This window comes from Anas acuta, chromosome 2 (genome assembly GCF_963932015.1).
Source record: "Anas acuta chromosome 2, bAnaAcu1.1, whole genome shotgun sequence".
NCBI classification, from domain to species: Eukaryota; Metazoa; Chordata; class Aves; order Anseriformes; family Anatidae; genus Anas; species Anas acuta.
The window spans coordinates 126723750-126795838 of NC_088980.1; positions in this window are offsets into that span (position 1 = coordinate 126723750).

Here is a 72089-nt window from a genome sequence, read left to right on the forward strand (position 1 = left end):
TTGAAGTGCTGCATATGTTTTATATTATAAAACTGCCACTGTGTTTAGGCATAGAATTGGAGACAGTTAAGCAAACTACTTCCAGTGCTCTGAAATTGGCTATCTTGCACACGTGGATAAAACTTTTGATATAGCCGGATATACCTGCTGGAAAAATCAAGCTTTCCTGCAGTGTTTTAGCAGCAAAGGGATTGACTAAGTGTATCAGATCACTTTGTATATTCTTAGATTTCTATATGCTTATAGCATTGATGTAGGCAGAGTAGCACTTAATACAATAGATATTTAATAAATATAGTTCAGTGCTGAAGGGATAATGCTACCAAGAATGTCATTGATAAAATCTGTGGGTTGTTTTTTTTTTTTTGTATTTTCAAATACAAAAAAACTTCATAAAATTCATAAACTATCTCTTGCAATGCCCCGCTTTATATATGTACATGAAGGTTAAGTTCTATGTATAATTTAGGAAATTTTAAAGCAAAATTAATATTTTTATCCTTTTCTTCTTATGTTATTGAAATGGTTTATAATTTAATAATATTAGGACTACTTTATAATTTAATTGCATTTGGACATTTAGCATAAAATCTAACTTTGTTTATTCAAATAAATAAAGGTGATCAAATTGTTTTTAAGACTAATTGTTTCTAACTGTTTTCTAGTTTATCTTAGTCTTTGTTCTCTTCTTTATGACATTACATTAAAATATGTTGTGGTTTTGTTTCTTTTTTTGTGTTGTTTCTTTTTGTTTTTGTTTCCTTTTCTATAAAGTTTTCTGGTTTTCTATTAAATTAATTGTACTAGTGGCTTTGATTTGAAACTTTGAAACTAATTGTTAGACAACCTTTATATAAATCTACATGATTTATCTATTTAAATTTTTAAACTTCATATGATGCCCCTGTCCTTTTTTCCTCGCTCCTGAATTTGTTTTAGCTTCCACAAAATTGTTTTAAAAGGGGAGCAAGCCAGGATGATTTTTTTCCCTTTCCTATCTGGATATAATTTTTGATATTATCTACAAAAAAATACAGGGAAAAAAAAGTTTGGAGTACATAAAGAAAATAAAATACTGATTTCATAAGTGTTTTGTATCATATAAATTAAAAAGTGATACAAATGCATGAACTCATAAATCTTTGAATTTTATGACCTTTGAATCATTCTAAATACAATTTGTTTGTCTTGGGGTACATTGAGCTACTGTTAAGTACTGGTTGCTTACAGGAAGAGATAGGAAACAGAAATGTGTTAGAATGTAATTTTAATGTAATTTAAAATGTAACCTTCCAATTGCAATATACATGTTTGTTGTTTTTGCTTTTAACTTGTACTAAACAGAATTTGGATTATTACACAGGTAAAATATCCAGAGTTATGGCTACTGCAAACATTGATTAAAGTCTCCAGTGTTCATGAGGTCTGACAGGGATTCAAAGGAGGAAATGTAAAACTTGAAGGTACAGCAGTATAGTGACATTTCACTCTATAAAGCTGCCAATATTTTAATCCTGCACGTAAATCATTTTCATCAGTTCAATTCCATATCTTAATTTGTATAGCAAACAAAGTACTGGATTGCATTATATTTAATAATTAAGAATGAGATATCAATTTCCATATAATTTAAGTTCCTGAAAAAGAAATAGTTACCGTTTTTACCTTCCATTTATTTTTTTTTTTCTTTACAAAATAAGAATGCTTAAGGATTGGGTCTAATATTCATGCTGTGAGCAACCAAAGTTTCATTATTTACTTTTATAGAACCTTTAGTTTCTCTTCTTAAGTGATGTCTTCGTCAATGATCATGTTGTATTCATTTAGAGTGATGATTGATATGGTAATAGATGCAGTGTGATTGAAAGCAACCTTTGTCAATAGGAAGGCCAAATACTCAAACAGTGTATTGGTTGGAGTTTGCTCATTATTGGAGACCTTTCATAGTCATATTGACTTGCTGTCCAAATGTTGTTACTTACCTGATGCTTTCATTGTTTAAGTGGTATAGACATTGGTATTGAACATTACTTTTCCCAATATTTGTCCTAAAATACACACATGGCTCAATTATCCGCTGAAAATACTTAGGCTTTATTTTCAGGGCATTGAAACAGTATTTGGGGAATAAACAAAAATCTGGCAACAAAATTTGGCAACAGAGAAAAACAGGGCCGTATATTGATGATGTTAATGTTCTGTACCGTGCCTCTCAGCACTTCTTGATTTTAGAATTTATTTATTATAAATGAAGTCTCAACTCAATCTGAATTTAGTAATATTTATAAAAGAAATATTTATAAAAGGTATAAAAGGCAAGTAAACAGTGCTGGGTGTGCAGGGAGTCTACGCTCCACCAACATGCACACACGAATATCAAACTTTCTAAATATACAGAACATTGAACATTGCTTTTCCATACTAAACCCGAGTATGCCTATACATATGTAAAATCAGAAAAGGTAACAAACAATCCTTTAAGTTCCATGACTTAACAGTCTCCATTTTCCATTCCTTTTCTTGATGACAAACAAGTCTCCATTTTCCATTCCTTTTGAACAATATGTCTGCTTTAAGTTGTCAAGCAACTCGGCCTTCGGGCCTTATATATCGCTTTCTTCCCAGATCTAAGAAAATCCATCTCCTTTTCAAGGCCATTAGGGCCTGGGTCAAAAGGCATGTCCAGGTCACCAGGGGGCGTAACAGCAAAAGCCTTCGATGGCTGTAGCAGCAGAGGGGCCCACGGCGTAGCAGTCGGATCAGTAAAGGAGCCCGCAGCTCCCTCACTATCTGGCAAGCTAGACGTTTCTGACTGTGGTCCCACATGGCTCTTTAAGGCCTCAGAGACTGCTTGCCAGGTGCTGAGCAATCCCACGGCAACCTTGTCGTTTTTAGTTGCAGAGTCCCACACTTTGACCTCAATTTGTCCTCATAGTTCAGGATCATAATCTGTCTGATTGTTAATAAGGAGAATAAGCTGTAAGGTTACCAGGACAGTCTTTGTTCCTAAGGACGTATGATTCCCCATAATGCGCAACTGCTTACCAGCGAGGGGCAGTTGTGTGCGCAGGTCCGCTTCTCTCAGCTTGAGCATTTTTCCAGTTCCGGTGAGCCTATTTCCAGCGATTTTCAGTACAAGCTTCTCTGAGCGGTTTGCTGAGTTTGGCCGAACCTAACTTCATGAGGCAATCAATGTGCCTGTTCCCGTCCTGGTCTCTGTTCTGTTAGCCGGTCCCTATTCATTCCTTTTCCTGCTTCTTTATTGATGACATAAGTTCATCGTGTTGCCTTTTTTTTTTCATTTCGAGGACAGGCTCCCCTCTTATACCCTTCTGCCCACAGCAGTTCTTTTCAAAACAACTTTTCATTGGTCAAACAACTTTGCATGTATCAGCAACAGCAAACACCCAAAAACTTCCATGCCTTAAAGGCTGGAGAACAAGCAACCTGAGACTGCATGGAGTCTCCTGAATCACCCTTCTTTGTTCCCTCTAAACTCTTTTACATTCCTGATGGCCTCATCGTTAAGAGTCTAATGTTATCATTAACCACGGGGCTTGCCGACCCCCATGGCCACACTCTCAAATCTCCCTCTTCTTTATTATATAATATTCCAGGGTCACAGAAAATACCTGTTTACTTAAATTAGTTATTTAGTGTTTCTTTTTGTTTGTTTGTTTGTTTGTTTGTTTTTGTTTTTGTTTCGTTTCATTTAGTTTGTTACTTTAGTTATTCATGGTCTTTTCTATTCTCTTTAGAGATACTCTTCTGGACCAGTTTTGGTTCTAATCATATATTAGACATACCCAGAAAGTGTGGCCTTCATTTAGATATTAAGGCATTTCAGAAATGTTAGGATATGCACTTCGCTTCCCTCTTCCAATTCATGATACTTTGAAATTTGCTGATACATCAGGCACCATTAACCTCTTCAACACCTACATAGAGAAACAAACAAACAAAAAAAAAAAAGCAAATGGCAGAAAGGTCTTAAGGGACTTAGGGGCTTGGAGCTGGATTATGCCTTATGGCTTGGTTCTCTTAGCAGACAGCTAAGATCTCACTAGGAGGACAGAGAACAGAGTTACATTATGAGTTAAGCATGAGGTATTTAATATATGATGGACAGCTCTCCCCCTTACTAGACAGTGTAATTACTACATTGAAATAATATTATGAGCATATCCTTGCTTTATTGTCTGTATCTTTCAGAAGATATCTTCCATACCTTCTGGAAAATCAAAACTTTTTTTTTTTTTTTGATAAATCCCCTACATGCATGAAAAAAATCTTCAATTATTTCATTTATTATTACTATTCCCTCTCTAATCTTAAAAGTGGCTAGTTCTATTGCAGATCTTTCCAGGTCACTGGTGACTTTTGAAAATACACTCTGAAATGAGACTAAAGATGCAAAAGAATTAACCTTTCATATAAGTGTGGTGGTTTTACTCGGGTGAGTAACCGAGCTCCACCACAACTGCTCTCTCACTCTTTCTCCTCAAAAAGGAAGGGAGAGAAAATACAACACAAAGAGCTCAAGGTTTGAGGTGAGAATGGTTTAATTAAAGGGAAAGGGAATGGGGAGAAAATGAAACAAAAGAAACAAGGCCACGAAGAAGCAGAGAGAAGGAAGAAAATTATTCTTTACTTCCCATCAACGAGCAATGTTCAGCCATGTTCTGGGAAGCAGGGCCTCAAAATGCATCGCAGTTATTTAGGAGGACAGCCCCCCCTCCGAGAGCCCCCATTTTATTGCTGAGTGTCACATCAGGTGTTATGGAATATCACTTTGGTTGGTTGTCCCCTCCCCATCACTTACCCACCCCCAGCCTGCTGGCTCTGGGGTGCTTGGAAGGAGTCCTGATGCTGTGCCAGCACTATGCAGCAATAGACACAACACTGGAGTGATACCAGCGCTGTTCCAGCTATGAGTGCAGAGCACAGCACTGTGTGGGCTGCTGCAGGGAAAGGTGACTCCATCCCAGACACACCCAATACAATATGAATGAGGAAAATGGAAAGGGGAAATGGAGGGAACTTTTTTCATGTCACCACATGATAACACTTTCTCTAAGTGAAATACTTTCCCACTTAACTAGAAATATCATTCACAATTTCAAATTTATAAAATGCCACAAGTGATTGTGAGTAGCACTGAATCAAGCTTTGATTACATAGTTTTCAATTAAACAATAAACACTTGCCATTTTCCAATCTCCTCTGATAGTTCCTTCAGAAAATGTGATGAAAGACTAGTTTTTAAGATTTCCAAGATAAGGATATTGACACAGCAGATGCACTTAATTACTTTTAAAGAAAATTGGATATTTTTAATTCTAAGGCACGAGAAAGTATCTAGTCTTGCCATGAAAGCATTTGTATTTGTTTATTGTGGTTTGATCAGCACTGTTTTCCTTCTAAATCCCCCATTACTCAAAGTATCATGAAGCTGTGACTTTTTTAATTTTGCCAGTACCAACTGTCATCCTTCCTCAGTTTGTTTGCTTTTGTATCTCTGCCTGTACATAGTTCCTGAACTTGTAACATTAACCATCATCATAGCACAGTTACATTTGAAGACTGTCAACAATATGCAACTAACCTTGGAGCAATTATACCTCTCTACATTAGGACATAAGAATGTTTGTTGTAGAATATTTTGAAAAAGGATCTTTCTCTTGTGTAAAGGCCGTAATGCTTTCCTACATCCCTAGAAAAATGTGCAGGTCATTCATTTCTGAACTGAGCAATCTCTTCAAATTGAATATAAACTCCATATAGAAATATGTGTGGCCTGGTTAGGTTGGATACAAAGGTAAATAATTTATTTCAGAGTTTAGAGAAACAATGAGCAATGTCACTTTTTTCTTTTTTTTTTTTTTTTTTTTTTTTTTTAGCTACATATGTGAAAAGCTTTGTTCCCTTCTTTGTATTTTTACTTCATTTTTTGTAATGTTACCTTAATTAAAAATAAATAAGAAAATTCAGACCTGCGGATATTTATTAAAAATCTCAGGAGAGAAGCCCTCCAGCTTCTTACAGCATTTAATTTATAGGAATGGAACACTGTGCTGTACTCAGCATATTTATTAAAGAAATACCTACTCCCTTCCAGAAAAGAGCAGTAAGTATAACTTTAGGTGTTTAAAGTGGTTTTGCTCTACCTTCCTTATAATTCTAATGAGGAAACATTTCCATTCAAACAGGAAACCAAATTAGTCAAACCTCAGATTCAGAGTACTCCTGTCTATTAATACGGCATTATATGGTGTGCCTTTGTTTTGTCTATTCTAGTATCAGTTATGTAAACTAAATTTTTTCCATTCATAAAATCAAAAGTTGTCTGAGACTTTAAAAATCCACTACCAGTAACAAAGTGGCGTAACTAGTTCTCTGACTCTTGGGCTTCATATGTGGGAGCCAAATTTCCTACTTAGCATCCCCATAATGCTGGAAAAAAATGCAATATTTGCTACTAATCTATTTTATTTATGCAAATTATGCAAATTTGTGCAAAGCTATCATCATATAGCACCTGAATTCCAATGCATGTCCTGTTTTAAACAAATAGGATAAGTATGGCAGCATGTGCTCTGGTCTGTGAGAGGAAACTAGAAAGAGGGGGAACTTTCAGATATTGAAGTGTAAAGGAGGAAGAGAATACGAACAGCAAATGTTATGAAAGACAATTCAGAAATGTAGAAGGGAACCTGAGCTATGCAATTAGAAACAAAAGAGAGTACAATGTCCCTGATGATGGGCACTCAATAGACTGAAATTGCTCACTTTTCTTTATGAGGTATATTGGGGCAGATATGATTCCATGCTTCTTGTCTTCTAACCTGTGAAGCACAAAACTTTCTAAACTGGAAACTATCCTAATTAGTGGATTTTTTTTTTTCTAAAATTAGGAAAAGGAATAGGAAAACAGGAAAATTCAGATCATACCATCTTTATTTTCTGGTAATATAACCCAGCAAATGCTGTTTTTTAATCATTATTAAGTGCTTTCTATATTGCAGGCCAGCCTGGATTCCAGAAGCCTTTAAGTACTTAGCATTTTTGAGTAACCTCTTCTGGTATAGAGAAAGGAACAAAAAAAAAAAAAAAAGTGTTCCCTTGGCATGGATTATACTGTGAGGGAAGTTAACGGGAAACGGCTAGGCTTAAACAAACCAAATCTGCACATCTGCAAATCTGCACATAAGAGCAAAGTTATTTAATGTTAAATAAGTTATTTAATGAGCGTGGATAAAGTACTCATGCTGGTAAAATGTGAGTAGCCATGAATCAAGAGCAAGAAGAGACTCTAGCTGTAATAGTTTACAATGGGCACTGAGGACACTATGAGCAGTGAGGTTTGAGAAAGCTGTTCAAAATGGAAATGAATTATTTTTTTTTGCAAGGAATAGAAAAGAGTGTATCAGATCTGTTTATAGATGTCCCACAAAAATATGATTATCAATGGAGATAATGCACTACCTTGTGGAACACCCATCATGAGAAGAAACTGATTGCTTTATGTACATGAACACTAAGCAAAGGATCTTGGTTTTGTTTGAGGTTTGATTTTTTTTTTTTTTCGAAATTCCCATGCACTAGTGTTTTGTTGATTTTTTTTTTTCTGTTTTTATCTTATACCCTGTCATATGACATGTAAAACATATAAAATGAAGCCAAAATTGCTACTTGCTGCAAATTAAACTGAAAAAAAGAGCTGCACCTGGCCATCCTAAAGCTATGAATTGAGTCTTCATGGGTGGATGATTTTATTTCAAGTCACTCCTTTTCATTATAATTGCCCCAACTACACACTTCTTTTCAGAGGGCTTAAGACCTGAGTACAGGCAGTGTTGACATAAGTTATATGAATAAGTGTCATGGTGTGGGAGTTACCTCAGATGTGAGATCAGTATTTGTGCAAATGGTATCTCCACCACACAGATAAATACCTGAGTGACATGACTGTCCTAAAAGGATTACAAAAGAATAGGAAATAAAATGTACAGAAACGCACAAAGACAAAAACAGTTCTTCAGAAACACTAAGCTCCAACGTGAAACACAACTTCTGAAGTGTGATATTGCACTTTGATGCGTATGTCTTTAATGCTTTAATGCATGCAACTTGGAGATGATACACTGTTACTGGAGACTTATCATGACTGATGTGCAATGCAGAGGCCTTTGCTTTGATGAATTGGAATTTGCTGTTATGAATCCAATGGCAGCAATGAGATGCATCACTACCACTAGCATTCAAAGGCTTATAGATAAAATTACCCTATATTAATACATATATATATACAGGACAGAAGCAAATTGTTATCTATTTTTGTCCTCTATCACAAAATTCTTATTTGATTCAATGTTTTGTACTGCCTATGTGTTTCCAAATTAATCTTGCAAACTAGCACTTAATCTTTATAGCTACACTAAATGTTCATATCACTATGCATTTATATTATTCTAGACTTATTACTATGAGATTTATGCATATTGCATGAAGAAGCTAAGGAAGAGAAGAAGAAATGTGAAGAGAGTTTTTTCCTTTGCTTAAAAAGGATTTTAGACATTTAAAATAACTGAGAACATTATAAAGAGGGGAAAAAAATGAAGTAAATTGTTGGAGTTGAATTTTTAATTATAAGATGAATATTTATTGGAAAGAGAGCTGGAAACTTTTAAAAATTGCAGATACAGCTGCTCTGGATATCCTGTTTGCCATTTAGTTTTAAAACAGAGAGTCTGTCTCTGTTTTATACAATTTTAGGACTACCAAACACTTAAAAATAATGTAAACTTGTGAAGAAACTGTGGACATGGAAACCACAAGGATCTGTATAGATTTCTAAAGTTTTTTAAAACTGTATTTAAAATTTTAATGAAAGGGGAAAAATTGTTTGTTCGTGATTCTAGAAGTTAAAAATTAAATATTACTGTATAATTCTTTTTTTTTTTTTTTTTTTTTTTTTTTACACAGATGTACGTAAAACCTCCAGCAAATTTCTGGGCTCTGGGCAAATTACCACTGCATGATTGCCTTACATTTATTTTTTATTTTTTCCTTAGGTTTGCATAAAATTCAAAAACAGGACAAGATCTAACCCAGTTTAGCCATTCACAAAGATCTTATTCACACTTGGGCAAAGTACATATGTAATGCACAGGTATATGATGTATTCTAAGAACAGACTGGAGAACTTTGAGACTGGGCTTGTTTGTTATACAGCTTGCAAGCTTGCACATACTGTCTTTGGTAGAGCATTGTGGATGTTTACAATGTGTGCAGGCATATCCAGATAGGCAGCACACAAGGTGAGACATTCATGCATATTGGGAAAAATAAAAGATATTACAACAACATTGTCATGTGTTGTAGAGAACAAACATACTAATAGAGATAGAAACATTCAGTAATCTTTTTTTTTTTATTTCCTAATTTGAAAGATGTAATTTACTATGTTATAAAGTATTATGTTAAAAGGGATAAAAAGTAGATAAAAGTCCCCGATTTTAATGTGTTGGTCTTCTTTATCAAAAGTTACAAATTTGGAACAAATGTACAATTCAAAATATTATGATTTTTTAAAATATTTTTGGTTGTTTTTTTTTAGTTTCCTTCCTTCCTTCCTTCCTTCCTTCCTTCCTTCCTTCCTTCCTTCCTTCCTTCCTTCCTTCCTTCCTTCCTTCGTTCCTTCCGCATATTCACTGATGTTTCAGTAGTCACCGTTAAATTTGTTCTTGTTTTTTATATCTACACCTTCATACTCATTGTTTCAGATACTGTTCACAAAAGATGGTTCTGATAACAGTAAGAGGACAGTTCTGTACCATCTCGTGTCTAAAGGTCTGAAAATAATTTACCTGCATTAATGAGTTGGACTGGTATTGACTTTCCAAATTGAAGAAGGAACTGAGGAAAATATCAGTTATGCAAATTGCCCAGAATTTTGCCTAAAAGTAGAGGGAATACTTTGCAGTTTAATTAAAATCAGACATTTAACTACATTCCTCCATGAACAAACACACATCTATGCAGCTTTTTATCATGTCAGTAAAGTATATCACACCATTCCAGAGACAGTCTTTGTGTAGGCTGCCTCCCTACTGATCTATATGTACAAAACACTTCTGAAAACTATTACATTTATCAATTCATTAAGTATTTTTAAGTATCTTTTTTTTTTTCTAGTAGTTTGATTTTTAAAAGTTATCTTCCTGTTTCAAGACAGGTAGAAAAAGCCTAACTTTGGCTCTATATGTAATTTTTTTGTTTTGGTCTGTCTTTTTTTTTTTTTTTTTTTTTTTTTTTAATGTTCTACTTAATATTAAATGTATGTTACACTACCTGTGTATCTTGTTTGTGACACGCTATACCTGCTTCACTTTTTAATTTGTCTGAGCTTGTCTTATCATCAGAGATGTAGTCTGTTATTGATTAAATAATTCATTTAGCTGTCCCCAAGATGACAGATCTGCTTATTGTCACAAGAAAGTTGATATACTATACTTTGTTTACAAAGGTTGTACAACAGTCAGAAAGTAATGTATAACTACAACATTTTTATAGATTTTACATATTATGTGCATTTCATTAACCATTACACCCATCGAGGAATGTATATTTATTAGATAAAAATTGAAATTGACACTAAAATAACTCATATTTATTGGTTATTCTCATAGAAAAGAGAAACAGGAAGAACTCAAGAGGTGGATTAACTTAAGTACCTTTTTAAAAATCTCATCAGGTTTGCTAAACTCTCATATTTAACTCTTTCAACTCTGCTTGAATACACAGGAATTTCCTCCAGCTTTCTGAAGTTTCATTGTGAGGGTATGATTAAATATAACCATAGACACATAGATTCTGCTTCCCTGAATGAGCTTCCCACACATATTCAGTGGGTTAAGAAGAGTTTATCTTGATAATCCTGTGCTTTAAAACATAATCCTGCCTCTACTTTGACACTACATTAAAGTAGGCATATTTTAAAGTGACATTACCAAGAAATACTATTCTTTCTTCATGCTCCCCCTTATCCACTTAGAGTCCTGCCCAGAACCTGCCTTAACATATTGACTAAAAAGTGATCATCCTCAACATTCTCTTTTTCAATTGCAGATCTCCAAACATTCATAACTTTTAGTCCAAGTTTGTGGAATCCATGTACTGTTCAGGGGCTCTCAGAAACAGGGTTTACAGGAGACTTGAAGATTTGGATACAGGGGGCAAGAAGAAGGGAGTACTTCAGATCTGAAGGTGTGCTCAGCACCTCACTTACATCCTACTGAAAATGCTGGATGCAGCAGAAACTTTTTCAAATAATTATCAATAATATTAACAATAATAATGAAAATAATGGTAAGAATGATGAACTTTCCACATTTGAAAATTGTTCTTTCCTGCATATGGGCCTGATGCACATCATTTTGTCAGCTAAATCAAAGTACAATAGCCTTCATTCCATTTAAATACACAGAAACAAACAAAAAAAAAAAAAAAAAGAATTTTATAGGGATTGATCAAAAACTCAAACATATTTAATCCATAATTCTCAAGACATTTCATTCTTTATGTAAAAATTATAAAGAAGTTATTTTCTTTTTAACAACAACAAATACTGTAGAAATTAGCAAGCATGTTAACTAACAAAACTTTTTGAGCTAATCTCCAAGTGCAATGTGATATGTAGATAAAAGAGTTTATAGACATACTAAATGATCAGCAAAAAATAGTTTATCCTGCATCAGTAAAAAATGAATACTTAAAATTAAGAAACTTGGCAATACTTTAGTTCACTTTCTAGGCAAAATTTTCATTGTATGTTATTTATATATTAATTTTACATCATTTGCATTCAACAAATTTGGCCCTGTAATAGCAGTGTGCTATTACAATTCCAAAAATCATGATAATAATGCATTTGCTCAGTTTAATCAGGAGAACTTTTATTTTTACTCAAACAAACAAAAACACAGTGAATTTATAAGTATGTACATGTTCATGGATGTCTGTGCCTTTTATATAATGTGTATATAGTGTACCTAATATGCATATTAACAAAGCATGTAAATAAACATTTTTGTGAATAACAGACACAATTAATGTGTTAATATTTTATCACAAGTTTTTAGGGTTATTTTTAACACAAAACGCAAATGTTATTGATTAATATCTTTCTGTAGAACCCTCCAGTAGAATCAAATTATACACGATTCGCAATTAACATATTTGTCATTTTTATAAGATTTCATATACTTTATTTGAATAGAAACAATGATTCACATATAAAGAAAAAAATACATTTTCACAAAAAAGGTACAAATTATTGATAAACACACCTATGTGTGCAGATTGGTTATTTCTCAAAGGTTATTTGGGGTCATAATTGTAAATCTCATTACCTTGCTTGAAGGAGAAGGTCTCTTTCATTATTATGGTGCTGAGGTCCATATCCCTGAAGCTAATTGCAAGGTATTGCTTCAGAGTTCTAATTGTTTGCTATCAAAATAGCTGTGTAAGCTTGATTAACAGTGTTCAGCAACATTCATAATAGTCCAAGCCTGGTCCTGCATAAAATAGAAACTGGGAAAAAATCAATAAGATTTAATAAGATCAGGAACAATCACTTACAATAGTACATCAATCACACAAAGTAATAGGTGCAGGATTTGATAGGGTCCTGAACTGCCTGAGAGATTCATAACCAGTACTCGTTAATGATTTGTTCATTTGCATTTTATCAATCCAACTACATCTGACAAGCAGAAGAAGCAGTAAGGAAATATGTTGACTTAAACTCATCAGGGTGTGCAATTAAAAAAATAACAGATAACAGCAAGATCAGATTAAACTATAGATGTAGAGTGAGTATGTATTCAGTTTCGCTGTGAGATTATAATAATTTACCACACTGTAGTGGCTATTTTTATTCCCATAATCCCTCAGAACATCTGACTATGTCTGAGCAAAAGCACAACAAAATATAAATTTTTAAATTCTCCTTGATGCTTCACAATGTTTCTCTCTTATTGCATTTCACATAGTGTAATGGCATCGCAATATTTAATATGAAACATGCATATTGCCTTGTTTTTATACCCTTTTAAATAAATAAAGCCCTGGGCTTTGCCTTGGGCCAAACCCATATCAAACGCAAAACCAATAATAATGAGATGTCTTGCTGGTGATTATTATTTAGCATTATATACTGTATCTGCAGATTTTATATCTTTCTAAAGTAATTAAGTTTTGTTTGCTATATGATTTTTTTTTTTAATTGTCATAATGGTTAATGAATAAACATCAGATCTCATTTATCCAGTCTTGCTTGTTTTTAATACATCATTCTTTTCTTTAAAATAAGAAGCCCAGAGCCAAGCAAAACTAAAAAAATAAATAAATAATAATAATAATAATAAAAAGGAGCTGCTTTGTGTGTGTATGAGTTATTTGTTATTTAGAGTGATCTTATGAGAATATCTGCAGAGCATGTTTGTTTGCCTCTTTTTCTTGGATTCTTTTTGATTAGGGCCTTGTTATAAACTAGATTATAAGCATCCCTTATCTGTGGAGCAGCTTGATCTGTTAGAATTAGCTATTCTAATTTATAACCACATTAATGTTCTCTAGTGTCTTCCCGTGTCCTTTCACTACAATTCCTTTTTTCCAAATGAAATCTTAAAATACTATTTCTGGGTTTTGTAAAAGTATATTTTGACTTAAAACACACAATACACTTATTGTACATTTTAGTCAGCTGCCACATTACAAAACTGGAGTGGGGAATTCTAAAGCAGTATATATAACTGTCGCATCCTCCTGATACTAGTACATATATTAGTGCAAAGACAAGGTTGTTTTATTGTATGGTTTAAAGTAGAGATCGCAATCCAATGGTTTGATATGGCAAGAACTGGGTTTGGGTTTTCTGTCTTAAAGCAGATCCTTCGACATCAGAGGCTGTAATGGAGGAGCTTCACAGGTTAGGTGGCACTACAGTTTTTGAGAGAAAAGAGTGACTTAGCTTAGAGTCTTATCTATGCTGTGATTTTAAGGATATACAACTACTGTCTCAGTCATACGTGTTTCATGGAGAAACACTCATACGTGTTTCATGGAGAAAGAAACAAAAGGTTGGTGGCTTTGTCAGAAAATTGGCTCAATATCTAACTGGATTTCAGAAATTAGATTCTCTATACTGATATTTTGGGATGTGTGGAAACTATCAATTAGTGTGTCAATCATGGATTAATAATACAAACTTTTACTATTATAGTAATTTCAATTTTTTATAACTTTACAAATATATCCTGGGTAATTATATCCACAAGCTATATTATAATCAGAAAAGCAATAAAATAAGGGAAACAAATTGAAATAATAATTCTTGTGAAGAGGATATTCGTTTTTTGCTCTTGTGCTGGCCACGAATAATTTGTGATTTTTACAATATGTTTGTTTCAGAAAACAGATGTTTCATGCATAAAAATTAGAGACTCTGAATTTCTTAGATATTTTTGTTTTAAAATATTAATTTGGCTACTAGGTGAGTGAGAATCAACAGACGTTATTAATTCCTCTAGGAATTAATAGTAGGCTTGATAAAATAGGATCCCTGGATCCCTTGTCATTTGCTGCTACAGTCTCCCTTATAAGTTACTGCTTCTGACTCACAGATACCCTACAACATCTTCTAAACTGCTGGAGTCACTAGCTAGAAGTAAGCCTGGGCTGATTTCCATTCAGGTTGAGTCCCAGTTGCAGACTGTAACCAGAGCTAATATGTGTCCTATTCAACCATGACTATGATGAGGACAGTCACCTCAGAAGGAGGAAGCACAGAGAGATGGAGCCTTTTCAATTTACTGACAGATGTGAGTTAAAATCTTCAGTACCAGACTATGTTCTCTGTTCCTTGATTAAACACGTTACACTTTCAGGGACAAACGTTCAATCTTAAATGCTGTGACTGCAATGCAGTCTGTAAACCTCTTTAAAGAAACATAAATTTAAAAGGAAATTTCTCAATACCCTGCCTCAGATTCCCCAAATACATGAGAACAAGGCCAGTTACTTTTACAATGTAATTATTTGTTTTCAGATGTATAAGACCTTTTTGAGGGACAAAAACATGACTTTTTTCATGTGGCTGTGGCTGGGCTGCATCTTTTAATAGGATTTCTTTAGTGGGGAAGCCTGAACCATAGAGTCCATTGCAGCATACTACCAGTCTAATTCCTGGTAACATTGCTCTGGTGTTGCAGCTCAGACCAGATGGATCTTAGATCATCCCAATAGGCAAGGCTGTGCATGAAAGATCAGAGCAAGGAAGAAACCTCTGTAGTGGCCTACTACTACGTCTGTAGTGTAGTGGAGAGAAGAGTTACAAGAAACCAAGACATACGTCACATGTAGGGAACTGGAGGAAGCTGCATAACACTGACACACACTTGCAGTTATGTCCAGTTATTGATAAAATCAAATGTTGTCATTTCTATTTCTATGAATACATCCCTGCTTGGATACTCAAGAAGCAATAATTAATGTTCTGCTCTCTAAGGGCCAACTCAGGAGACAAATTCTCTAGAGAAATTTCTCTATCAAAACACTGTACAGAAAGATGGAAAATATAATGAATAAAAAATACTCAGAATTTCAAGGAAATTTGGAGGACAAACAGAAACTTCACATAATTTATTATGGAGTAGACCTATCAGATAAATTTAAAAATTGTATTAAAAACATGAAAACAAGTAACTAATTTTCTGATAAGTCTAATAAAAAGTGGTAGCTTCCACTATCTCTGTATTTTAGTTATTATTTATTTTTCTTTTGTTGTTGTTTTTGTTTTGTTTTGTTTTCATTCAACAAGGGCTGTTATTTTCCTCAATCTTGTAAAGAATCATAGATCTAAAAATATTATATAACAAAGCTTATGCTTTTGCTCAAAAAATACACCAGAGTGCAGCTCTTAGAAGCAACTTTTCCAGTCTCTTTTCAAAGTGTTGTTAAGAAGTGCTTTAACGCTACTGCTGCTGAACTTTTATATGTGACATATTCTAGAGTTTGTGGGTGTTTAAATGTCTAACAGCAATATACTCCTGTTTCTTTGTAGAAATAAGTGATTATGGAAAGCTGTTATATATTCAGGGATAACAAGAAGGAAAATACTCCAATAAGTTGATCTTCCACAGGAGGTACAACATAAAGGCAAGATTTAATTCTAGGCAAAAACTGCTGGTCTGTAAAGACATTAAACAATTTCCACACACAAAGGAGAGAGAGAAAAGAAATGATTTCAGCAATATGGCACTGATTTGTGTACAGTAAAGGAACACAAAAAAGTGTTATGACCTAATGCAGACAACTGATCTGTACATTGATTGTGATTCCCACAGACACGGAAAATGACAATCAGGGTTACTGCCAGTGACAAAGTAGAATTGCAGACAAAGGTAATAAATAAATAAATAAATAGATAGATAAAACCATAATTGTGAAATTCCAAATGTTTAGCATGAGTTGGCATGTGTTTCCAAGTCTGGTTTTAAAAACAACAAAATAAAAATAATGCAAACACTTAAGAGGGTTTTTTAGATAATACTGATACCATGCAGAACTTGAAGCCAGGTTTGAGCAAACTCCAGTTTAGAAGGCTGTAAGGCTGTATGTTTGACTTCTATTATTTCAGGCTTTTACTCTAGAATACTTCAAATATATGCTTATGCTTTTTGCTTTTTTTTTTTTTTTTTCTTTTTAAGACTTGTCACCATGTTGTCATTTTTTGTCATGTGTATTACTCCAGAAGGATTTGATGTCTGGGGTGATTGCATAAATCAACTCAACTATGTCACTACTTATAAGTTAGCAATGTGTTAACTCTCTTCATAATTTACATAATGTTTAAATAATATACCTTCTTTTTCCCTTACCCTTACATTAATGTGATTAGAATCAGTAGAAGCGCTGTAATTTTCTTGTAAGGTGTGCTTTTCACCTACGCTTGCTTATTAGAAGTATCATTTCTAAAACTAGCAACTTTTGATCAGTTGAGCTGTCAAAAATATTTTTTTCAAGAACAAAAATATATTATAAAATATATTGTTGTTTCTACTTAGTATTCCCATTACAGTAAACAAACATCAGAAAATTGTTGCTTTTTTCTTTTCTATTTCCATGCTTATATCTAACTGTAAGGAACAGTGGAATACATCTTCTGATATACTATGCAATTAAATTGATGGATGGTTAATTGAGTCAGTATGGCATACCATATGTGTATTCCTGACCTGAGTGTCACTGGTCAGATTAAGGCTTCACACATTTGGCCAAAGAACATATGCTGTTATTGAGAATGTGGCTGTAGAGAGGATAAGGATTTTAGGCCAAGGAAAAAATCATCATAACTGGCTTTGCTCTTTTGTTGTCAGGGCACTGGCTGCTTAGGAGTCTAGCTGTAAAGAACTTTAAAAATAATGAAAGTTATTAATTAAAAGCTTACTGATAATCGCAGCCATTAACTTTAGCAGGCTCTTTATTTGATAACTCTTATTGTATGACATATTTTCATCACAGTGTTTATGCCTTTGCACATCAAAAATCATATGTTGCTGGACTTTATTTTGTCTTTAGTAATGTTTTTAGTTTTGTTTTAGTTTTTTCAAATGCTCATATTTTTTAAACAACTATTTTTTCTTATTGGTAGGCATGATACATAAGCAATAAAGTAGCAGAAGGAGGGGAGCTCATATTTAAGACACATGTCTATGTGTCTATTGACACATAGACATCAAAACACATACACACACACAGAAACATGCATGTATATATAATTACATCACGATTGAAAATAATGGGTATTTTTAGAAGTGCCTTGCTAAAACATTATTTTCACAATGATTAGTCCTAGTTTTTGGCAGATTTAATATTTCTGTTTTATCTTATTTATCTAAATAGTATTTCATGACATTCTATTTTTTTGTCAGCTATTTTGCATATTTTTCTTCTAAACCAGTTATCATGGAAGCTATTTTAGCTGCACAAATGTTTTAAAGTAAATTATGTTATTTTACAAAATTATTACAGTAGAACATACATCTGAGCAATAATGTTTTATCTTCAACATTGCTTTGATGACTCATCCATTTTGACAGGTAACTCTCTGCTTTAAAGCTATTTAGTTTGCATCAACACTGAGATAAAATGAGACTTGAACAATGTGTACTATAGAAGCAAAAATATACTGTCATTATATGGTTAGAAAAACAAAGATTTGTAATGGGAAAAACAGCTAATAGAGAAATATCTTTCTTTTTTCAGTCACTGTTTATTGTAGCAAACTTGTGTATCCTTTGTCCACTGACTTAACCTAGAAAAAGAGTAGTACTGCCTCTGCTGAATAATTTGTTACTGCCACATTGAGAAAGATTATGATAATGTACATATATTAAAAAAAAATAAATAAAATAACAACAATGGAAGAGTCCTGTAATAGTGAACTAAATTCAAGGAGGCTGCTCTGAGCATGAGGACTAAGAGTGTCTTCATTATGATTAGCTTACCTTTTCAAGTGTTCTGCTCGGAACCTCTATCACATAAATTGAGGCAGGAACTTTTATTATCATCACTATAGCAACTGCAGGGAATTTTATTTCAAAACAGTTGGCTACCTGAAAATTTTCTCATGATGGAAAGAACAGCAGATGATATATATACATTTTAATTCATTTTCTTTTATTCTTATTTTGAAGTGTTCCATAAATGAGTGTAGGGATTTTTATTTATTTATTTATTTTGAAGACAAGATGTCTGATCCCATCTTAAATTAGTTTTCTAATTCAGCTTTTTCTATTAGCAGAAAAAAAGTACTGGTGGATCTTTGGATTGTAACATTACATGTAAAAATTTAATTAAAGATATGGAACATTTCAAATTGGTCCATTTAATACACCGTTGTCTTCATTCTTTAATTTTTGAGCTTAGCTTTGACCTGGATTTTCTTTTGACTTTAAAAAGACTTTAGAGGACCTTAAATCATAGATCTTCTCAGCAAGAATAGTGTTGTGTATTTTTTTATTATTATATATATATACTTTTATTTTTTTTTCCCATGGTGTTCCATATTCTGTGCCTAAAGGAAATAAAAAACTACACAGATGAGTTTGCAGAGGATGTGAGTGAACTGCAGATGCACATAGAAATTGAATGCAAAACCAAAAAAGTCTCTCTCTTTTGTCCATAAAAGGACTGATCACATGTTCACATCTAGAATTTTTAAGCAGAATCCTTTTCTCCTAAAATTTCACAAGCCCCCTATTGTTGCATTTCTGCAACTACAAAACTAGCGTCATACTGTAGACAACATTAATACTTCAGAAATTGGCACAAGATATTTATTGCAACCATGTAAATGAATTTCTATTTTACTCCAATTTCCACAGTGCTATTCTGATTTTCTTTAAAATCAAGAGAGCTAAAAGACAGTGGTTTGAAATATGTGATTGTTTAAATGAGCAGGGAGACCTGTAGAAATATTTCTGCTGCCTTGAAACCTTTTTTTCCTCCATAATACATAATACATAATACATATTGCAAAAATTCATATTATTTATACATTGGGGCTGGTGTTCATTATTAAAATGTTGTGTATCTCAAAGGTACCCTATATACCACATTTTAGTCACTGCTTTAACAAGTGCCCATTTTTTATTGAAAAATACAGCGTAAAGTCTCCTGCAGTCTGCATTAATAAGGAGATCACATGACAGGGACTTCCTCAGCTCTGTCATTTGCATCTTCCTTGTAGCCAAATTTCTCTAAACTCTTACCAATAAATAAGAATATTTTGTGCATCAGATTTCAGTGTTCTCTCATGTCTACTGTGAAATGGAAATATGATCATTTGCTTTCATAGACAGGAAGGCACTTAAAGGGTTGCTGAAGATGAGAATGTAGGACTGAATGCAAAATAGTCAATATAGTTGAATGTTTCAGATATTTTGTACAAGGTCCAGTTTTGTCTGATATAGTTTTAAGACTCTCACCAGGATACCTAACTTGAGAGTCAAGTTGTCCCAAGTTCCTTACATAATTTATGTGGAAATGTTGCCCCTCTAGAAAATAATCAGAATTGCCCTTTGGAAGTGCCTTTCTTCTTCCAGAGCCTAAGGTCATTGTACTCTTCTTTTATTATCCTTACTTCAGTAAAAATCCATCAAGTAGAAATATTTTCTCTCACAAACTTCTCACAGTGGAAATGCAGGCTTTTCAATTGCAAATTTTTTGGTTTTGATTGTTTTCTAGCTTTGCAAGCTACAAAAGCTTGATGGACATGCTAATCCATGAGGGCAGATCTTGAATGCATTGTAGTTAATGGAAGTTTTGCCAGTAAATTCTCCAGGAACAGTATTTCACCCCTATGCACAAATTAAGAATCAATTAATGATTTTCCATGTCTTGGAAATGCCAGTGGGATAAGTTGGGTAGATGTGTGAAAGATCAGAGATGAAATTCTTTTTCAGTTCTACTTCAATAATTGACAGCAGAACCTTAGATATTAGAGTCCATACGAATATAAGTGACTGTGGAAGAAAGTGCTAGTGCTTTGAAACTACATGTATATCTCTAGTCATTGAATTAGCTGTTGCATTTTATTTATTTATTCATTTAACTTTTAATTGAGATATTGATTTAATAAGACATTGGATTTGTAAACTAATATAGGCCACCTCCAGTATTTAACTGAAGTCCCATCAGTGTCAGCTTTTCTCTGTGTGGATTCAATGTTCTGCTAGTTCTTATGCACTTGCAGTGTTAGGATGTTAGCAATATACAGAAATCTATGTATTTGTCAGAGCCGTGGGTACACTCACAGGTTGTTCCACTTCATAGGTTTTGACTGCCTTTGTTAAATCAGCTCTGACATGGCACAGCTGTGGGGTCTTGGTCACAGCTGAAGAACCTTGTCAGGAGGTCTCACTTGGTATCTAACTATTTTCAGGCCCTTGCCTTGCATTCTTACTGCATCTAGCTCTTGCACCTTGTTGATCTTGATCCTGACCCACTGGCATCCTGACTGAGGGCTTCACCCTGGGCCTGGTGATCTTTGAGCTGAGGTTGTTCTCCTCATCAGCCTTGCCCAGCTCTCTTCATTGGGCACAGCTGGATGGTGTTCCATCAATATGAGTCTGCCATGTATGCCTGGACATCACAAACATCCACTGGTTTGACTCTCTTTGTGGAGCAGCCCCCTCACTCTGCTCTCTGGTAATGCAACTGTCAAGGGTCAGCCAGTAAGAGGTAGAAAATCAATACTCCAGCAAGAGTTGTTCAAGAATTTATTTGTTGATTTATGTATTTATTTTTCCCCATTCTTAGTATCGGCTTTGAAAAACTTGCAGCTGGACAATATTTGCATATCTGGAATGTTGGGTTTTTGGTCAAGATATAAGAAAGAGTATGCGCAATATACCCCAACTTATCCCAGCTTGGACAACATGTTGACTGTCAAGAACATAGAAGTGCTGATTGAAATCTGTGTTTTGTTGGATCCAGGCCAGCAACTTGAACCTGAGTTGCTGTGCAGCTCCTTTGTGTCCTCAGTGCTCATATACTCCTTTATAAGAAAATGGTCCACTTGGCAAGGCAAACATTGTGCCAGAAAATGGATGATTAACTCCACAAGTAAAAGATTAAGGTGCTTGTTTGTGATTTTGATTAAGGAATTCCAGCTTTAAATTGTGCTGTAATGTTTGTCTAAAAGAGAACAGTTACAACAGAAGGACACATGGTAAACACAGACAAACCCAAGGACTGCAGCATCAGCCTGCGATGCTGGGACCTGGAAAGTAACTGTTTGAATCTCATTTCTCAAACACAGATAGATGAAGGAGTCAGCACACAACTGGAAATAGAATTATTACTTTTTTTTTTTTTCCTGGAAATCCCAGCTCGTTCCTGTTTGTATAAAGAACTGCCTTTTCCTTTTTCATATCCTGATGCACTAATAGTAGCATCTAAAAATAAAATTTAAAAAGGACAAAAAAAAAAATCTCATTTTGATCTTTCATGCTTTTCTTGAGCATCAGAAATAAGCTTTGTAATAAGGAGGTGCTTTTTGTCTTTTCCAGTTCTTCCCAATTTTTCAACCAATTTTCAAGCTGGAAATGATAACTTTAATAAAAAAAAATCTATATTTTTATTAGTATTATTTTAATTCATTTGGAATCATATTAATCTCATTTTTCTCATTGAGTATACTTTTATTCCTTGCAAAACAATCATTAAAATGTTTGAAATACTAGAACTAGAACAAGAAAGCATATGAAATATGTACATTTAATAATATATTGCATTGTTAAGTCAAAAAGAATTAAGCAATTGTAGACAGTAAATATTTTAATGCATGTACTCCTCATGGCTTGTTAATTTAGTTACTTACATTATAATAGTTACATAAGAAACATAACATTTTTTTGCTAAATTGCTTACTAAAGAAAGCAGCTTTAAAAACAAGTTTAAGCAATTAGAATCCAAACAATAAACAATATTATGCTTACATCTAATTCAAAAAATGTGTTTCTAGGGAGCTAAGAATGAAGTTCACATTATTTGTGTCCAGAATGGGGGGAGTGGGGTAAAGAGGGGTGGGGGACAGGATGGGAATGGGGGACAGACGGATGGACAGATATCTATCTCACTTTGTTACAAGAAACAAGGGCTAGGATTCCTCTAAGATCTATTTAGGTTATGAGGTTTGGGCAGAGAAATCAGGATCTTGACCAGGGTTGAAGACTATTCTCTGAAAACAGGCAGGAAGAAAGAAGGGGCAATTTATAGATGGGTCTTTTTCAGTCAAGATCCTTTCCAATGGTAAAACACAGATAAGAAAGATTTCTATTTGAAGAATAGATATACAGATATTCTTAAAAATATAGGGTATTTTTTTCCCCAAACCCTCTTAATTTCCTATGAACCTAAGTCCCATTAACTTTTTTTGAAAACCTGAGTTACACTCCAAAGTAATAAGTGCTTTTAAAAATAGTTATCAGTACTCTGTCCTCAGTATCTAAATAACCTGTAATTGGTAAAGACCTATGGCTAATATGAACACTGTCCACAGAAAATAGCATCACTTTTAATTGAAAGTAGAGATCTGAAAGGACAGATTCAGTTGTCCTTTTAAATGTGTATACAACTCTTTACACTTTGAATGATTCGCCCTGTTTTCTTCATGAAATCCTATTTAGAGTGATTCTGTTATACATCTTGAGAAATTTCCTGAAGAAATAAAGGCTTTAGGATGTTGCTTGAAGGCCACTTCATAATTAAATTGGAGCTCTCAGTGCTACATCGCCTGACCTATGTCAAAAACAAACAAGCAAACAAACAAAAACCCTCTTACTTCCCAGTGACTACTTGAATGTAGGAGGAATTAGAGAGAACTGAGAGATCATTACCAATTTAGTGCCTTGCTAGAGTCCTTTTCTCCCTCCCCTCAGCTGAAGGCAAATGATGCCACCTAGGGTGGAGTGTCATCTCCTCTTCCATAGAAAAGCAAAGAGTACCCTGTACTCTCACTGCACCTTCTGAATTTTTTATGTATGTGATTGTTTGGCCAGCTAGGAGGGGAAAGAGGACAGCTATGTATCGCCTTCAAGACCTATGTCTCTCTCATTCACAGTAAAATGGAGAAACACTTAGAAGAGACCTCTTTTTCCCTTATGTCTAGTAACAGAGTATATAGATAAACGGCAAATAATACAGAGACTAACACATTTACAGGATTCAACCTCAGGAACAGTCTTCTGCTCTTTACTGTACTTTAGTTTGGCTGATTTTTATGCATTAGTACAGAAGAGACTTTTCAATATTCAAATGGATGCCAAGCCCAGTAGTATAGTGCATTAACCTTTCCCTTTGAGATATTTTAGTTCAATTGGTGGCAGAGAAGACCACAAACTGTGGCATGACTGTCAGTCTCTTAAATAATTTGTGACTGTGTAAATGCAGATGCCACAGCTGTCATGTAATCTGCACATAGGCTATACTGGGAATGTAACTCAGACCCTTCTGCTCCAGGAACATGGGCCTTTTCCATTTGTACTGTTCCATTAGCTGTTGAAATGGCTTAAAACTAGAACAATTTATCCTTTCCTTTTTGAACTTTAGCAAAATAGGACAGAGCTCTGAAACAGCTTTCATTTACAAACCAAAATTCTCCCAATGTGATTTTCTAAAGCAAACATTTAAATCCAGTGATATCTAAATAGCTGTCAACAGTATTATAGGGAGCTGTACAAAACTTTAAAAGTAAAGCTCAGAAACAGATACATTTTCCTGGTTTCAAATGTCATTGTAAACCACAGATTCATAAACCTGGATTGAGTATAACATCTAATTTATGGGTTTGGGTGGAAACCACCTAAAAGCTGCAAATGCCTTAGAGCTTTCATTGTAAAAGACCCAAAATTGTACTGCTGGCTAAGTTTTGCTTTTTAAGGGAGTTCACTCACACCAAAAAATCACAAAGCAACACCAGGAAGAAAATAAACCATTCAAACCAAAGTCAGAAAGTTATGTACCAATATTTTGGTACTAAAACCACCCATAGATTTCTCATTCACTTATTTTGCATGCCAAAACTTAGATAACAGTCACAAAAGCTACCATGTATATATCTCTGTCCTGTAGAAGGTGGTGGGTTACTTACTCTTGTTTCTGCTTTAAGACATTGAAGGAATTTTAGAGGCCACAGGAAGAAAAAAAAAAAAAAAAAAAAAAAAGCATTAAAAAGTATGAAAGAAATTTGAAAATCTGTTATTATTTCCTGATAAAAGGCAGCAAATTCTGTCTCCCTTTACTTCTGAGCAACAGATTATTTATTCTCATGTAGAAGAAAATAAACATTTTTTTCTGAAACTTTATATGGTACTATTCTAAAGTTATTACAGGAAACAGTATTTTATTGGCTATTGCATTTAAACATAGCAGAAATGCTGAATATAATTTTTGATTTTCTGTATTTTTTTTTTATATTTGGGCCTGTTTACATTCCTCCTCCCCCCCAAAAAAAAAAAAAAAAAATAAATCATTGAACCTATCTATAGGTGTTCAGACGATTGTATAGCAAAGGCTAGAACAGAGATGTAGTGTTTAGTTGTTACTTCCAAAATTTAAACTGCCAGTAACTTAATGAACCCTCTGGAGATATGTTCCCATGGTTGTCTGCTTAAGGTTTAAATGAGTTGTCTTCGAATGACCTGTGGTAAAGGCATTGCTACCAACTATCTCGTCACTATCTCATCACTGGATCATCAGGGCAAATAAACAAAAACAAACAAACAAACAAAAATAGTTTTTGCTGTAGTAAATGTCATTTCTTGACGTTTTAAACTCTTGCTAGGAATACACAGCACTGTATGTATTTGTAAAGTCAGCAGTTTCAGGTCATTATGATTGAAAATGAATGTGTTTCTTCACAAAAGCAGTTTTGCTGTCAAAAAGGACTTGTTATATTGTTGTTTTATGAAGTGCTAGCATGATAGTGTGGGGGTGAGAAGGAAGAGAGCAGGAGGTATGAGGTATTTCAACTATTCATTTTTATGAATACTTTTGAAAAATATTTGGTCCTCAATTAAGAAGTAACCACATACTGCTCCTAGATTACTATTTGCAACAAATGTCAGTGTAGACCAGAAATGTAGCTCATATCTTTCTGGAAGTTTAACATTTCTCCTTTGAAACTTCTATCTGTACAGAAAATATTTTTTCCCTGTTGAATGTGCTTGAGAACTTAGATTATGTCCTTTATGAATGTCTTTGTATTCATTGTATTGGAAAGAGACATCATTTTGACAAATTTAATCATGTGTTTCATGGGAAAAGCTCTACCCCCTTATATTCTAAAATGGTATCAGTAGAAATACAGAAAGCTTGGCTCCAGAAATGATCTAATATAGAGTAAGTAATTAACTCACATGTTAATTGCCATGGAAACATGTCACAGTATGCACCAATCCAGTAACATGCCTGACAGATTCATCTACTGAAGTGAAGAAGAATCACATAATCAAAGAATTGTAGGGGTTGGAAGGGACCTCAAGAAATCATTGGGTCAAACCCCCCTGCCAAAGCAGCCTCCCTAGTGCAGGTTGCCTGGTAGGCATCCAGGTGGGTCCAAACAACCCAGAATACTTCAGTTACACTAACTAGGGAGAATACTATAGATATTAGAACCTAGAAAGTATTAATGAGATACTTTTTCTTGATACAGACACTTAAGCTGCTACAGCAGGATCCAAATATAAGAGTACTTTTTCTCTTTCTTGTAAATGAATAAAAAAAAAAAAAAAAGCAACAATAAAATAAAAATCCAGATTTTTGCTGTCTTTTTTTTTTTTTCTTTCATTCTACATATTTTATTTATTTATTTTTTTAAATATATTTTCCACTGAAGTTCCCAGGGGCTGTCAGTTCCATAAGTGACTTGATATTATGTGCTCCTGGAAGTCCTAAACTTCCAAAAACAATAGATAGCAGTAGTGCTGCATTTCATTTCATAGAATCATAGAATCATAGAATCAAAGAATCATAGAATATCCTGAGTTGGAAGGGACCCTTACGGATCATCAAGTCCAACTCTTGATACCGCACAGATCTACCCAAAAGTTCAGACCATTTGTTTGTTTGTTCTTTTAATAAAAATATTGTTAATAAAAATTAACACATACATTAAAAAATAAATAAAAAAAAAAGGAACAAAGGGAGGAAAACTAAGTTATTTTGCAAGATTTCTAATCACCTCAGTCAGAAAAGATCCCTAGTAGTGAATTCCTCTAAAGAAAGAACAAAAGAGAATTTAGGGAGATACAGGTATAGTGGTTCTTCTTCCACTGCCTGAATTGAAGGGTTTCGCTACTGTTTTGTGTGTGAATCAAAAACATTTTGGTGCATTACTGGGCTCTCCTTCCCAGAACAGACTTTTGCTCGAAGCTCTAAAGAATTTCTTTTGAGTATGATTCCACTTCCCTCATAAGGCTAAAGGAACTCAAGAGATCAGGCTTATAGTGTAAAAAATGCTCTTTCCCACTAGGATCAGAGGTGGACGCTAAGGTCTTCAGAGTGGGGAGACAGTGCAAAAGCAGAGGATACAACAAACTGAAAGGTTTGACAAACACCTAGTTCAAGGATAACAAAATTTAGGTCTTTGTATCTTTGGAGCAGTGGTGGAAAAGATTACTCCAAACTTTTGTAGTATTGTTTGATCTCTGTCCAAGAGTAGGAAACACCATTTAATTTTCCTTGTTCTGTTTAAGAAGGGAGGCTGAAAAACGCTCTGCAACTATGAGACTGAGACCTGAGACAACTGGTGCATTGAGGTAAGGCATTTACACTTATTCTGATGACTCTTTTCCACTGACACTTTTTCCTTCTGAAGAAAGATCTCAAGCCAGCTATCTATGTATATGTTTATTCATTTATATATATAAAGCACCTATCACCATATGGATAAACATTCTTTGGAACCACTCTGATGGCAGGGTTAAGAACAGGAATTGGCCTGTTAGTACCTCAACACTTCTGTTTCCAACCAATTAAAAAATAAATATAAAAAATGTCACAAGACTGCTGCCAGCCTAGCTGGCTGGCTGACTGCTGTTAAATACTGCTACTTCATCAGCACCTGAATATAAAAGATATAGGATAGATACAGAACAGTACGGAAATGTGTACTATGCAGAGAGTAACACCCCTTTTGAAGTAGAGAATTAATCCTGAATACATTCAAGACACAAAACCTGAAGGGCAGACTTAGTGGACAGGTTAGAAATAGCTACGGGATCTGCTCGGTTTATGTCATTTTTTATTTTTTTTTCCCATACCTACTTTTTAACAGTGTTTTACAATTTTATAGTGTCTTTCATTCTAACGATTTCTGAAATGTTGTACAAATTTAACCAGCTGATACATAAATTAGGTACAAGGATTATTCATCCACCACTGCCATACAATTAGCACACCAGCTCTTTAACACTGGTAGCTGTTCTTGCTTTTATATAAGTGGTGACATCCTCACATCTGTTTCCCAAAATGTTCCTTTGTAAAGTACTGTAGAAGGAATAATATATCCATGGTAAATTGTGAATTTGTGAAAAATAACAGCAATAACAACAACAACAACAAGATTAATATGTAATTAAAAGATAAGGGTTAAAAAATTGACAGCTACAGCTATGAAGTGCAGAAGTATACAGATTGATAATCTTGGACCAAATTTTGACCATGTTTAAATTTATAGAGTTTTCTTAGAATCCCAGAGGGGAACTCTCATGAGAAAAGCAGCAATTCATTGAATGAGTGACTTCATTCTACTTTTTCATGGTGTTGCAGATGATAAAAGTATTTCTTACCAGTCTGCCCAAGAGGTAGTCTCATAAATACCAAGAAAAGTGAATGGGCTTGTCTTGTCTGCCTATTGAATGGAAATACATGGACTTGTTAGCCATAGAAATCAAGTGATCACCAGGAAAAATAAATAAATAAATAAATAAATAAATAAATAAATAAATAAATAAATAAATAAATAAATAAATAAATTAAGACTTTCATGGGCAACTGGGAGTGGGGAAGCATTCATTCTCTCATCTATCTGTGAAGCTCTAATCCTCTGCAACCCAGATAGCTCTCAATGTTTCATTTAAGGTCACTTCATGGGTGTTTCTGTACAGGAAGGTACAAAAATCTCTCTGATCTGCACATGAAGGAGGGGAGGCAAAAATAACAGAAGGCAAGCAAGTCAGTATACAAACCTTCTATGTTCCTTTGAATGGACAATGTTGAAACTGGAATTGATGTATCTTATCTCAAGATTACTGTATCAGCATAATTTTCCTGCCACAATTTAACATGCTTACATTTGAAAATTTTGGCCCAGAGGAATTATTTAGCTGAATTAATCTACCTTTGGTCACATCATCTCCTGTTTGGGAAACTGATTACAAATGTAGAAGACCTGGAAGTGGTACCACTTGGAGACTGGATGAAACCTGGCAAATCACCAGCCAATCATTGAGGCTGCTGGTAGTCTGTCTAACATGTCTATAATTCAAAATTTTGAAGCTCCTACAGTATTGATATGAAAGGAGATTGCAGTGCTATGAATTTTATGCTTTGCTGTGGATGAGTGGATGATGACACCAAATATTTGGTCTGGAACCAAATATGCTGCATATTTATGTACTTAAAAATCTGAGCCAGACTCAAATGCTCAAATCATTTATGAATTTTTAGTAGCCTTCCTACTGTAAATGTTTAAAGCTGTAGCTTAGTAATAAGATATTTGATAGCAGTGCTCAAAAAGACACCACTTGAGAGTTATTAAAAATATCTAGAGAGTTTCAATGTTTTTAAGGAAAATAAAGTGATGTGGCCATCTTTCTTCCCCTCTTTGAATAAACACAACAGAAGCATCTAAATAGAAATGTAAATTGAATAGTTGGAAAAGTCAGCTTGCAAATTCCACAAACCTAAATGGGATAAAATATATTCCAATATGTTTTAGTAACAAATTAAAAATATTTTACATTAAGATGTTTTATACATCTATATATTTACATATATTTATAAGCATGCATGTAATAAAAAAGCAACAAGAAAGGCTTGTCAGAGCTTTATATTATGTCAGCTGTTTTAACCTTTGTCATAATCTGCAGTATCCTAACAGACTCTGTTAAAAATAAATAAATAAATAAATAAATAAATAAAGCTACTAAGAGAACTAATTTATTATTTGTATAAAGTCTTTATAATAATTGATTGTGTGCCATGGATTTGTGTAAACTTGTAATATGAAGGAAACCATCAAGAACACAATATTTATTTTCCTTGTCTAATGTGCCATAGTGTTTCCAAGATTGCAATGCTGCAAATAAGAGTAATGTCTGATGGGGCACATTGAACAGTTCCCCAGAGAGTCTGAAAGGACAGCATATGATAACTTTCAGGGCTCCATTTATAGCAGCAAGGTTTTCTTTAATGTTTGCCATGTTCCTAATATGAACTGTATAAAAATGATAAGGAAACTGTGTGGAGAGAAGTACTTTGTCCTGGTGAATTAATTTTATTTGACTTTTGTTTTTCTTCACTACTACAGTCTTTGTTTTCCTCCAGAAAGATGCATAAATGCTTAACGTAGCATAATTACGCATATATATTCTTATTCCATAAGTAATTTGTATTTTAATTATATTTATTATTTGTTCCATTGTACTACTCAGAGTAATTTAAAAGTGTTTCATTTTCACGGGTTTTTACTATTTTTCTATAGATAAATTAGGAAAGCTTGGAAATTTACATATTGAAAATTGAAATGAGGACTATGCAATCCATTTTGAGACTTGCCTTTTGGTGTCTACCTTAAAGCATGTTTCTCAATGTGTGCTTGATTTACATTTAGCAATATCTAAGTACAAATAATAATCATACACCAAAGTAAACTGGACTATATGCAATTTCTTCCTCTGTTTCTTCAATTGCAGTTGCAATCCCATAGATTCCAATCTTGACAGGTAGCATAATTAGAAAATTCTCTTTGTCTTATTAAATGTGACTCTTCTCAATAGAATTCACTTCATTGCAGGCAAAGAACAGAAAATATACTTCAAATCTAAAATAGGAAATCAAGGGGGACTGTTTTATTTTTATCTGTCTTTGTGCAAGCAACATTATTATCAAAGGATATTGTAATGCTGAAAATGTACTTTGGGGATTTAAATCACGTATTAGCCTGGAAAGCAAAAAGTGCTGTAGGGCCCATGCAATATATTTTCTCATTAATCTGATTGAAAGATTATCCTTCCTATAGCTATGAAAAGTCTAATACCCATATATCCATCTTTCCTGCTAGTAAAATTCAGCTTTGTGTGTAGTCATTGTCTCTTGTGTCTGAGGTCCTACACTCTTCTTCATTTCTCTGTATAAGCCTATCTGTATTAAAATAAATTCAGAGCAGGCCGCCATTTCATGCACACATTTTGATTATTTCATAAGCTGCTGAGGAAAATGGAAGTATCAGCAAGTCATGCAGTTTTCTGGTAATGTAATGCTGTCATTACCTCAGTGGTCATGTGAAAAAGTTTACCTATAATATCTTTGACAAATGTTCAGTGAGTCAAAACAGTGCATTTAAATGAAATGCAGATATGAATGAGCCATTATTAGAATCACAACTCCGGCTTAGAAATTATTAAATATAAATATATACACTTTAACAGTAACCTGACATTTGTAATACATAACTAACTGTGCATTTCTTACCCCCTTTCTCCTGTTTATTTGTTTTGTTTTGTTTTGTTTTGTTTTGTTTTCATCCCCCAGATTGAGAATAGAGGAAGTCATTTTGATCAAAGACTGCACACAGTAATTGAAGACACTCTCGATGATTTCATGCAATCAGAGTGGCACATTATTTGTGATGAAAATTAAGTAAAGAAGGAAAGCAGATTTATAGGTTGTCTTGCTTATGGTCAACTGCCTTTAAATTAGCAATTCTGTTCTAACCACCCCAACTGCATATATACTTTTCCACATCACAAATTTAGTGAAATTTTCATATAACTTCAGTCATAACTTGAAGTACCTCATGATTTTAAGCTTTTAATGAAACTACAGAAGATGTCTTAAACAGAATGATTTCTATTCTGAGCTCTTTGAGTGCTGATAGCATGAACAGTATAGATGTTCTAGCCATAACTGTCACACAGATAATATTCTTTTATGCCTCAAGACACTAAGATGGTGCTGTAGATAACCAAAAGGAATAAACTGCCACCATCACTAATCTGCAGCTTTGAAACACTATAACTTTTGCATGGTTAAGAGAAGGTAAAATCATCTAGATTTTACCTATTTTACTTTGTATAGGAGACATTTTTAAGTGAACATCATAGAACACAGAAATAAAGGTTTTCATATTTTGTAATCTATATGAATTGTAATCCAAATATTCAAATATTTTGAAATCATTCTGGATTAAAACATCTATCTCTTTTTTTTGGCATTTTTATGTATAACCACTGAAAATACAAAACAAGTTGAAGCCTTTGAATCCTCCTAGGATACTTTACACTAATCTAGTGAAATTGAAATATGGGGAATAGTTAGATTTATTGTTTCTTTCAGAGTATAACTTTCAAGATGTTTCATACTGTCTTTTGGTTGGTTTTATAATACATATAACAGATTTTGTCCACAATAATATCCAAGTAATGTCAGAAAAATGTAATTTCTGTTGATTATTTTTCAGTATGTAAAGCAAATGCTACTGAAACTTCAGTAAGGGACTGAAACTTTACTTACATGTGTCATAGTCAAACACAGCCAAATAAAAATAAAACTGTGTAAGAATACTAAGTAATGCAAAAAAAAAAAAAAAAAAAAAAAAAAAAACCTTCTATAAAGTCTCTTTCACTTTAAGGTGGAATTACCTATAGAGAACCTTGTTTATTCCTATTCCTTGAAAATATTTCTAAAAAATGTTTTTAGCATTCATGTTACACATAATTATCATTATTTGTCCCCTATAACACCTCATGCACGCTACTATTAAAACTGATTTATAATAAATAAATAACAAGGAACCACTATCATTTTTTCCACCTTGATTTTTTCCACCCACAGTTTAGAAATCCCTAGTCAGATATCCTATTGTTGTAAGAATACAGCCTGATATGAAAGTGTCAGGAAAGCAGTGAAAGAAAATAAATAAATAAACATCAGCAGAGTTGGACCCATTATAAAAATAAAAATTCTGGGTGTGTCTTTTAGACACTGCAGTATACTTTCCAGAGAAAACAAAGTTTCACTGGAAAGTCTTTAGCAATATGTATATTTTTTTTCATTGAACATATGAATGTTCAATAATAATCTGCTAATTTCTGCTCCAGAATACAATAATTGTTGGGACAAAAATACAAGGCTAGCAGGAAGCTATTAAATGCACAGCAATATTTGAAATCGAACCATAGTGACTTGTTGTTATGGCATGCTGACATTATCGGTTCTTATATATAGTTACATAATGATCTCTGAAGCCAGATTCTAAAAGTGGTCTATAAAGCAGTTAAAAGACACCAAAATCTAGCTTCACTGTCAGCTTTCTAAGCTTCATGTTAAACACTAATTAGGCTTCTTCTTTGTAAACTGTATGAATTTGAAACTAAAACAGAATATTATTACATTTCTCCTAACAGCACGAGATATGTTTGAATAACAAAATAATCATCATCATCATCATCATCATCATCAAGCTCTACTTCGAATTAAAGGTGGGATTTTTATATGTCATCTGGCCACATATTCAATTAATGTAGATGTCTCCCACACTTAATTCCACTTGTATTCATAGGCATACATGCTCATCATTGCTCACCTCTTGAGGGAAGACCTGTTTCTACCATAAAAGCAGCAATTGAAACCATGTATATTTTGGTTGAGAAAAATCCCAAGTACTGGGGAGAAATATTGATTCAGAAACAGGAACTCATCTTCGTTCTGTAACTCCACCTATTCTGTTAGAAATAGTCTGTTTTAGGACTAATACCAAAATAAATTATCCCAGCTGACAAAGCAGCTGCCCAGCAACAAGGCAAATTATTCATGTGCATAGCACTGGCGTGTACATATAAGAATTGTCTTTTCTGGCCTCAATAGTGGGTGAAGGAAAAGGATTTTTGCTTACTGTTGTACTGCTGTTGCTCACATAGCCCATTTGGGTCTCACTGCCACAAATGGTCTAAAAGAAACAACTGTGTGTGCATTTATCTCCATCTAGATATATCTATTTATAGATCATAGAAGAGGCATTATTTAAAACCGTTTGTCTGTAAAATTAATTAAGTTCACTTCACAAATTAATTATCTTTTATTTTTGCTCATATGAACATTTTGTTTATATGTTTATTTTGTTCGTATGAAATACAGAACAACTGATTTTGGTTAATGTGCATATTTGTCTCTTAAATAAAGGTTAATGAACATGACATGAGTATCTAGATGATGTTTACTATATGCCAGCACTAAAATCACCACAACACAGAAAGTGATCATTGTTTCTGTCATTACTACAGGTCTATAAAGAGCTTTGTACTGTGCATTCAATCCCTTTTCCAGGAAAAAGGGAACTTATTCTTTCTGTGAGTATGAACACTCTACAATGTCTGTGCTTGCAAGCTTTCCATGCTGAGATTGCTGAATAAGAAGCAAAATATTTCTCTATGTTAAGTTTTTGTCCTGAAGCATGAAAAATATACATCCACTCCATTTTCCAAAAGGCTAGAGCCAAACCATCCACCATTTCTCCTGCCTATTGTTTATTTGCACTTGTGTCTGCACTGCAATCAGATGTCATGTCTCTGGATATGCAATACTTTGTGTTTAGAGAGCAAGAAAAGATTGCATTTAGAAATAGAAGTGTCAAAGCAAACTGTATTAGTGCACTTCCTCTGAAATCACCTACTGATGCAATTGTTCTAAGTAAATCTGACGCATTTACTTTATAAATTTCTATTTAGTTTGTTGTAAACTGCTGTGGTCTAATCCCTGTAGGCAGTTCAGTCCCCATGCAGCTCATTCTCCACAGCTGGATGAGGAAGAGAATTGGAAGGGTAAAAATGAAAAAAAAAAAAAAAAAGTAATGGGTGTAGATAAAGACAAATTAATGTTAGGGGTAGGGTGGGGGGTGGCAGGGAAGAGGGAAAGAGGGAGAAATAAAGCCAAGAAAAACAAGTGATACAAAACACAACTGCTCACCAATGTCCAGCTAATTCCTGAGCAACACCAGCTGTGGTAACCTTCCCCCTCAGGTTTTATTGCTGAGCACAACATATGGTGTGGAATATTCCTCTGGTCAGTTTGGATCACCTGTTCCAGCTGTGTTCCCTCCCATATTCTTGTGTACCCTCAGCCTTCTCACTGGCAGGACAGCATGAGATGAAGAAAAAAATGTGATGCTATATAAGCACTACTGTGCAACAGCTGAAACATCAGTATGCTATGAACACTGTTTTCATTATGAATCCAAAATATAGCACCATAAAAGATACTACGAAAAAATATAATAATAATAATATTCCAACTAAAATCAGCACACAATTAAAGGCAACAAAAGTTATTAACAGAATTCGCATAGACTGAAAAAGAATGGAGAAATAATGATGTGTTAGACATGAAATATATTTTCAAATTGGTGTGAGCGCAATGGTGGCCTACCAAAGTGGTTATCAGCTACACTATTTGTCAATCAAGTGAGAGAATTTGGCTGGTTCAGTCAAACAGCCCACAAGACTGACATTTCCTATTTAGTTCAGAGAAGAAAAAGTAGAAGATGGTGATATACTTAAACATCACAGATAGATCGGTGATGAGAGGTGTCCCTCAGGGGTCTGTTTTTGGACCAGTGCTTTTCAATATCTTTATCAATGACAAAGGCAATGGGATTGAGTGCACCCTCAGCAGGTTTGCAGATGACACCAAGCTGAGTGGTGTGGTTGATACCAAAGAATGAAGAGATGCCATTCAAAGGGACCTGGACAGGCTGGAGTAGTGGGCCCATGTGATCTGCATGAGGTTCAACAAGTCCAAGTGCATGAGTACAGACAGGAGTATAGACTATGAGAAGAAATTGAGAGCAGTCCTGTGGAGACAGACCTGGGTGCTCTGGTGGATGAAAGCCTCAGCATGTCAGTGGTGTGCTCTTACAACCCAGTGGCCAGCTGCATCCTGGCCTGCATCAAAAGAGGAGTGGCCAGCAGGTCAAGGGAGGTGATACTCCGCCTCTGTGAGTCCCCACTTCTAGTACTGTGTACAGCACAAGACAAATGTGGACCTGTTAAAGTGAGGAGTGCTACAAAGATGATCAGAGGGCTGAATTACCTCTCTTATGAAAAAAGGCTGAGAGAGATGGGGATGTTCAGCCTGGACAAGAAAAGGATCTGAGGAGCCCTCATTGCTAACTTTCAGGACTTAAAGGAGTCTTGTAAAAACAGATTGAAAACGACTCCTTACTCATGTAGATAATGATAGGACAGGGGGGAATAGTCATAAACTAAAAGATGATAGACTTAGACTAGGTCTAAGGAGGAAATTCTTCACTGTAAGAGAAGTTGTGGATGGTGGATGTCCCATCCCTGGAATTGTTCAAGGCCAGGCTGGATGGGGCCTTGGCCAACCTGATCTCATGGCTGGCATCCCTGACTATGGCAGGGGATTTGGATGATCTTTAAGGTCCCTTCCAGCCCCAGCCATTTTATGATTCTATGACTATGACTCTATTCTACGATTCTGTAGAACTGGGATGAGGGATTCCATAGAAGGTATATATAGCTTAAAAAAAAAAAAAAAAAGTTACTCATGCATAAAATTTAAACTTTACATATGTGGTTAAGTACCAAAGCAAACTACTTAAGATATTATATTTATAATTTGAATTTCATGAAGATCCTTGAAATGTCAGATGATATTTCTTGACCCATTATTACTAGACTAAAATTAATGTCATATGACATTGAAAATATCTTTGAAACATTATCAGTGATATTTGAAATTTCCAAAAGACTTTCATCATGTAATTATAGCAGCATATGGAAATTAGTATAGTACTGATAATAAGCGTATTGAAAAACGAAGTACTGCATAGGTGAATTTATATCTCAGTTCTGGCATTTTATCAATCATCTTAGTCTGGTATTCTATGCTGTAGTAAAACAGTGATAAATAAGTCGTGTAGTAAACATAATGTTATGGAAAAAGTGACTGTATTGCTCATCAGTTATATGCCCTTTTGCTTTTTTAGAACTTATATTGTTTACACAGTATAGGATATAGATATTACAGCTGTATATTTTTAAAGGGCAGTTTAATTTATAACCAATAACAACATCTCTAGTTATATTGCAAAAAATAATGTTTATCAAATCTTATGTTTCTGGACAGAAAGCGATCATTGAAAAGGTCAAGAATTAATTTTTATGCATACATGTAACTTTTTTCTTTAGATAAAATTTTTGTTCTTCTTTACTTCTGTTCCACTGAAGCTTGCAAAATTCATCAGAAAAAGTGGTAGACCATTACATCTGATAAAACTTTAAGAAATCTAGAACTTCTTTAATGATTAGTTTAACTAAAATGAGTACAAGACCATATCATGTTACTAGTCACTGTAATTGTGAAATATACATTTTATTGAATATAATTTTTATGTGAATGCAATGTTTGCAATATTTATTGAAAATACACATTTTATTATGAAATATACAATACACATGTATGAATACACATACAATTGTGAAAATAACTTTTTTTTTTTCCTTTGTGTGGAGACTGATAATGATTCTAAATTAAAGTAATATTTTTTCCCCTCATGTTATTAGGGAAATGAAATGTTAGTAATAGTGCAATAAATCAAATATTCCAATATTGCAGAAGTATCATATTAAAATAGGATATCAGTTAGAAACTGAAGACTTCTGATGTACTTTTGTTTTTATCTTCATTCCAGACAGACCTTAGTCAGACATATCTAAACAGAGCCTAGATGCAATAGTGTATAAAATGTATGAATAAATCTTGTCTTATATAGATGTAAAACTGCCTTATTTACTGCAAGTGAGAACAAGAAGGGTAGCCAAACTAGGATAAGAAAAAATGGTCTTAGTGTTAAGGCCACTTAATCACCTCACCTCAGTCACTGGGAAGGTGATGGAACAGCTAATCCTGGAAACTATTTCCAGGCACATGAAGGAGAAGAAAATAATCAGGAGTGGTCAGTAGGGATTCACCAAGAGGAAGTCATTCCTAACCAACCTGATAAGCTTGTATAAAGAAATCATTATCCTGATGAATGTGTGTGTGTGGGGGGGGGGAGGAGTGGGAGTGGATGTTTTCTTCCTGGACCAAACGTTGCCACATAAACCCACTACACCATGAAGTCTCCTATCAGCCTCTTCTTCTCCAGGCTGAATAATCCAAGTGACTTCAGCTGCTCATCACTGTAATGGGTTTACATGGCAATGTTTCAGTAGCGGGGGGCCATGAGGGTGGCTTCTGTGAGAAGAATCCAGAAGCTGCCACGTTAGATAAGGGCCCTACTGCTGGCCAGAGCTGAGCCAATAAGCTATGTTGTTTGCACCTCTGTGAGAGCATATTTAAGAAAGAGGGAAAAATAATGCTGTGCACAAACAGCTGGGAAAGTGAGGAGTAAAAACCAGCCCTGCAGACACCAAGGTCAGTGCAGAAGGAGGGGAGAAGGTTCTCCAGACACTGGAGCAAAAGATCCCCTGCAGCCTGTAGATAAGACCATGGTAGAGCAGGTGGATCTGACCTGAAGGATGCTGTGGCCTGTGGAGAACTCCTGACAGAGCAGGTTCTGGGACAGACCTGTAGCTCGCAGAGAGGAGACTATGCAGGAACAGGTGACCTGGCAGGAGCTGCTGCACATGGGGGCCCATGCTGGTTGGAGCCGTTTGCTCCTGAGGGATGGACAGGCCCATATTTGGAGCAATTCTTGAAGAGCTGTTGCCTGTGGGAAGCCCCCACAGGATCAGTATGGGAAGGATGGCATCCCGTGAGAGGGACCCCACATTACAGCAGTGGAAAAGAGTGATTGAGAAAGAGTTGCAGAGATAAAGAATTAGGGACTGACTGCAACCCTTTTTCCCCCGTTCCCATACACTGCTCAGGGGGAAGAGGGTAGATGGGGGGGAAGGCATTTTTGGTTTCTTTCCATTGTTTCTCACTTCTCTAGCTTGTTAGTAATAGGAAATAAATGTTACTATCTCCCTACTCTGTTTTGCCCATCACAATAACTGTTGAGTGATCTCTCCATCATTATCTCAACCCTTGATCCCTTTGCACAGTGTTTTCTCCCCCTTTCCCTTTGAGGAGGGGGAGTGAGAGAGTGGCTGTGGTGGAGTTTGGCTGTCTACCCAAGTAAAACCAACATACATGGTGGTCTACAACTTCCTCATGTGAAGGGGCAGGCACTGATCCATTATCTCTGGTGACTAATGATAGAACAGCTTGAAATTGCAACAGAGGAGGTTCAGACTGAAGATCCTGAAAAGGTTCTTCACTGAGAGTGTGGTAAGGCAGTGGAAAAGGCTCCCCAGGGAAGGGACTTCAAGTGTTTGATCAATGCTCTAGACACATAGTCTGATATTTTTGGGTGGTCCTTTGGGGACACAGGAGTTGGGCTTGATGATCCTTTTGGGTCCCTTCTAACTCAGATAAGTTCCTTTGATTCCAGTGGACAAAAAGCTCAACAAGAGCCAGCAGTGAGTGTTTGCAGCCCAAGTGGCCATCTGCATCCTGGCCTGCATCATAAGAGGAATGGCCACCAGGTCAAGGGAGGTGATTGTCCCCCTCTCTTCTCTGCCCTCATGAGGACCAGCTTGGAATACCATATACAGTTCTGGAGACCCCAGCACAAGAAGTATGTGGACCTGTTAGGACAGGTCCAGAGGAGGGCCACAAGGATGATTGAGGGGCTGGAACAGCTCTCCTAAGAAGATCTGCTGAGAGAGCTGGGCTGTTCGCTCTAAAGAAAAGGCTCTGCAATGACCTCATGGAGGCTTTTCATTACTTAAAGGGGACTTATAAAAAAGATGGAGCTTGACTCTTTGCTCAATCAGATAATACCAGGACAATGAAGAATGGTTTTAAACTAAAAGAGGGGAGGTTTAGATTAGAGATTAGGAGAAAATTCTTCACTCAGAGGGTAGTAAGCCACTGGAAGAGGTTGCCCAGAGAGATGTGGGGCTGTGGATGCCCCATCCCTGGAGGTGTTCAAGGTCAGGTTAGATGAGGTCCTGAGCAATCTGATCTACTGGGTGACATTCCTGCCTATGGCAGAGACATTTGAACTAGATGATCTTTAAGGTCCCTTTCAATCCAAATCATTCTGTGATACTGTAGGATGAAAATAACATAAGCTGTGTGTGTATTTCAGATAAACATTCTTTAAAAGTATGTAATATCTATGATAGATATTGAAAAATATGGAAAAAAAAAAAAAAAAAAAAAAAAAAACAACAAAAAAAAAACAACACTTGTAATTTAAGGTATTCTTACATCCAACATTTTTAATTCCAGTTAAAACTCCCTTTGGACAGTGAGCTCAATTTGTTCATATAATAAGATCCATTTTGCTTTCATCAAAAAAGCCCCTCCAAAAGGGGCTATTTCTTTTCACTATTAAGAGGTGCTTTGCTCAGAACACCAGTCATCAGAGAAGGAAAACCCTGTGTGCACCCACAGAGACTTGTCAACTCATCAGCACCCAAACCAGGAGCTCACTTTCATGATTGAAAGGGCTGTTCAGTTCTCAACTTTGTTCATTGTTAAGCTGCTTTGCTGAGTGTAGACTGGTGTTAACTGATTTTGTTTATCTGATGAGACTTGTATGAAAATCTGGGCCACCAGTGGTGGTTTCTAGGCTAGGACGGAATTGGCAAATCAAAGGAACAGACAGTGATATACATATCTCCCATTTCCAGTGCACAATACTCTATTTGTTATAAGGAATACCTACAGGGAAATTAGTCAGTGTTTACATACTTTCTATTCAAATGGACAAAAATGGACATATTAGACCAACAGGTCTTCTGCTCCTTAAAATTCTCTCCACTGAGAAGAAACACCTTCATGAAGATTATTTTAGCTGTGAAAAAGCTCTGTAGATAAAATCATTACTATAAATCTCATTAAGGATATATCTGAGAAGTAAAAACTTTCAGAGGAGGTAGCGTTTACTTAATCATAAGTGTACCAAACAGAATTCATAGTGGTGAGATAATCTTTAAAACGAAAACGCCTGCTAAACAGAGCACTATATATGAGAGCATCTTTCAACATGCACTTATCTGAAGTTCTTTACAAATAAAATCCCACAGAATCACAGAATGGCTGAGGTTGGAACGGACCTCTGAAGATCATCTAGTTCAACTCCCTGCTGAACAGGATCACCTAGAGCACATTGCACAGGGCGTCATCCAGGTGCATTTTGAATCTCTAGAGAAGGAGAATCCACAGCCTCTCTGGGTAACATGTTCCAGTGCTCTTTCACCCTCACAGTAAAGAAGTTCCCCCTCATATTCAGATGGAACCTCCTGTGCTTCAGTTTGTTCCCATTGCCTTCTGTCCTATCACTGGGCTCCATCCTCTCAACACCCTCACTTATATAGATTAATGTGGTCTCCCTTCAGTCTTCTCTTTTCCAGGCTAAACAGGCCCAATTCTTTGAGCCTGTCCTCACATGACAGGTGCTCCAGTCCTGTAACCATCTCTGTAGCCCTCATCTGGACTTGCTCGAGTAGTTCTATGTCCCTCTTGTACTGGAGAGCCCAGTACACAGTACTTCAGGTGTGTCCTCATCAGGGCTGAGCAGAGGGGAAAGGTCACCTCCCCTGACCTGCAGACAGCGTTTTGTGAATGCACCCCAAGATATCGTTGGATTTCTTTTCCATGAGGGCACATTGCCCTCATGGTTAGCCTACTGTCTCCCAGGTCTCTCTCTGCAAAACAACATGCACTGCAGCAGGTACAAGCCTGTACTGGTCCTTGAGACTATTCCTCCCTAGGTGCAGGACCCTAAACTTGCCTTTGTCGAACTTCATGAGGTTCCTCTCAGCCCATCAACAAATTTTTATAGGATAAAGATCTCTTGAAATCTTGTTATGGGATAAAGGAGATCTGCTGAAATTAGTCATGAGTAAGAGACAAGCTCAATAAGCCTATGGTGTTGTTGAGGAAGTGATCACTTTTTTATAGAAATAAAAATTAAATGTTTATTACTGGAAAATATATGTCTGCCTTTAGCAAAATTTCAGTCTTATCGAAATGATCAGTAGAGTATGGAGGAATATGCTATTGACACTTTATACAACTTATACACTTTGTAAATACAAAAATTAAAATCTATGAGGAGTATAAATCATGTTGGTTCCCTGCTCAAAACTAATAAACAACTGTACCTGAAAATTTTAAAAGAGCAGGGGAGGCATACATGAAATATCTATTATCCTATATTTAACAACTTGCTATTCAAAACCTCTTTTCACTTCTGTTCCCTTACCCCACCTGTTTTTCCTTTAAAAATAAATAAATAAATATGATTTTTAAAAGATACTTTTTTAAGAGTTTTCAATTTAATATTTGCTGCTTTCTAGTCCTTTGGGAATGTTGTTATCTTACATATAAATAATGTATTTCTCTGTTTTACATACAGATTTTTTTTTTCTTCCTAACACTTTTTATTCTCTCTGTCCTCCTAAAATGTCTAAAATAACAATTAAATGTATTATGTAGGATGTCTCATCTGTAGAAAGATATTGTGAGCTATCAGTCTTTCTCACATGTAAATGTTGGGAGGAAAAGTGACTCTAATCAACCTCTAGTGATATAAAATATATACAGTTTTGTCAGTGTGACAGAAGTCATCTAGAAATAACTTTCACTTTATTAGACTAGAGTAAATGCCACATCAATTAGTAATTCAGTAACATTTCTTCAGCTGCTATTTTCACAATAAACTTTTATGTTTGCCCAGTATTTGAATGAAAATGAAAGCAGATAATGGAAGGATTTTTCATCTCTCCTTTTTTTTTTTTTTTTTTTTTTTTACTGGAAACAATGCTTAAAATCTATGTATTTTGTTGTTGTTTTTTAAAGCACAGAATATTTTGATTGTTGATTCTACTGTATAATCAGTTACTACGCTCAATAATGTAATAGAATTTTTCAACTTGTTTAATCTGACTGTCTTGATTTCATGGTGAGATTGTGATGAGCAATTCCCATTTACTCTAGAGTTCAGAATTAAGATAATTGCATAATAAACCACAATCAATGAGGACCCTTAAAGATTGCCACTTTATTTTCAGATGTTATTGTTTTTAAACACAAATCTTGACAATCAATTTTGGCTAACATGCAAAGTGGTATTTAGAATAGAAAGGAGATTTATGTATAGGCATGAAACCTGATTTTACCTCAGTTATCAAGCATTTCAAATATTTTCTTTTCCAACAGTATGTTAATATGTGCTCAGGTTTAGGTAACCTCATAAAAAGAAAGTAATTGAACATATTTCCATATTTCATATTTTAAACTGATTATTTTATTGGTTAGTCTATCTCATAGTGTGTTTGGTTTATTTATTATTCTTGTTTGTTTTGTTTTGTTTTTAAGGCTTGTCTGAAATAAAATATGCAATACATTTGAGCCAAACCACAGTAAAATGATTCTGTCTAACTCTGAGCTAACTCTGAGAAAACCAACCATTTCTTTTCATATTTCGTAATAACATATGACAGGTCAATTTAAACAAAATACACAATATTTGCTGACTGCAGTAAAAGGTTGATATTAAAATAATGTGTTGCTGTTAAGAACAGATAATTGAGCATACCAAAGATACTATCTGCTACAGCAAATGCAAATGTAAATAAAAATAAATAAATAAATGAATAAAAACACCTAAGGTATCCTTAACAAAGAGTGCTAAAACAGATAATATTTGGTATCCAGAATTTTACAGTTTTGCAGTGTGGCTGTTCAGCAGAAACCTCTTTTTTTTTTTCTTTGTATATTTAATCTACAATAAATTTTAATATATACATATATCAGTTCTAAACAGGTTAATGGCAGGAAATTTTGTAAACTATTAGTAAGATTTATTTTATTCTAAGCAGCAGTGTAAGTATCACTGTACGTGCATGTATTTTATAAGAAATCCTCCTCCCTTGAGAGTGATTCTTTCTGAATTTACCCTTGGTGAGCTACCATGTGTTACTTACTACATAACAGAATTAAAAAAAAAAAATAATAATAATAATAATAATAATTATTATATTTAAAAAAAAAAAAAAACACAAACAAACAAACAAAAACCATAAAAGCCCCAAATCCTAGGTCACCAATTGAAATTGATCACCCTAGGTCACCTGTGGAAATACAAATGACTCCTGTTGTTAAAGGAAATATTTTGCATGATTCTGAAACATTTAAACAAGGTAGGTTGCACTCCTCTCTCTCTCCTTCCCCTCTCCTCCCTCCCCTTTTTTTTCTTCTTGTAAAATTCTGTTCTCTCTTTCACTCTTGCCTTTTACACAAGTACTGGATGGTAAATAATCATCTGTATTTTCTATATAATGCCATTTTTCATCTCCTTCCCACAAACTGTGCTTACCTTGTCCAGCTTAATACTTTATATAAACCCTGAAACTTCAGATCCCAGGAGAAGCTTTCTTCAGGTCTTACTAGAGCTCTTCTAAAATGTCTTGTACCCACATTCTTTCCAGATTTCATGCATTATTTTCAGTCCCACACCTGACACATAACCTCTAATCATAGCAATCAGGCTCCTCCTTCCTCTGCTGCCCTTGATAGACAAACAAGGCCTTTTCCAGTGTGAGGAAGTGTTATGGTTACAGTACTACCACTTGGCTCATTGCCCCAGTCAGTGTTATTCAGTTCACCTTTGCACAGAGCCAGAAAATAGGGTGGCTGTGCAAAAGCTTTCATTTTTCTGCTGATGACTGACCCACAGGCAGAAAACATCCTAATCTGAGCTAGGCGTCTTCTCAACTCCCTTCTCCTCATCCCTGTCTACTTAAAATTGTATTTTTTGCTGGAAACTGTTAATGGTTTCTGAATAGATCTTCTAAGGCTGTTGTAGGTCAGAGTACCATTAGCAAGAGGCATGTTTTGGATGTTCAGCCAAACACAGAATCATAGAATATTCCAAGTTGGAAGGTATCCATAATGATTGTCAAGTCCAACTCCTGGCTCCACAGAGGTCTACCCAAAAATTCAGACCATATGACAAAGTGCATAGTCCAAATGCTTCTTAAACTCTGACAGGCTTGGTGCCATTATTACATCCCTGAGGAACCTGTTCCAGTGCACGACAACCTTCTCGGTGAAGAACTTTTCCTTATATCCAGCCTGAACCTTCCCTGTCGCAGCTTGACTCCATTCCCTCAGGTCCTATCTGAAGAGATCACTGAAGAGATCAGTGCCTGCCCCACCACTGCCCATCATGAGGAAGCTGTAGATCATGATGAGGTCTAGCCTCAGCCTCTTCTTTTCCAGGCTGAACAGGCCCAGTGACCTTATCCACTCCTCATACGTCTTCCCCTCAAGGCCCTTCACCATCTTTGTAGCCCTTCTCTGGACACTCTCCACTAGTTTCACATCCTTTTTGTACCAAGGTGCCCAGAACTGCACACAGTGCTTGAGGTGAGGCTGCACCAGAGTAGAGTAGAGTAGAGTGGGACAATAACTTCCCTTGACCTGTTAGGAATGCATTGATGCATCCCAGGATATGGTTGACCCTCCCAGCTGCGAGGGCATACTGCTGGCTCATATTCAGCTTCCTGTTAGCCAAAACCCCCATATTCCTCCCTGCAGGGCTGCTCTTCAGCATCTCATCACCCAGTCTGTACCTATAGCCAGGATTGCCCCTTGCCAGGTGCAGGACCTGGCACTTGCTCTTCTTAAACTTCATGCAGTTGGTGATTGTCCAGCTCTCCAGTCCATCCAGATCTCTATGCAAGAACTTTCCACCCTCAAAAGAGTCAACACCTCCTCCCAGTTTAGTATAATCAGCAAATTTTCTTAAAACACCTTCTAGTCCTACATCCAAATCATTTATAACAACATTGAAAAGAACTGGCCTTTAAATGGAGACCTGAGGGCTCCACTGTTGACTGGTCACTATCCTGATGTAACCCCATGTACCATAACACTTTGAGCCCTATCCATCAGCCAATTTTCATCCATCATATGATGTTTTTGTCCAGCTGTATGCTGGACATTTTGTCCAGTAGGATCCTATGGGAAACTGTGTCAAAAGTTTTACTGAAGTCCAGAAAGATCAGCTGGCTTCCCTTGATCAACTAGATGGTTGATCTTATCATAAAAGGAAATCAAATTTTTTAAACAGGCCCTCATGAGCCCATGTTGGCTGGGATTGATGACTGCACTGTCCCCTAGGTGCCCTTCAATAACTCCCAGAATAATCTTCTCCATAATTTTTATGTGAGACTGACAGGCCTGTAGTTGCCAGGGTCTTTTTTCTTGCCTTTCTTGAAAATTGGTACAGAATTTCCCAGCTTCCAGTCAACTGGGATGTCTCCAGATTCCCAAGACCATTCAAAAATAATTGAGAGAGGTCCCACAATTACATCTGCCAGCTCTCTGAGCACCTTGGGATGAATCCCATCCAGACTCATGGACTTGTATGGATCCAAGTGGAGCAGCAAATCCCATACACATTCAGGGATGGCTAGGAGTTTGTCATTCCCACTGACACAGTCCAGCAGCTCATGGCACCTGGGGTCCCAAAGCCCATCATTGGCTTTGAAGACAGAGGGCAAAGAAGGCATTAAACATCTCTGCTTTGCCTATGTCCTTGTCTGTGAGGCGAACATTTATTTGGTTTCCTTTTGCTCAGATTATAGGCTTGTTCTAACAGTGTATTTGGATCTGCCATACTTTTATGTATAATGCAGATCTGAAAGTGATACACTACATCCTTTTAAATGAACTTTTATTATGGTGAATCTGTGACTCCTCTTATATGTTGCTTTCCAAGAAGCAGACTTTTGATGTGCACTCTTACAAATAGCTTTTGTTATATTGATGACGGGGTTTATATGCTTCTAAATCAGGAGTAAGGGAAGTTTTTGTTCACAAAATCGAGAGTTTTGTTTCAATTTGGGATACCTGCAAATAAGAAGAGATTCTGAAGCATAAATTATTTCCTATTCACACAGTTCAAACTTTGGGGGGGGGGGGAAGGAAGAGGGTGGCGGAGTGGAGAGAAAAAAGTAATGATAACAACTTGAAACTGGAAAGTTTTGTCACCTAAACAAGTAATATGAAAATCCACTCCAATTAATTTCATTTTTTAAGTGTTTGAACTAAATGTTTATTTGGCTGCTCCTTTCAATTTAAAGATAAACTTCACAAAGGTGTGTTGTTTTGACTTTTATCTAGAGATTATCTATATTTTAATGCTTTGTGTTGTACTTGCAGTCTGTCGCTGGAAGTCATGTTACTTTTTGAGGTCTCTGTAGTAACTCACTGTTGAAAAGGTCTTCTCATCTGTTGCTACTTTAGCATGTTAGCATTGTTCATTGAAGGTACGGATCCTTGTGATTATGTCCATTGAGCTGGGGCTTGGGTCGTTTTCAGCAGGCTTGCCACTGAAAATTGCAGGAAGATATCTTTCTGGAAACCTGCCTGCATTATCCACCCAGCTTCACCATTTGTTTTTATTCACTTCTCAATGAAATTTCACTTCCCAATGAAATAGGATCTTCAAAACTTTTGAAGGGATTATGAGTCCTATGAATTTAATATTAAATTCATAGCTATGACTGCATACTTTTTTGCAGTCCCTGTATAAGTTCTGCACTGATTTAACTCAAAATAAATTTACACACATGCAAATTTAAACCATTATCTATGTGGTCTGATTTTTTCCCTCCTCTATAAACTAGGCGTGAAACTGTAATACAAGCAAAATTTAATTCCCAGTCAAAAATTTTGCCATTTTTAATGGAAACCGGAAGTTTAAGAAGGTCCGTAACACAACAGTTTAGTGTGGGATCTTCCAGAAGGAGTAAACTGATCTTGATTTGAACATCAAAGAAGATGAGAGATTTCAATATATTTTTTTAATTTACTATGTACACTGCTTTTTTTCCAAGGTGGAAATTATTTCTCTTGTACTTCAGTTTTTCCTTGGGATAGGGCACTCGAGGGTAGATAGTTATCATTATAAAACTTGTTTGAAAGATTAATTTTAACTTTGTTGGTAGTTTCTTTGAATAGCTTTTGTTGATATATCTAAGCATGATGGCCAAAATCTTTATTCCTGTAATTATTAGTAGAGAAATATTTTGCCACAAAATGGAACTGAAGGTTGTGTAAGTGAGGATAAATAAAAAATAGAGTACTTTAAGCTGTATAGCTTGAAAAGCTTGTCCTATTTCTTGCCCATCCCCACATCATCAAAGATATGAAAGGCTGAAGCCCACTTACTTCAAGGACTGGCTTTCACAATTTCCCAGTATGATTGCTACACTCATTTGGGATACTTGGCTGATAGATCCCTGGCTTTCATCTTGTGACAATGGAAAGGAGGACGTTCTCAGTGACATGCCAAAAATATGAAACAAACTTCCTACAAAGCTGATCTTAAACAAGTGGAGCCTCTTTCACAAACTTTCAAGCTCAGTACAAGTCATATGTGTATTCACTACCATTTCCCAATAGCTATATAGTAATGACACTGAACACAGGAGGAACTCCAGAACATTATGGTAAAGAAACAGCTTCAAAGCAAAGAAAGAAAAGCAGTACCTTCTAGAAATAATTTTGATGTATCTTTAATCATTTTTATGTGCTCAAATACTCCAATGATTAGTGTCATAGATATACCTATAAATAAAACACAGATAGTTGGAAAACATCTCTGAAATATAAAACAAAGAATTAATCATTTGTAATGCACATGAGAAATATTTAATTAGCTGTGCAAGTGAGCTGATATGCAAGTAGAGTATGTTAATTTGCAAAATTTCCTTTGAGGAACACAAACTATTCCTTAACTCTATAAAAATGAGTAGCTTATGCAAAATTAAGTTCTGAAATCAACGGGAAAATGAATTCAGAATTCTTAAGTAGTCCTTGGTAAAGAAACTGCAGTTAAGAATTATTCAATATTTCAATTATAAATTCAAATGTTGAAGTGTAAAATTATTGCCATTACAGTAGTATTCCAATAATTACAGGACTGTTGAAAATAAAAGGAAAAATAAGTTAGTGCATCAAGTATGTGGAAGAAAAAAAAAAAAAAGCAAATAAGATGAAAACAGAAAAAAAAAAAGAGAGAGAGAGAGAGAGAGGAGAGAGAGAGAGAGAACAATTAGAGGAAATTAGAGGAAAAGTATTACCAATAAAATAAAGTTGACAGGAATTAGAAATATTATCGCATGATCTGCAATAGTGTAATAAATTATTAAGTTCAGTATTGCCAAATCCCATACTGTCATCTAAAATAATGAGGAGGGGAAAGAACTATGATTACTAGGTAAGATTTGAAGAGATCTTCAACTTTTGTAAGTGGAACATAACATTTTTGTGCTATGCTGGAGATGAAAATCTACCCTACTTGGAAACAATCAAAGAGATTATTATTAACAAGGTGTTTGGAAAGTTAAGAACAGAATATCTTTTCAAGAACTTTACCCAAGATATAAAAGGTTAGAAATAGCATGATAGTTTGCAATGGAATTTGAACCACATAAAAGCTTCTTAGGGTGCTGAGAAGGTAGCCACTTTAAAAGCTCGAGGAAATGTGCCTCAAAACAAACAAACAAACAAACAAACAAACAAAAAAAAAAAAACTGAGAGAGAGAAATCATTAATAATAGCAGTTATGTGATGGGAGAAACAGAAGACATAAAATCATCAAACATACGGTAGAGTGAAAGTGCTTGTGTTTTTATATAAGCTCATATTAATTGAACAGGGTAGGTAGAAGCAGGGAGCAAACAGATCTGGTAATAGGACAATAATTAAAAGTTACAGAAAAAAAAAAAAAAAAACACTGGTTAAGCAATACATCAGATATGCATTGTAAACTTTTTTTTTTTTTTGTAACTAGAAAAGGTAATTTTATTATTCATTAAAATCTTATTCAAGTTACTTTTAAAACATTGACAATGAAAGGAAGAAAACACTTTCAAAATACTAAGGTACTTTCTAAGTGATAGATTTTTAGGCTAGAGTACCAATACTAAAAATGATTTTTAAATTTCAGTGTGGAGAATGTTACATGGTACAATAGTTTTTTTTTTTTTTATGTCAATACTATAAAATCTTGCACTCATTTTTAGGATAATGAGGTTAACATGGAGAATAGCTATTTATTGCTCAGGGGGAATAATTATAACTATAAAAACAAATCAACATAAATATAATACAATATCTAAATTTTAGGAGCATTATATAATGGAATGACAGTACATATTTGTAATTACATGTATAGCTTCTTCTGATTTCAAAACCCTAATGATGAAGTAAATTTGTGGTTGATGAAAAGGTTTTCTAAAAATAGCATATGAGTCAGCTAAGGTATTTGAATTGTGACAACTTAAAGAGAAATTTAGGATCTTGTATATTTCACTCCCACTTACAATTTTTTAATTGGTACATTGTTAGATATCTGTGAATTTGACTAAATCTTTACGAAGAAATATTCACAATATACTTAGAAGATGAATGGAAATTTATCATTTTAGTTCAGATATTTATAATTTTAATTCAAAAAATTCAAATGATGTCAAATTTAACCATTTAGTTATAAGCAAAAATTAAATCTTATTTAGCTAAAAAACAGTGATAAAATGACAATTAAAAACACAAGCAAGATTTCAGGTTATAGTATTTAAGGAGAGGAGGGATAATTAGAAATGGAGAAAACAAATAAAACAGTTTTAAAGATTAATAAAATTATTAATACAATTTTTAAAGTCTCTAGGAAAAATACTCTTAGAGAAAGGTATGAAAATAGAATAGATCGTAGACATAGAGTCATAGATATTTAAAAGACTCCATTCTGGATGAGAAACTTAGGCTAGGTAGAAAAGAAATGGGCCAGAGTGTTAGGAATTTCCACAAGAATATAAATTTTAACATGTAGAGGTAAAAGAGTGGGGAAGATAAAAATGGCTTAGAAGTAAAAGGCCAAGCAGGAAGTGTGGCAACTGTGAGAAGGAAGACTTTTCATATTGGAGAATATACTTGAAAAGAGATAAGGCAAGATGAAGTATAATTTATATATCTATTCTATTGCCAAGAATAATGCTGTATTTTAAGGTGAGTTTTGCACACATTTTAAAGAAACAAACATTACAACCAGTGTCCATAAGGAAAAGGTAAATATGAATGAGAATAAAATGAAAAATAAAATAAAATAAAAATCCAAGAGTGTAATGGATGCATTGTAACTAGAAAGTAATAGGGATGATTAATGGAAGGTGAAATTAAAAGAATAAGTAAGAGCAAAGAGTGCTACAAGGTCATCTATAGCAATGAGCTATATGAACCTTGACATTTTTACAATGGGTTTTCAACAGAGTGAACTGATCTTAAAGTGTAGCAGCTTGAGTGGAACAAAGGAGAAAGAAAGAAAATGTTATGTTGCAGCATGATGGAAAAAAGAATCTGTCTTAAAAAAATAAGTCTTTTCAATGGCTTAAATCTCAGAGTTCCTTAGTGACTTGATTAGTCAAATGGATTTTTGTCCCTCAATTAGTATTTTCAGTTTACCACAGTCTCATGCCTCAGATTTCAATAAATATCTTTTAAAAAATAAAAATAAAAAATAAAAAAATAAAAATTAAAAAATAAAAGGTTGTAATGTTTAACTTAATACCTCAGCCAAAATAGGTTTCTCCACCTACTTAGTGTAAACATCTTAATATTCTATTAGGAGAATGTGCATTCTGACTACTGATGGCAATTCAAGAGTCCCAAAATGCAGGAAAAATATCCAATTCAAAATATCACTCCCTAAAGCTATGGATTTCAACTTGAGATGCTATCTCAAAATCTCTTTTTGTAGTAACCTACTGCTCTACTAAATCCTAGCAATACAAATCAATCTGGCGTTCCCAGAAGCCCAGGGAGAATATTCATTGTAAGTGAGCTTTCACTGTAAAGTGCATTCAGGTTGTAACAGCTGAACTAGAATCAGGGTATTTCAGAAGAGCATGTTAAATACTGTTAAATAACAACAGCAACAATAATAATAATAATAATAATAATAATAATAATAATAATAATAATAACAACAACAACAACAACAACAACAACAACAACAACAACAACAACAACAACAACGTTTCCTTAAAGAGAGAGAGGAAGAGAGGAAGAGAGAAAGACAGGAAGAGAGGAAGAAAGGAAGAGAAGAGAGAGAGAGAGGAAAAGGGAGAGGGAGAGGGAGAGGGAGAGAGAGAGAGAGAGAGAGAGAGAGAGAGAGAGAGAGAAAGAAAGAAAGAAAGAAAAAGAAAGAAAGAAAGAAAGAAAGAAAGAAAGAAAGAAAGAAAGAAAGAAAGAAAGAAAGAAAGAAAGAAAGAAAGAAAGAAAGAAAGAAAGAAAGAAAGAAAGAAAGAAAGAAAGAAAGAAAGAAAGAAAGAAAGAAAGAAAGAAAGAAGGAAGGAAAGGAAGGAAGGAAGGAAGAAAGGAGGGAAGGAGGGAAGGAAGGAAGGAAGGAGGGAAGGAAGGAAGGAAGGAAGGAAGGAAGGAAGGAAGGAAGGAAGGAAGGAAGGAAGGAAGGAAGGAAGGAAGGAAGGAAGGAAGGAAGGAAGGAGCTCAGCAAAATTAAAATTTGCAAAGACGTCTCTCCAGGAATGTGTACTTTTGCCCTTCTGTACTAGGCAAAGGTTTAATGATAATGCATTGTTTGGAGTTCCAATCACATTATAGTATCTGAGAAAATAAATAAATATAATTATTTAGGAATTACTTGGTATTTATAATTTAGGAATTTCAACTTTGAGTTCTACACAAAATATATATATATATATATATATTATTTTTTTACTTTACAAATTTGTTCCTTTTCACACGGGACACTGTAAAATCCCTCCCTTTTCATTTTTCAATATCACTCTACTTTTCTGCAGGTGAAAGCAGATTGTTTGTTTGTTTTGTTTTCCCAGGCACGCTTTTAGATTGAAGTGAAAATGAAATATGTGAAATACCTGTGTCAGGATTTACATGATGGTCTTTTTTTTGTTGTTGTTTTGTTTCATTTTTTTCACAAATGATTTGGGGGAAATGGGGTAAGGGTACATTCTTATTAATTCAGCATATTTTTATACAGGTAGAATCTTGGGAAGGGGTGAAATAGTTCAAACAAAATAAGAGACACAAATTTTAGCTCACTTCTGAAGAATGTTGCCATGTTTCCGGTGCTGAACTACTACAGGGGAAAACAAACAAACAAACAAACAAACAAAAAAGGCTGCTTCAATGGGCTTTGGCTGGTACCCTAAGGAGAAATCAGGTGACCTGTTTGTGTTTTTGCAAAACTTCTGATACCCCCTTATGATGGTCCTAGGGTAGGAACTGAAGAAGAGCAGATGAACAGTTCATAAGCACAAGATACTAAGACTAAGACTAGAAGAAGGGAGCTGCTGGAAGCTGTTTCCTGACCTTGTCAAAATACAATTTAAAACTGTTGCTTATTTAAAGCTTCTTAGGATAAAAGGGACATTCAGGAAAACAGATATAAATTCAACTAAAGATTCATCATTAAAATAAATTAATGCAATGACATTCAAGGTCTTCTTGGATTTTCACTTTCATAATTAAAGCAACATAAAAATATTACACCAAGGTGGAGTAAGAAAACTTTAATTTTGAAAAAGATTGTCTACACAAAGTTACTATGTAGTTTGCCTAATGTGCTTTACAAAACAGTATTGTGTTTCTTGACAGTTTTGAAATGACTGGTCCTTGTGATATTGTGGCAGCTCCTTTGCTCTCCAGCCTTGTATGTCACATGAGACCGAGGCCCCTGTGAGAGTTTGTATTGTACTATATTTAATTAGGTCGTCACTCATTTCACTGTTGATATCTGGAATTTAATGAAATGGCTTCAATGAGTGCCAACGGTAAAAATAAATTATATTTACCGTGCAGTAATAATTAAAATCTGCCTTTTAAACATGTGGTTCAGAGGTGTGATCCCTTTTACGGACAGGAACTTATGTGCTGAACCATCTTAAGATCTATGAGAAAGCACATATTGAGACATACATATATTTCAATTTAAATCTGAGGTTTGGGCAATATTATTATTACCAGTGAAAAGGACAATGTTCAGTTATTTGCCTCTTGACAGGTTGGATATCTTGCTTTTTGCTTTCATAAGATTCATTTGTTTCTGCTGAAGGTAAGGCACTCAAACACTTGCCAAGTAGCACAAATCTAAGGACCTTCGTTGCATGGTATAAGTCCATTGAGTAGAAATGTGGGGACACATACGCTATATTCCTGGATAATGCTCAGTACTGGCAGCTAACTCACTGGTATATTTTGTTTTATTACTAAAAACATATTGATGGTTAAAAGACGCCTTTTACTTTTTCCATTCAATTTTGCTATTACGCAGTTTGTAGCTTTCTTGCCATACAATTAGTCTTCTCCTCACAGGAGGGCCCCAATTCTTCAATTCTCCTCAGATTTTTAGAGGTTGATCTCACTCTTACTTGCTGTAATTTATCTATTTAGGAAAGGTTATCACACACTTAGAATGGAGAACTCATAGCCCAGGCTTCCATGTCCATTCCAGTGAACATCTGGAGATTGTTTATAACAAAACTCTGTTGCTAATGTCTTGTACTGACCTAGTTAGGGCCTTTTGTTTGTAGTACCTCAGCTGAGGATGTTAAGAGTACTCAGTTCAAGTTATTTAGGATTTTTTTTTTTTTGTATTATTTATTTACTTATTTAAATTGGTTTCTGCTTATGTCCTTCATCAGTAAAATGGGGATAAATATCTGTCAAGCCCATTCAGGGTTTCAGCCAATAAAAAATAAATTCAAATGTATTGCTTGCAACTGTTAAGGAAACACAAACCTTTTTAACACAGGTTAATAAATGCAAGAACAAAGTTATATTTCTAATACTATTTTTGTAAATTGTATCTAGGAAGTAACTGGTTTGCTGCTGCCTCCTTTGGTGATATTGAAGATGCTCATGAGCCTCTGTTTCGGCATAGGTCAACCATCTCCTCTTCAAATTAAAACCAATGCATGCTTAAAGAATCCAATGTTCAGGTATTGCATTTTTACCTAATGGACAAACATTGTATTTTTTAAACTAATATCCATAGGCGGCTTTTGAGTACAAAGGATATAGAAGATAGGGGATGCCTAAGGGAAGAGATGCTGCTCCTTTTTCCTAAATAAACAAGCTTGTTTTCATGATAGCTTAGACTAATTTCAAGTCTTAAATAAATAAATAAATAAAATCAGCCTCTCTCCTTATTTTTTTTTTCTAAAAAATGTTACTGTTTTGCTGTCTCCATAAACCTGGACAGAGAAACCCATAAAGCATTTATAATTCCAAGACTGTTAATACAAAAACATCATTAACATATAGAAGGCTGTGTCTATAACTGCTGGTGAACAAGCAGGAAAAAAAAATTAAAAAGAATTATTTCACTAACAAGGGGAGAGTAAGGGTGGATACTGCCTATTGGAGCACTTTGGAGAAATCCCTGGATTTTAAATGGAGGGATGGGGAAAAGGAAAGCAAAAGTCAGGTGTCGTGTTCCTCTCCCTCCCCCCCTCCACCAATATAAGTAAAATTTCCCTGCCTCTGCCTGTCCCTTCATCAGAAATATTACTGAAAGAAAACAAAATCCAGAAGGGAGATGTGTGCCTTCAGAAGGCTTTAGTAAGATTCTGGCAAAGGCTTAGCCCTCCCTCATCAGAGAAAATAAGCCTGATTTTATCAATAAAATGAAAACATTAAATAGTTTCTACCCACATCCACATTTTTAGTTCCTCTTCCAGAATGGGGGGACACTAAGATAAGCTTTTCCCTGATCCCTGTTACAATACCATCAGCTGTAAAAAGTCATCTGCTCTGTCAGGGAACCTAAATGCCACTAAACAGAACCCACAGGGACAAGCAAAGAATTCAAACATGCATACAAAGGAATCACAAGAACATTAATCTTTTCGAGAACCAACTGACAGTACATTTCAGAAAGCATATATAACTCAATTAATGTTTGCGCTCACAAAACCTTTTAATTTATGAACTATAGCTCTTGGGGTTTGCTAAACAATTAAAATCAAATCTAACTTCTCCCCCTAAATTTTGCAAAACATATTTTATGTTTAATTCCTGCAACTTCAGCAGGAAGAGTTCTTCTACGTGACCCTGATAATAAGAAAGGAAATATTATTGCTCAGTGGTCTGCTGTCATCAACGCACAAAAATTAAATGCTTTACTAATCCTTTCACTGTCTCACTAGCCTTTGACCATGAAGCTTTGTTGACCCTGCTGGAAACCCTGGCAAGAAATACTGAGAGGCACTTGAGTGAGTCACTATTTTCTTTCAAGAAAGAACCAGAGGGTAGTAGTTGATGATCGCTCTTTTGCCTCAATATGTTGATATGCAAGACATAATGTTCCTACTTTTTGATATACATGCTACATTGTGAGATCAATTCAGTAACACTCTGTAAACACTGGTTTTGGATCTGATCTGAACAGTAACAGTCATGGCCATGGTGAAACTGGAACTATAGTTCAAACCAGATAAAAGAGAGCTACTGCTGCTAAATTACTTGAAAAACCTTAGGAAAAGATGAATAAGTTGTTTCTCTGTTAGTACTGATATTTTCTTTACAGAACAGCCAACAGTTTAAATATCTTTAAATGTTTGGGTCCTTTTAAATGGCAAACAACACATATTCATTTCTTAAGTGGTTCTCAATAACACTTTATGTTAAGAACTTCACTGCAGCAATCTCTACCAGAATTTCTCTGTTACACCTTTTAGCTGTGTTTATACTTCTGTTAAAGTCCTAGAGCCTGTAGTGATTTGGGCCCATCCAGCTTGAAAAAATCTCTCTCTTTTAAACTGACCTTGATTAAACAAGCTGACCCAGCCAAGCGGCTTACTGACACTGGAGGAGGAAGTTGTATTCTCTCCATGCTTTGGGTACCATCCAGAACCTTTCTGGGGCATCTAGTAGCATATCTCTGGCTTTTTGGCAAGCTGAAACAGTTCTTTAAGTGGGTATAACAATTACACCCACTTTACCAAGGTGAAAAGCACGTTGTTCTCTAAAAATGAACTGTTTTGATGGCACATTTTTTTCTTTGTTCAACTCCACCCTATAAGGAGAACTTGAAGAACTACAAATTAGGGCCTGTCATGCTGTTATGACATTTTTAAAAGTAATGCTTTAATGTTGTGGAATTTGATGATTCCAAAAGAATGCTACAAGATACACAGACAACACCTTTTGCCTTGTGGTGAATAAGACATAAGCCAGAGGGTATATTCTATTCCCTTAGTTGCTATTTGGTTTAAGTTATTTATTGTTAATTTTCTATGCCACTGTGATGAGGTTTATATTATCTGTGAATACAGAATATGATGGGTGAGTTTAGAAACTGTATGTAAAGTTTACTCAAGAAATGAAGCCTTTCAACAGTTTCTTGAAACTTTTATAATTCCTATTTAAAACAAACAAACAAATAAACAAAAACCAAACAAACAAACAAACAAAAAAAAAAACAACAAAGTCCCATAAATATATATATATGTGTATATATACATGTATATATATATTAATTATTAGGAACCTTTTTTTCAGTGATGAAATAGGTTAATTTCATAGCTGACTTGAAATCTTGTGACAAGTTCTGGTATTCTATTATGCCATTATTAGTAGAAGAAATAATCCCTTGCAGCTGTGGTAACTCATGATAACACACAATATATACCCATCAAGATACCTCCTGACAGCAATGAAATTAACTCGTGTCACCCCTGTGTCTAACAGAATGTGCTTGCAGCTTCTTCTTAGTATGCCATTTCAGATACCAACAAATTGATATATGGGGAAAATACATCTATTAGAAACAATTGCTTGTACAAATATTTTCACTGTCTGCATTGTACTTTTGATGATGGGTGTGTCAAGCATGGTAAGCCAACAGTATAGGTAAGTAATCAAAAGTAAAAAAAAAAATAATAAAAAAATCATAGTTTATGCTTACTTCTTGAATGTGTATTTCCTTAAGCTTCAACAGGACCTGTATAGATGCCCTGCACAATTATTTTTACTCCCAGTGCATCCTTGGTGGGGTTGCAATCCATTCCCAAATCCTCTGGCTCAGAATTGCGTGAACCAAAACCATTGTAATTCCTGCTGCTGAAAGGAGCTATTTTGAAATAACAGGATGATCTGTTACCTCTCCCCGCTTTTTACTTCTTAAACTAATGCTTCTAATACAAAATTATCTGTGTCTTTAAAACTGAAGACAGTTTAAAAGTCATTATTTTAATGACTTTTTAAAATAAGTGTTTTGAAATAATTGCCAAAGCGAAGAGATGAAACACATTATTTACTGCCACACATATTCTTACTTTCTGATTAGAAAATGTAATTAAACAATTTCAACATCACAAATGTTATCCAAACACTTTGTAGTCCTTGCACAGTATGAATTATCCCCAACTTAACTTCATGTACTACATCCTTGATGATAAGACCATTTTTGACTTTATTTTTTTCTTAACAAACAAACAAACAATCAAAAAAAAAAAACCAAACAAAACTCAAATTAGACTCAGGGAATACCTTCAATTTAGATCTTTTAATAAAATGCAAAAGTTGAAAGAAGCCTGGTCACAAGGGAAAGTGTTACTTAAAAATTGAGGTTGGCATTACAGAAACAAAAGACAGCTTTAAAAATAGAGGCTACTGATTTTGTTTCTGCTCTGTTTCTTCCCTTGTGGCTAAGCAGCTTTTAGCTTTACATTTTTATTAAATAAAAACATAAATATGACACATACACACCTTTTTTTTTTCTTGATTTGGGCAGATCCTATTCTGGGAAACAAAAGCCACTAATGGTATATAAAAAAAATACTTACTCCGCAGAAGGTGTGATTCTTAAAATTTGTAAGTTCAGAAAATATGAATTCTTCCCATAAATAAAGCATGAATTCATTCTGATAGTCATAGGCATTTGACAGCATGAACAGACACTAGCGGGATTTATAAACAGCAGGGTTTTTACAGCCTGTATTTCATACAGCATGACATTATAAATTGTAAATTTACAATATGTAATTAATGACGATATCAAAAATACTGGGGCTATGTCCCAAAAAACAGTAAAATGATATCTTACCAGAAAAAAAAAAAAAAAAAAAAAAAGTTTCTTGACACTAAAACTCTATCACTTAGGTTTACAAAGTGGCATACAACATTTTAATGGCATTCTACTGAGAGGCTAATATCCTTTGCTGGACTTTGAAAGTGTAAGGATAAATGTTTTAAAGCCAGAGGTCGTTAGGGGAAAGGTGTGTCACTGAGAGTGTATGGTGCGGCAAGAGTTTTGATTGCACAGCTTTGGGACTGCTATGTGGATCTTGCCTTGCGAACCTTCAGACACCTCTATCCCCCCCCCTAAAACACTGAACCTCTTAACCAATACATTGATTTAAGGCTGTTTTAGAGAGGCCAGCTGCAATGTTGCCTGGACCTATAAAAACAAACACGAGTGAGTATCTTTTCTACACTAAAGTGACTGCCTTTCACTTATATTTTCACTCTGTTTGTAAGTCTCTATGCCTGGCCCTCCTCCCAGAACCCACCTACTACCTGCAAATGTTGTACTTTTGTTCAAGACAAACGATTGCAGAAATCTGCAAAAGGGATGCACACGAGCAGCATTTTCACAGTTTCAGATCATTTTCATAATTTGTGGATATTGTTTCATGGCTGTCTCTTATACCCATATATGGTTACTTCCAGCTCCCCTAAATAAAATATCTCCTTAGAGCATTGTTTTTCTCTGCTTAGATTCTCTCTTTGTATTTCCTAGATGGGACGTACCTGTCAAGGTATGTATGAGTCTTATGTTTCATTTTTCAAGTTCATGGGACCAGAAGAAAAGCTAGCACACGAAATAGCAACTATCATCAAAGGAATTGTTAACATATTCCAGAAGACACTTCATTAGACAAAACAAAATAAACAACAACAACAACAAAATTACGGAGTACTTTCAAACAAAATTTATGGAGCACTTTCAATGGAATTCAAAAGCATAACAAAGCATAACAAATGTGTAAAATTGCTGAGATCAGTTTTTCTTCAGGAATGAAGAATGTTGACTGGAACAGATACAAAGGAAGGCAATTAGGATGATCACGGGAAAGAAAAGAGGAGACACTGAAAGAGCTTGGATTGTTCAGCCTAGGAAAATGAAGGCAGAATACAGAACACTTCATCATAAAAACATAAAAAAAAGTTAAACACCAAGCAACTGAGTATCAACTTTGTTAACCATCCCTGAAAAAATTTTGTCTGAAAATAGTAAGGTGGTTTCTACCTTACACAGATTCTGAAACAGACTTCTGAGTAGGAGCTAAGTACCTAGCCAGTTAAGACACCAGCAGATGAACAGGATGATGTATCATGTTTGTTTGTGGTAGTAGGAACTTGATTTGATGAGCCAAATTGTCACTTCCTGTCTAAAATTAAGATGTAAGTTACCATAACTTTAAAATCTTAGTAAAATTAAAAAAAAAAAAAAATTGTTTGGAGCTTCAAGCTCAAGGGCTCAAGGCAAAGAACACATGACTTGGACCTGTCAAAATATCTTACTTGGCCCACCCTACAAAAAGGTTGGATTAAGCTTTTTCAATAATGTTGAAACCTAATGTTACTAATGTCTTAAGTTCTCCGAAAAGTTGTAACTGATCTGACTAGACTGTAGTCTTTGGAAAATTATTTTGCTGATTGAAAGTTTCCCTTATTTTTGTATGCCTCAATTTTCTTTGGCTTGTGTATTGTAAAAAGACAAAAGGATAATTGAGAAGGCACAGAATGTGGCATTGTTTTCTTCATTTTAGCAATGCAGTAGTGTAATACATGTCTTTTGGAAAACAAATAAAGTAATTAATCAGTATAGAAGATCTAATATGAAATTCAAGTTTTTAAATACAGATTTTGTAGGTAATTTTTTTTTCCCATGTGATAGCATCTTTTCATTTTCAGGATACATTTAAGTATAATTACTTAAAAAAAAAAAAAAATTAAATGCTGCAAAGCCGTAGAAGTTTTGTATCAGTAGAGACAGTAGAATTTTCAAAGATGGAGAAACAGAAGCTAAACTGCTGGAGAACTTAGAACTCTGCTATCTGAAAAGACAGTATTTCCTTGCAAAATATGTTTTAAAAAGCATATTGCCTAATGAGCATTTTCTGTGTCAGCTGCTTACTCCAGCGTTTTATTCTGAAAAACTAAGGTATGCATGTGAGTAGTATGGGAAAATATTTTCCAGGGAACTAACAAGTTAGAGAGCTAACTGAATTAATTGTAAGTTGATGATGCAAATTAGGGGAATATATTTTTCCCTGATTACTAACTATGTTTAGTGAAAATCAGATTCATTAGTAAAGAATAAACACACATGTTATAATTGAACTGTATTTACCTTTGACATATGCCTGTTAGCTGGAAACATCTACAACTGGTAGTTATAAACTTTCTGATGAAAGTGTATCTTGCCAAAACCCTGGTGTTCTGTTGAAGATTAAAGCAAGTAACTTGTGGTTTCTTTATTATAGCTGGCTCTGACAGCATATATAAACTGACGGGAAATTTCCATTGAATACATGGTGTTTCAGGATTCTGCTAGATGTGCATATACACATACAGCAAGGTTCAGTGGAATTTCAGCTTTAGCAGGAAATGGTGGGATATGAACTGTTGAGGTGACAAGGCTTTGAAGATGTCCTGATTCTCTTCAAATTTGGTAGAGGAAGGTGAGAGAATCTGCCTACCTACTTCAGGCATGTCACAAAGGAATATTTTCTTTCTCCGTTCTTCCCACAGAAAACAAAATGTACTTGTTGAAGCAATTCCTAAACAGGCAGTAAATGAACTAACTCTGCAAGTGGAAGCAATAAAGCTGCTTCAGACTGAGGTTACACCTGAACTAATAGCCCAAGTGCAGTACTATGCTTCAGAGGCTACACTGCTCCAAGTGATTGTAAATGTACCTGTTCAGGGATGTCTAACATATTGCTCCATTGTATTCTTTTAGACATAACCAAGATGAATAATCAAAAAGCTAGAAAATATCAAAACTGAAGTTCTCAGATTATTTTATGTGATCATCCATGTTATGTGCACTGCATTGCTATTTATTATGCAGTGATATTGTTATTTTACAGATTCATAGAATCATAGAATGGTTTGCATTGGAAGGGACTGTGAGATCATGCCTTATTCTCTGAACACTTGGTGTGATCTAGAGTATTGTCTTATGCCCTACAATGTCTGAATAAGGTCTAGTGAAATTGAATGCTGTCTACTTCTTCTTGCACTTGAAATAGGTGTATAGTGAATGGAATAAAGATTGGCTGGAAGATGAATATGGGTTTCATATTTTCTATTTGAAACCTCTGGCTTCCAAATTTACCATTGCCAGAGACTTTGTGTGTAACTCTCTGGAAGTTCCTACGGCTCCATTTCAATTGCTTGTTAGTTAAATGGGGGTCATGACGCTTCTTGTTTAGGCAGGGCTTTTCTTACAGACAATTTAAAAGGCTTTATGAAACAAGCTGAAAACTTGTGGAGCATCTAGTGAAAATATAAGTAAAATCTTTATTTAGTGATGTGTTTGGTCAGTATAAAGTACAAGTGCCACAGTTTTGAACAGCAGACATAAAAAAAAATATAGTATTTGATATATTTTTCATTCATCACTGAGGGAAAAATGGTATGTCATCATGTAAGAATGGAATATCATGTCATGAAAAGTACTCTGTGTAATCTCATGACTTTTGAGTGTTTTACTTGCAGACCTCTCATGTTCTTTCCTGTAGCTTTCCTTACTTAGTTACATCTGTTAAGGTGAATATTTTGATGCACAACAGTCTTTTTCTATCACCTATGCTTACATCAGCTGATGGTGCTTTAGAGATGCTTTATACATACTTTTTGGTTGTAAAATTTCTTTCAAATACATGAGGTACATGGTACAATAGATATCAGGCATTGAAAGTAATATTTTTAATATTCTGTTTGTGTATATTTTGTTCTGATGACTGTATAAACATAATGTTATGAAAACAAAATAATTATTTAGAGCTAGCCCAATCAAGTGGATGCAAAATAATATATCTGTTTGTATATAACAGCAGGCTATGACATGAGCAGGCTTTGTATTTTGCAATTTCATGGGAAAAAAAAATAAATCTAAATAGAGAATTTTTAGCTTAAACTATTTAGTCAAAAACAAAACAAAACAAAACAAAAAAGACCTTTATCATATTTTATGCCATCTTATCCTGTTAAGTTGAAAGTTGAAATCTTTTTTCTAAAGCCCACCAAAGGAGAGAGGGAGAGAGAGAGAATATGTGCTTTTACTTTCATAAACTGGTCAATGCCCTGAAAGAAGAAACTAAATTAAAATGACAAAATAGAACTTACTTAAAATATTTTAGTTATTTAATGGTTTATTTTTATTAAAAGTTTGAAAACATTGTAAATAAAAATGTTTATTTAGACTTTTTTTTAATTATTATTCATAAATTATGCTGCAAAATGCTAGAGTATTTTAGCTTTGTATGCTAGAGAGAGTTCAAAACTGGTTTTTATAATTCCATGATTTTTCAAGACGTATGTTGTACAATGCACGATGAACAGGAAACCTGGTAGATATTCACTGGCACTATAACGTGAATAAAAGAGAGCTACAATGAGAACAACGAAGTTGTCTCTTTCACAAATGAGATTTTATTATCTGCTAGGCATACCTTTAAACCAAACTGTTCATTAAAGTGAGAGTTCCTTCACAAAAATGTATGTCAGACCTTTGTTGGACTGACATAAGTCAGCTGAATGCTACTTTATCACTTGCAATGACTTAGTAGATAGTTTTCATGGAAGTCTAGGAAGCAAATGCCCATGACTAGTAAGGCTGATGGCATCTTTTGAATGTTCAAAATGAAAGCTGAGAAGAAACTTTGGGTATTTTCTGCTTCTGGAAAAGCTAAAGAGCTTTCTTCATTTTTATTACTATTCATATTACAGGAGGTTGTCCTGTAGGAATCTTATTTCATGCAACCCAGTTGTGCCTGCCTTTACAATACTTTTGTTTTGTGTGATGTGGAAATAATCTATAAACCAGGAATGACCCCATGAGTTTTGAGACATCTTAACGTAACAGAATTTCATCTTGAACTTTGTGCATTAATATACCATTTTTATGAGATAGTTCATCTTTAGCCCAGTTTCCTCTGCACAGAAACCTTGCATAGGCCAGAGCTAACAATGTCTCTAAGAGTCAGAGAAAATAAATCCAGTGAGCCTATTTATTTGATCATTGGCATAATTCCTGTAATTGCATCATGAATTTACTGAATAAGTGTTAATTAAACTGTTCTTACTGTCCTCCAAGTAATATGGCAATTATTTAAAATGTTATAGTAGCACAGAAATTGATATGTTTCCAAACAAGGTTTTGACAAAGAAGAGAATTATGTCTTGGTTTTGTATATTCTTTCCAGTATATATAGTTTAACTACTAGATCTCCATTATTTGATGAAGACTTTCATTCTGGCTAAATAATCTTCTTAATTTGTGGAAAACATATGGCATCTATATTTTTAACATAGAAAGACTGCTCCTGAAACCCAGGTTACTTTCATTTTATCTACATTCTGTTGTATTGTAAGCTATGGACATACATATAAATGATAAAGATGAGGCAGAGGCATGGTCTCCAGTTCACAGGTAAGGAACTGAGTCTGGAACATATTTAGTGTTTGTTTTGTTTTGTTTTTCATTTGTTGCTGTTGTTTTTAATTAAAATCATACCGAATCTTTTATCTTCTAATTTTATCCTCTAGCAATCAAGGTTTGATATTACATGTACATGAATCTTATGACCAATGATATTGTAATTTTTGACTTTTGGGGAAAAGTATTCTTATAATTTCATGCAGTTCAGAGTTTCAGTCAAGACCTTCAACCAGCAATGAAATTTTATATTCACAGAGGTTAGTGTGGTGGTAGCTGCAGTAATAACTGATGCTGTTGCATTGCATTGCACTGCTGGGAAAGAGGTTGACCTCACCTGTCCTTGTGGTGTTTGTTTTTTTTTTTCCTCTGGTGTTGAAGAGAAGTTATGGAAAGCTATTCTGCTTTGGAAAAGGTAGTGAGACATTATTTAGGAGCGTGGGTTGTGCTTTAGACTAGAAATTGAAAAAAAAATGTCCTAGAGGATAACAAATATGCCTTACTACACCATTTATATCTGGTAGTCCTAAATAAAATGGTTCAGGTGGTAGAAAGTATATTATTTGGAAAGGAAGCATACAGTAAATGGGGCCTTCATATTTCCAGGAAATGAGAGAAATACTTCCCTGTTTTTGTGCATTTTGTTTGTTTGAAGCTGTTAGTTCTTTTCAGTGTACATCCAGTTTAGAATAAGAGGTAAAAGTAAGAAATTCATACAATCCATTAAGACATTTTCATTATATTTTGGCTCAGAGTTCAGGCTCAGAAGATAGTAACATTTGCTGTTAACATAAAAATGGATTCAAAATGTTAATATATGGAGTACTTTCCCCTTAGATCTTCACACCTTCTTAGCACATGGTAAGTATTATATAAAATGTTGGAGGGTCAGATTGCTTCTTTTTTGAGTGCTGAAGAGGATGGATGGATTTAATTCAGTTTGAATGTCTGACACTAGTAGACTCTCCAACCCTGGTTTAGCCACTTACCCCCCTAGTCTGTCCTCTGTAGCTCTGAGCCCAATCTTCAAATGCAAATGCTATATGGCAACAAGGGAGCAAAAAGCTGCTCATTTATTTGCTTTTAGATAGACAGTGTCCGCACACATTTACTCTGTGCCTGTGCTGATTTGGCTAACACCATAACGAGGTATTTGAATTCTGTTTCAGGGGATTCTTTCCTTCCTACTGCATTATTTTGATTTTAAAATACTTTTGTATATGTATGTATGTATCATGGTGTCAAAGCTTACATACCACTATGTATTAGTATTTCTTCAATCAAGCAAAAGCTTGCACATTTCTTCTTCTTTAGCTCCTGCTTCATTACTTGTGATTCATCATTTCCAGTGTTTTGTTCTGATAAATCTTCAGCACAGATTCATTTTTGTGCTATTATACAGCGTCAACTAGCTCACAAAACCAGAAGAATAGTTATTAAAATGTTCACGCTTCACAAATAATATTTTGACTGTTGGATAGATATAAAAGTCCAGTAGGAAAAATATTCTGACATGATTTGTAACATGCTATCTTTCAAATGGCAAAAAATATCAAAATATAATTGAAACAGCCTGCTCATGATGCAATCCGCTTTCCATTTTCAAATGAATGAAGGAAGCACACAGTATGCATTTTTCTATAAATCCCAGGGTTTAGATCTACACAATACATTTGTGGAGGCATGACAGTTAGGAAACTTTTCACAAAAGAAAAATGGTCAACAAATGTTGTGATTATTTTGTTATTGAGTACTGAAAGTACTTATTTGAATGTAATTAATGCTTAATTTTAGTGCATAATTATGAGATGATTTTGTCTATGAGTATTTGTAGGATATGGGCAATCATGAAATGAGAGGATGAAGATAGAACTGTGAAAACTCAAGTCTTGTTAAAATAAAACCATTAGCGTAATACACAATGCAGAAAATGTCTCCAAGAAATGAGAAATTCTCCTTGTTAAATGTTTACAATGTGTGCCTTGTTTGAAAAGCAGAATGCTTAGCCCTCTTTCTCTCTCACTCTCTCTCTTCTTTTGTAATGTGTTGACCAGATTTTTCTCTGCTGATTCTCTGCAGTTTCCTTTGGGCAGGGAAGTTAGATTTATAATGTAAGATTAACAAAATATTACTTAGATGAAACATTTATATATTTGTGGATAGATCACAGTAAACCACTCTTTCTATATATTCACTGCAATATAAAAAGTGAGATGTGATAGACCTGTTTATTTAGAATATATAGTTATGCATGGAAGCATATATTTGAAAATAAAATATATACATGAATATGTTATGTAGGAGTCTGTTTTTTCCTTGAAAGGTTAAGCTATATGACTAAATCAAACTCTTTTGTTTCCATTTTATCCATCGCTAGCATATGAGTAAAATTCCACCTGGAGAAAATCAATTTATATATAAATTAAAATATATTATTGTAATCTTTGATATGAATCAAGCAGTGACTCTATAAAAAAAATAGTGTATGATTTTTGGAGAACAGGAGACGTGCCTGAAGACTGCAGGATAGCCGTTGTCTTTCCATTTTATCCATCACTACCAGCAGACAGCAGAAACAGCATGCAACTTCTAAAACAATTTTTGTTGTTTTTATAATGTGTGAAGCAGAAAGAAAGAAAGAAGGCTTAATGTAATCTCTTGGATTGACTTTGCAGAGATATTGTTAACAGAAGCTGTATCTTCAGCTAAGCAACCCAAATAAACATGACATGAAAATCAAAATGAGTTTATAAATACAGTGCTTAAGTCCCACTTCTACCTGTCCCTGTAAGGATACTTGAACAAGCCACCTCCTACCAGAATGTGTTTTTGTGTGTGTGTATGTGTGTGCCTGTTGCTGGTGCTAGTTTTCTTGTTTGGTTTTGTATTCCTTCTGCTTTTTTCTTTCCCTGCTTCCCTAGTTCTTATTACTCTTCTGGAATTTCCCTTTGATGTAGGTACTCATAACATTTAGTGAATTTCCCATTTGGTTGCAAGTAAAATAGAAGACTCAGAACAGCTCTAATGTGTTTTGGTCTATACAGAATCCAGTCATTCAAGGCAGTTATTGCATTTATTTTACAGTGATAGGCATGTATTTAATGAAATTGTCTTAGCAATAATGCAGGTTCTGAGGACAATTTTCTAGTCTTACAGCTTTTTTAATTGGAAGTGAAATCAGAAGAGTTTGATTTTCCATGTAGAATGTTTGGGTTTTGATGTTAACAAAATTTACGATATATGAAATTAGCATATATTATGGTGATAGAAACAGCATTGCTTCTTTGAGACATTATCTCACCTCTTCCCCACCCAAATAAACTCAATTGAAATTTAAGTTGTGAATTAAGAAATATCTAATCCTAACCTTTTCCCAGTTTAGTGCTCATTTATACTACTCACTGTCATATTGTTGATGAGCGAGGAGCTCACTGACAGATCAAAAGGAAGAGGAAGGTCTGTGAAATATGGAAAAAGGGGCTGTACTCTGGGGAGGAGTATAGGAGTGTTGTCAGGGCCTGCAGGGATGTGATGAGGAAGGCTAAAGCCCACCTGGAGATGAAGCTTGCAAAAGAGATAAAGCATAATAAGAAGATTTTTGTTTGTTGTTTGTTTGTTTCTGTAAACAGTAAAGGAAGACTAGGGATAATGTGAGTCCCCTGCTGAACAGTGGATGCTGAGAAGGCAGAGATACTGAATGCCTACTTTGCTTCAAAGACTCCCCACACGGACTCCTGGACCCTGGAGGGAGGAGAAAGAGTTTGGGAAATGGAGAGGTCCCCTGTGGTTGAGGAGGGAGTTGTTCAGGAGTGTCTGAGTGGGATCAACGCACACAAATCCATGGGTCCTGATGGGACGCATCCACTAAGGGAGTTGGCAGAGGTGATTGCCAAAACACTCTCTATCATCTTTGAAAGACCTTGGAGAACAGAAAAGGTGCCTGAAGACTGCAGGATAGCCATTGTCACTCCAGTCTTCAAGACTGGGCAACGAAGCTTGTGAGGGGTCTGGAGATCAAATCTCACAAGGAGCGGCTGAGGGAGCTGGGATTGTTCAGTCTGGAGAAAAGGAGGCTCAGGGGTGACCTTATCGCTCTCTATAGGTACATTAAAGGAGGCTGTAGAGAGGTTGGAATGGTCTACTTTCCCACGTGCCTGGTGACAGGATGAGGGGAAATGGGCTAAAGTTGCGCCGGGGGAGGTTTAGATTGGATATTAAGAATAACTTCTTTACAGAAAGGTTTGTTAGGCATTGGAATCAGCTGCCCAGGGAAGTTCCCATCCCTGAAGGTCTTTAAAAGACATTTAGATATTGAGTTTCATATGGTTTAGTAGAGGACTTGTTAGTGTTATGTCAGAGGTTGAGCTTGCTGATCTTGGAGGTCTCTTACAACCTGTGATTCTGTGATTCTGTAATGTTTTTAATTCAGCTTCATACTGGAGTGCAACATTCAATTTGTCAGCAGCCTCAGCTGTTTCTTTTTGAATCCATCATTTGCTAGCACTTGTCATCCTCATCCCTGTCCATTCTGGAAAAGATTCTAGTAACTAGGATGGTTCCAAAATTTTAAATACATTTCATAGATTCTGTAAATGTAACTTTGGAAATCCCAGAGTTTTCAGCTCCATGTAAGGGAACAGTTATGGTGTATTCCACCTTTATATTCTTTCCAGTTTCAAAACTGAGTGCAGGGAGGCATGTGAAGATGGACCATTGTGTAATTTTAACAGCATTCTTCACTACTACAAAACATTTTGTTGTTATTTTTTTGTGAATGATTGTTTATATTGCTACTTCTGAAGAATTATGTAGTGTCTGCAAGACAATTATGAGACTTTGGGAAATCTTTGTTCAAGATATATCTGTTCCCTGAGGAAACCATATAGTAGCAAAAATTTTCCTTCACTGCATCCAAGTCCATGTTTTCATTTCATGCTACCACAGTAGTGTAGAACTTCTGTAGTCCATGCGAGATCCTTCTTCATATATTCATTAACTGTTGAAATTACCCTAGAGGTATAAAAGTAGAGATTCAGAATTCACTGATAGAGAATGTCAGTTTTACAAACTTGTTACTTAATCTGCTCTTCAAATTTGTCAACTATCAGCTCTTTTGTTTCCTTTCCAAGTTACTCTAACTTCGCTAAAACTGACAGTTTTAGGAAGGGACGATGTCAGATTTTTTTTTATTTTATTTTTTTTTCTTTAAGAGAACTTGATTATACCTATGAAGTTCTTCTGGATAGCACTAAAATATGTTCTTAAATAGACATAGTACAGAGAGAAGCAATGGTGTTATGCTAAAGCTCCCGTGTTAACCTTATTAACAAAAGTTAAATACAGGATAATTTAGCAATGACTGCAATATATAAGAACAGATGGCTGGTGGATGACTTCCTTCTGTGTACTGAAAAATTCCAATTAAGGCAAAATTAAATGAATTAATAATATCATAAAACTGCTATTCCACTTTTTATTGTGGATTATGCCCTCCTTAGTAGGGAAAATTTCATTAATTGCTTCAAGAAAGGAACCATTCAGTGGCTGCACAGGACTTGATGGTGAACTGTTCCACTTCCTGTCATTGCACAGTTATGCATAATGTAACCAGATGAAATTCACAAATGGAAGGAAAAGAGTGCAGTTTTTTTTTTTTTTTTTTTTTTTTTTTCCCTCCAAAACCTAAAAACACTGTCATTTGTCTAACTGGAGAATCTCCAAAAGCAGTAGCATAATATAAATGTTTTTATCCATGATAGGTAGCCAACAGAATGAGATATGCTTAAAAATACCTGACATTACACTCACGAGAGGACATCACTATGCACAATGCATTGCACACCTTGCAAAAATATTCTTGTCCTATGTTCCATAAACAGCACTAAATGCAACTGTACTAATAAGCTTCCTCAACATACAGTAATTCTGATTTTGTCTATAGGAAGGGCTAAAAGTGAGTGAAGAGATACCTTGTATTGCTTTCAAATTATTTATTTTAATTGACAGTATTTTTCTATTTTCTTGAATTGGACATTATAATTTTGTTTTGTATGATGTGATAGTTCTTTCCAGTCAATGAGGCATTGAATCAATCCTCGTCATTTTGTAAGTTTCTGTGACCCAATCTTATCCTAGTCTGTGGGGACTAGTTGTGCTCAAAGTTAATGATAAGGGTAAAATTTATCTGTATGTTGCAGACAATATTAATATTCTGTCACCAAAGAGTGGATTTACACTTTTTATTTACTTTTTTTTTTTTTTTTTTTTCCAAGTGTCTTATGTCTAAACTCACCTTACATTTATTCTGTTCAGATTTGAGTCCTATCCAGGTAAGGGCTTGAGCTACATTCTGAAGCAATACTAAGAGCTACTTTTAACCTTTATAGTAGTTCTGTTTTATCTGGGATAGGTAGGCTATGAATGTAGCACTCAGCTTAAATTCATGCTGCCCACTTATTCAGCATTATCACATTGGTCTTGTATGGATATAAGTACTGTTAGAAGTCCCTTCTGTTCTATGCCTCAAAAAGCAAGGGCTGATGAACTATATGGCAGCCTGGCCTCAGACTCTCCTCACCATATAATAGTGTGGTCATATCTCGTGCAGTCTGGAATCATCCTGCAGCTTCTGTAACATCAAAACTATAGACAGCTAGAGCTTCAGTGTCTGCACCTGAGCTAACCTCCCCAGCTTTCTTGGAAGGTCAATACAGAGGAAAAGGAACTTTTAGGGAATTAATAGATGAATTGCACCACAGAATTGCATGTCCTCTAGAAACTATATAAGCAAGACAGATGAAAGAGCTGTGCATATCTACAAGTTAGGTGTAGATTGTCCAATGAATCCCATGCAGACAAATTAAAGAAGAAGTATATAAATATTCCATGTAATGCTTCTGTCTTTCAGTTTCATAGTAGCATGACTTGACAAGGAGTGTATATCAGCCATGTATATCAGCAGGGAAGAGAGCGTATTTATCAGAAATTTGACCCTGACTTTTGTTATAATACATCCACAAAATAAGCTTGGAACAATGGCTGTGACTTCACTGTAAATACACGTAGAAGACATCAGAGCAACTGAAATGAAACAAGGTGAATCTCCTAAACTGAACTTTAGAGGAAAATATGTCAACAGTTACAGAAGAAGACAAATAGATATATGGCACATGATATTTTGCACTATCAGAATTTCAATTAACCACAAAGGTAACAACAACCTTAAAGACATGTATATTTAACTATAACACATTTGATTATGCAGTTAATTAAATTGTGAAAATTATCCGTATTAGATTTTGTAAGTTGAGCAAGTTTAAGAAGACTCTTATTACATGTCCCTTCAGACACTTATTTGAAAAATATTTTTTGTGTGTTTCTGAAAATTTTGACTACCAAAATATCATCACACATCTTTGCAAGCCTG